Below are 72,089 nucleotides of genomic sequence, written 5' to 3'. Positions count from 1 at the left end.
GTTTCCTTTTTTTTGTGGGGGGGGGGGGATGAAACGAGTTGAAATGGGAGTGTGGTTGTGTGTTAATGGGGGTAGGGGTGGGAGAGAGATTATATGAATAGAATAAGGGCACAAATTAAAAAAAATATGGTAATTAATTGCCCCTAAATGGCCATTAATTTCGTAAAGAATTCTCCATTTTCCGATACATAACCAAATTGAAGTCGGCCATCGTTTACGCCTTTCAAGCAAATCAATGCTGAACATATCGGATTAATAGTAGGATATTTTTTTTCGTCCGTTTTCTTTTTAACATGTTTACTCAGGCTCTCAGTATTAAATGTCATTTCCTGAGAGGCCCTGGACAAATTATATGTCAAAAATACAGAGGAAATTAAACAAAGTTTGAATACGTATTACCTATGATATCATGGATTATTTTTTTACGTTTTTTCAAACATTATATAAACCTTTTTTTGTATAGATATTTGACGAGCTTAAGCAATATTACATATTTCCTTTCGAAACGAAGATAGATGATTAAAGCGGGAAAGCTGAACTACTCGTTTAGTTTGTTACTCCTGAAAAGAACCATCTCTAGAATTTGAAAAAAATTGATACCATTTATCTTGAAATTTATTTTAAAGCTTGAATCTTTTTTTTTAAAATTTCATTATGAAATATGTCTTAAAATCAAATACAATTTAAGGCCTTTAAAATTGATCCGATTAATTTTAATAACAATTTCAAGGCCTCATGAAACTTCCCCTGATCTTTCCCCTCCCCTCTCCACCTCCCGGAGTATGTGTATGTTGTTGCTAATCATTAAATAAGGCCTACACAACTAAATCGTTCATGGAAAGAAAAAAAAAAACATCAGATATATAAATCCCAACATGAAAATACTAATAGTATCATAGTTTACGCATTCTCTGTCTGTTTCTATTTCTTAATTTCTTAGTTCTTTGAATGTCTCTCTACAATATATTTTCCTCTCTCTCTCTTTCTCTATCTATCCCCCTTTTATCGCGCTCTTTCTTTCTCTCTCTCTATCTCTCTCTTTCTTATTTGTTCTCTTTACTCTAACAGCCAACGCACCTAATACCTCTATCACTCTGTTTTCTGAACATAGGTTATACCGGTGTGGAACACGAGATGGCGGCAGACTGGAATCCTATCTCGAAAGTCTTCAACAAGCACCATCAAGAGGCATCCTCTCTGTGGTGCTTCATCATGTAAGTATTGCTCCACATTGTATGCACTTTACACTTTCACTATTTCTCATTTACATCTGTATAACAATCGCTTTTATGCTAATATTGTTCAGTATTGTCATTTTCGATATCTAATTTCTAAATTTATTTACATGTTTAGGCCTATTTTATTTGTTAACAATTCCTTTCTGTTATATTTTTTCTGCAAAATTATTTCCTTCTGCTTCATAAGTTTTCAAACTTTTTCTTTTTCTTTTGAGTTCTCGTATCAGATTCTTTTGTCTCTGTCCCGGGTCTCTGTCTTTATTGTTGTTGATGATTGTTATAATAATAGTAATAATAAACAATATTTATAAGGCGCTTAATACTGGTGTCTCTAAGCGCACCATATAGACCAGTTCACGGGTAGCATCTTACTGCAATGACCCCGAATATCCACAGATCTTCAAAACATGAAGAGGTCCCACTTTTTACATTTTGAAATAATCACTCCTATAGCGATGGAGGTGCTTTAAAAATAGCCTTTGTTCACTCTTTTCAAAGAATACTTCCACCTGTGTACCATGGAGTGCACTGAATGTGCATGAATGAATAATGTTACATAACTTTCATGAGCACGTATCCAGTATTTCGTCTCCGTGTATTTCAAAATTTGTTCTGCAATGACCTTTATCTGCTCATGCTCAGACTGCAACCGTGAACTGGCTTATTCTGACTTAACAATTATTTACCCAAACTTATAATAAACACACAACTTATACATCTGTTTTTTATTCAATAAATCATGCATATATAATAATAAAAAATAAGATAAGAGTGAGATCAAACATACATACAAGAGGTCAAACATAGGATCAAACATAGGATCGAACAAACAAAAAATAAGACGGTGTGCACCTCCTGTGACCGACTCACAACTGCAGAATATTATTTATGAATTAAAAAGGTGCGTTTTCAGCAAGGACATGAATTGGTCGAGAGAATGAATAATATGAAAGTGCGCTGGTAATTTGTTCCAAAGGATAGGGGCATTTACTGAGAAAGCTCGATCGCCATATTTTGTAACGGTACGAGGTCCGAGGGTTAACTGCAAGGTTGATGATGATCGAAGAGGTCTTAAAGAACTAGAAGAACATAAGGAAATCAAATCTGAAAGATATTTAGGGGCTTGGCCATTGTTATCCCATTTCCTAGACACCAAATGCTCAACAGAATATCGAAACGTTGCTAAATGACTTAATTCATAATTCTTCTCTCCCATGTGTTCCTATTATATTTGTACACGTACTTCACTTTGTTTCTTCTGTCTAGATTTGCACTTCAACATGTTATCAAATATTATCTTTGTTTTCGGTGTTGTTTCAATGGTACGACTTTTAGTATGATTTATTATCTTTATTCCTTGCATGAAATTGAGATTGGTTATTTCTTTAATCACTTCATTGCTGGCTCTTTTTTTTCGAGGGGAGGGGGGGGGGCTGCCACTATCGTTTTACCATGAGCTCATTCACTTAACCTTAATTTGTTTTTTTTGTTTGTCGTTTATTTTCCTTTTTAAATTTTTTCCATTTAATTATTATTTTCAGTTGTGCTATCATTCTTAAACCATTTCTTAATTCTACCATTGGTTATTTCTGAGTTTAATGTTTTATGTTTTTGAATATTGCCCCCTCCGCCATTTTGCTCTCCGTTTGACTCTTTCTCTCTATTTGGGTTGTTATTTATCTGCAACAATGTCGGCGCTCAATTGGAGGGGGCACAATGCCCCTATTTCTTTCAAGTACACCAGAAGTGCTTCCATTCACGGAAGAAAAGTGTTAATTTGCATTGTGCCGCTCTTCTTTTTTAAAGTGTCCCTTCTCCTTTTATTATGTCCCCCTCATCAAATTTGCAAAATGCCTTTTACTTTGACAAATGAACCTTTTCCTTTCTTATGAATTCCTCTTTCCCGTTTTTTTAACTGCCCATTTTCATCTCTAATGTATGCCTTTTTTAAACAACTGAATGATTGAGGTTTATTGAGAACATACCATGATCTTAATCATATAACTAACTTGACATGGATAACAATAGCAGTCATGCACGTGTTTACAAACAAATGTATACAAAGTGTCAAAAGGATATATATATATATATATATATATATATATAAATATATATATTGGATAAGGCAGACTAATGGAGCATGGTTGCAACTCCGAGTTTCACGCCTTGCGAGCGATCATCAGGCAACTGATAGCATGATTACTCTACAATCTACTGTAGATTGTAGAGTAATCATGCTATCAGTTGCCTGATGATCGCTCGCAAGGCGTGAAACTCGGAGTTGCAATCATGCTCCATTAGTCTGCCTTATCCAATATATATTTTGCTCTGCCCATAAGCATTGAGCACTGTACGGAGGTATAGACCAAATCTAAGTATATAAATATATATATATATATATATATATATATATTGACCATGCAAATTATTCAGCATTAATGAGAAAGAGAAGCAGCGAAAGGTAAAGGAGAGAAGATATTAGTAGAAGAGCAGATAACAGAACTAAGCAGAGTGACCGAGAAAGGAAAAGAGTTAGGTAGAAGAGGATTGATAGGAGAGGGTATGTACACTATAGGTTAATTCATTGGTCATAGCTGTTATACATTACATATCTGTCTTTACACGGAATATAATGTATATAACAGGCGAGGTATTGCAACAGTTTTTGAATACTGAATAGGAATGAAATGAACATAACAGGTTGAAGGAAGAACAGGAATGTTAGAAGCGGAAAGAGGGAAACAAGCAAAGGAATATAATGAGACAAAGGAGAAAACGACAAGGGAGAAGAATCTGGAGCGAGCGAGCGAGAGAGAGAGAGAGAGAGAGAGAGGGAAAGAGAGAGAAAAAATGTAGGTAAGAAGTATTGGTATATCATAGGAATAAATAGTTTGCTATGTTATTATTCATTCATAATTTTGCTACGTACAAAGAATATATAAACAAGATACATTAATGTAACATGAATTGTTCAAGTAATGTAACATTGAATTAGAATTAAGTAGATAAATGGGGAGAAGGAGGGGAGGAGGAGAGGAAAAACAGAAAGGGGACAGGGGGAGGAGAAAACTAGCAGAGGAATATGATGAGATTTAGAAGGATACAGAGGAAAAGTGAGAGGTATAGAAATAAAAGGGAAATAGAGGGGAAGAGAGAGGGTGAGCGAGATGGGGGAGGGAAGAAAGGGAAGGGGTTGAGAAAAGTTAGAAGTAAGAAAGATTGGGGACATGATGTATTTCTGCGATACGATTCGACTGCAACTCATATAACTACTTCATCTTTGAGCAGCTGTTACAAAATATGTGTTATAATCCACTGCAACAATTGCGCAACCGTCTGAAAATCACTAAAACCCCGTAAATGAATTAAAATCGGACGATTTTTTTAAAACATTACGTTAAGTTATACATTTTTCGACCATGACAATTCATATAGGATCATCGGAGTTCAGGAATCTTCCATGCAGAGAGAAGCGAAATGGAGAGAGAGGAGAGTTGAAGCGGTCTCATCGATACGGCCATGGGTGTCGATCCCGGGGGTGATGGGGGGATATATCCCCCAAAATATTTCATGTGGGGAGGGGGGTGGCCTGTACAATCATCCCCCCAATAATTCACCATAAAAAAAATAATAATGAAGAGAAAAATTAATGATGAGAGCCCGATGAGAGTAGTTAATGGTTATTACTCGCAAAATGACCATCAATATACACATTTTGCTTTCTCATTTTCATAATACATACATATGTAAATATGTAAACGAAGTAAATGAGACAACCGTATTTGAGACAAGAATAAATTGAATTCTCGCTCATACGGCTTCATCAGGAATTGATGAATTTATTCAATTTATTCAATCAACAGCATCATAGAAATGCAGTGCGCCAAAAGCAAAGCCGCAGCGTTAAAAAGCAGCGAGCTACATGTTAAGCGCGAAGCGCAAAAGTGCAAAAAAGTAGTAGAGAGTGGGAGAGAGAGATAATGAGAGACAGAGAGAGTAATAGCGTTTTTTCATAATGCAAGTAAAGTAATAAAATATTGTATCATTGAAGAAAAAGACGGCAGCATGTAGGAGACGAAACTTTCAGTTTGTTCCCTGATTCATACTCAGTATCTATTTTGTTTTATCGATTTCATCCATTTCTTTGTATAATTTATATCTCTACATGTAAAACATTTGAAGAGCTATTTTCCGAAAGGAGCAAATCTTTTAATAGCAATTGGAGATAATGATATACGTTTTCCTCTATTTACCTTGAAACAAATTATTAAACTAAATTACGAGAGAAATTATGAACACATGCATCTTTTAATAACAATTTTCCATAGACACCTGAACAAAATCGGGTAAACAAAGAGTTCTTTCGTAAGTTACACACATGGATCTAGTGCCTCTTGAAAATAAGCTCTTTGTATGTACATAAACGAGCAATACAACAGAATACTCCAGTTCGATATTTTGGAGAAGGATTATTTTGTCTCAACTTATTTTTGTTTTATTGAAAAGCTGATGTAGGCCTATGTATTGTATTCAAACGTAACAGGCATCAAAAAGTTAGGGTGATTTTGAAGGTTAGAATGATATTAAGTTTGAAGTTTTGTTTATAACACCGTTCCAATAAAAATGCACCTTCTAAGACTGGTTATAGTTTTTGGAAAAAAATAGTGCTTTGGTGAGGGCCTTAGGGGAATATTATGCTTATATTTTAGACCGTATCTGGTATGACAAGTATATCTGACAGCAGGCGCGTACACAGGATTTTTTCAAGGGGGGGGGGTTAAACATTGCTAAATCGGTCCAAAACTTTCGCAACGACTCAGCCAGCCGCTGAAAAAGCGGGGGGGGGGGGGGTGTAAGAGGACACTTTTTTTTTTTTTTTTTTTTTTTGGTCCCCCCAAAATTGCAACGACTCAGCCGACCGCTGAGACCGCTGAATAAGCGGGGGGGGGGGGGGGGGGGGGGGTAAGGTCACCTTTTTTAGGTCGGCCATGTGAATTTTTTTTTTTTTTTTAAATAATAAAAAAAAAGGGGGAGGGGGGGGGGGTTTTAGGTTTTTTTTAGGGGGGTTTACATACATTCAAATACCAAGGGGGGGGGTTTTAACCCCCCAAACATCCCCCCCCCCCCCTGCGTACACGCCTGTCTGGCAGGCACGTAGCCAGGGGGGCCGTGGGGGAAAAAACGCCGGCCAAAAAAAAAAAAAAAAGAGAAAGAAGAAAAGAAGTGGACGTAGGAAGAAACAGGATTAAAGAGTTGAGAACGATACAACGGATTGTGTAAATTCTCTAATAATTTACTGAAACGTCAAAGCTTCCGCGCTTCGCGCGGGAGGGGGGGGGGGGAACTGAATTCAGATAAGGATTAAGATTCGAGAACGGTACAACGAATCGTCTTCTTTCTATAATAATTTGATAAAAATTCAAAGCTTCCGCGCTTCGCGCGGGAGGGGGGAAACTGAATTCAGACGAGGACTAAGAGTCGAGAATGATACAACGAATCGTCTTCTTTCTTTAATAATTTAATGAAACGTCAGAGCTTCCATGATTCGCAAGGGAGGGGTGAAAACTCTGTCTCCCTGGACCCCCCTAGGTAGCGCGCTCTGTAAATGATTCGCGTGCTCACTACCGCTCCCTAAAATAAAATCCTGGCTACGCGCTTGATATCTGGGTGAAAAAGGAAATAATGGAAGTTTGTTGTTTGGTAGTTGGAACGTAAGTTTATGTTATGTTTTTATGAAACAGACAGTTTGTATGAGATCGAGAGTGGACATTTTCTGTCATTTTGAGAACTAAATTGTGCATCAGCGATATTCTTTTAAATTGAATCGAGTATCCCGCAGAGAGGATTAAGTTGGTTGTATTAAAGAAGGAAGAGTGTCAAATGAAGAACTAAAAGCAAAATTATTTTCATTTACTAATGAGAACTATGTTTTTTTGTGATCTTCTTACACAGAATATTGAAATGGGTTTTGCACGATGAATGTTGTTTGGAGACATCAATATTCATAAAATGTATGTTTCTATCACCAGGAAATAAAGAATTTTCTGTCTACGTGAACCTTTCCTGGTTGCTTATTAATGCATTTGCCCACTGGTAACATAATACTTTCACAAGTTGATATCCCTCACCATTGGATTTTTGTTGGTAATGTCTAAATTTCGTTTAAAAATAGATGATGTCAGTCTGGTACATGTAGGTCTACATTGCAGACAAGAGTCGGGACTAACAGTAAGCATGTTATTAATTTTAGTACCACCCTTGTATTCTCTGAAATGTTATCTCTATTGAGGGTGACTTGAAAAATGTAATAACTTGGAAGGGAGGGGCGCAACCTGCCGCACGCTTCTACCTCTTGGTTGCTTTGATCCATTGCCGAAAATATTTTGGCACCTATCATCCCCCCAACCACGGATACAAATCGACACCCATGGATACGGCAACGGACTTTGGATCACATGGTTCGCGGTTCGAGTCCCGCAGTAATCTACATTTGTCACTATCCACCCAGGTGTTTTGGTACCAGGTCACGACTTTTTGTTACCTAACCTTACCATCCTACCGCTGCAAAAAACCTATAAGTCATGCGCTACTCATTAATGTTAATGATACTCACGCACACATAATCTGATGCGATAATTCATCAAATAATGAGATTTCATTACAAAAATTACAAGTGCAAAGCAATGTTTACTTAAAATAAATGACATCGCGAGAAAAAAGGGAGGCTAACCGTAAACGAATGACTACCCAGGTCGAAACTTGTCCATAATCATTGCCACTAACTGGTTAGTCCAGAATCTGACTAACTTAATTTTGATCTCTACCACACCTCACCAACGCAAATATTCATATCTACAAATATTAATATGAAGCGGTAGGATAGCTAGGTTAGGTTTACAAATGTCGCCACCCAGGCATACCGGTATAAAGCTATGCCTGTGTGCACTTTCATGTGTGGATGAGCAATTGAATACAATGACCGGGCTAATAATAATTACAGTGAATAAGCGATTATAAATGTTGTATTAAGCGCTACAAGTGTGACCATTGAGGGTGAGATGTAGAAATATTGTAAGATAAACACATGTATTAAATACAATCTTATCCATTTCTATCGACATTAAATGAGATTTGTTTCGCAGGGTATTTGTAAAGACTGCTAACAATATTTGTTACATCAAATGGAAATTTATCAATCTCACCAGATACTGTTATAATAATAATAATGGTGGCTTCTTATATAGCCTCGTGAGCTCAATCTTCAGGAGGGCACTGTTGTATTTAGAATACTGGTCAGAGAGAATGATCCGCAATTTCCTGTTCGGGGGTTATGTCTTGGTCGCAAGGTGATACCGGGATGCCACACGGGAGCACATCATTCTAGTGCATTGCATATGAACGAAGTATGTACGGTCAACAGAGCTTCTCCAGGGGTGTTGTCGTGACCTTCAATATACGTGTATATGTAGAGATTGGATGATCCCTATTCCTACCTAATATGTGCCATTTTTCCTTCTGACAAGTGTTCTCTTTTTTTCCTTCTAAATGTCTCTTCCCCTTCTTATGAATGTTGTTTTCACTTCTAATTATGTGTTTACTTCAAATATGATAAGGTCCCTATCTTTCTTTTGATAAGTGTCCCTTTTCCTTTCTAATAACTTCCTTTTGAAAAGTCCCCTTTTTAATTATATTTTTTACTGTCGCTTTACAAAGTTTACCCTTTTGTCTTCATCGAAAGAACCCTATTTGGTTTTAACATCTTTTTAATTAACTGTAAATCTAAGCATTTCAGGAGCTCTTGTAGCGCAGTAGAATATATACTTAATGTTGGATAGTTTCTGCGCTCTATAAATGTAGTATTATTATTGTTAACGAATGTGAGCAGCGTGTTGTATCTTATCGAGTGCCCTATTTCTATCACCGCAATGCAAGGCAGTAGAGCCAGTGACAGAATTGGGGCATAATGCCCCAAATTTCATAAGAACTGTGCCGTTTTGTTTAAGTGTGCCCTTTCACACTAAAAAATTGCCCTTATAAACTACCATTACTTGGCATCTTCAAACTTACTATCATTTGAACCCCATGAATTTGCGCTTCATAGACTGCCTAGGCTATCAATTGCACTATATTGAAGGAAAAAGTATATTTATAAAAGGGAGAAAATGTGGCTTAAAATGTGCCCCTCATTTCAAACAACTGAGATCAAGTTTTAGTTTAAAATTTTCCCCCAAAAATAACAGTTTATCTTCCATTAAGTAACGGATCAAGGGTCTTATTCATTCTTTCATTATAAGATTATGCTTGAAACCCCATGAGGATTGGTCATTTAATCTTATAATGAGAAATGATCGGTCGCACGCACAACTGCAACATATAGCAGTTTCTTCGACCGACTATTAAGAGAAAACCATCCCTGACAATGTAATAATATCATTGTAGTGGTATAATATAGCAATGCCTAAATCTTGTATTTTATCGCTTTAATGTAAGTTTTGCAGGTGCCCCTCCTTACCCTAAATTGACTTCTTTTCTGTTAGTGCCCTCCCCCCTTCCCCTTTACTTTGGAAGACGCCCAACTGCTCCTGCTTTGTTTCATACCCATTTCCATTTTTGGCTTTACTTCTACAGGTTCTTTAGATCGAATTACAATAATTTGGTCCGTCTTGCGCCTCTTCTTTTTTTAAGTCTTCCTGTTGTATGGGTGTCCTTGATTATGTTACAATACAATAAGTTATAAAACATTATATTTAATCATTGTTGAATAAAACATTTTTTGTCCTATTATCATTCGTTAGGTAAAGCAGTGGCGTAGCTCTTGGGGCTAATGGGGCAAGTACGTGCCACCATCGCATGGTGAATAATAGACAGCGAGATAGAGAGAGAGAGAGAGAGAGAGAGATAGATAGAAAAAAAAGAGAGAGAGAGAGAGAGAGAGAAGGCAATATAAAGAAATAAGAGTGTAACGGAGAAGGAAGAAGATAAAGAAGATGATGATAATGATGATGATGAAAAAGAAGAACATTCCCTTCCCTGCTCTATTCAAAATTGTCTTTGTTAATTGCATTTCATCCATCTAGTGAGAGTGGTGTGACCCCCCCCCCCCCCAACAAAAAAAAAAATAATAATAATAATGCCACTATCAGTGCCTACACCCATGCTATACGTCATTGGATGCCGTGTGGTGTCATATAATGCTAACTTATACTAAACATATAGATCTGTCTTTATTAACAATTATCGTTATGAAATACGGGATTTGAAATAGTAAATTTGCTAATTTTTTGATGTAATGACGCCTGAACATTGTTTTCTTTCTTTTCAGAATGATGTTACCAAGTTAAGTGTTATGATTTATGCGGATAACAACATTATTTGGGTTCCACATAGCTCATAAGTCATTTTCTACTCTCTGTAACAGCAATCCTACTATTGGGCTATTATGAATTACGTAAAGCAAATGAAACAAATCATGATAACCTGGAAAGGAGGTACACCATAACACTCTTTTCCGATTCATCTTTATTCAACAGTCCCCAGCTGGAGGATTATTGAATTCAATGATGCCTTTTGGGATAGCATTCCTGATATTTTACAATAGTATACATCATTACCTAGATTAAAATAGGAACCAGAAACAGGAATTCATCAACAAAACTGACATTTGCTCAATGCGAACAATGGAATTAGGCGTAGTCCCAGTGCGACATCTTTGAGATAAGAATATAAAGAGACTAAAGCACTTGGTCTTATCATAAACCAGAGTTACAAAGAATATTTCATCATTTATATGTAAAATCGATGATGCATTGGGGAAAGATTTAAGATAATATACATCTTTACCTAGACACGAATGGGAAACAGAAACAGGATTTTTTTTTTAGATAAAACTAACATTTATCAAGGAGGTGAGTGGAACAATCATCGGTATAAAGACATTTAAACTTTTGTTATTATCATGACCCTGAGGTAAAAAAAAAAGTATATATCATCATTTTTATGTAAAATCCAGTGAATATGTCAACAATACACTTCTATGTCGTTGCATATTATTATTCTTATCGTAATTCCATTATGTTTTCTCGTTCAGGATGGCTTATATAGGCATAAGGAATACCAAATTACCCACACTGACTGAGCTACAGTGCAGCTGACATAGTGCATTGCCTTGTACATGGCATCATGTTTTGTCTCATATTGGATGAGTTCCAGTGATGACTACACACTACCAGGTCAAGATGACACGCTGCATTGTCTCATACCTGATACATACCTGAACTACTTCCTGGTGTGTGTTAACCCATTTCCTCCTGGAACCGGGTTATTTTTGTATAAAACCTTTGGGGAATATGTTAAATCAGTATTCAACGTGAATAACTTCCATGAAAAATGAAGTTAAATTTATTTCATATTCATGTTTAGATACTGTAGGACCCTGCTAACCAGCTGTATATATTGCCATTGGTAATCATGTTATTGCATGTAACTCATGCCTCATTTCCATCATCGTACTTGGAATAATTTCACTCTCTATTACAGTTTTTAAATTATCTAAGCAGCATGTTTTTTTACATTGAAATATAGAAACATGTGTTGTTTGCACTTTTTTATGAAACAAGTGTAATGACGATCAACGATGTACATTTATAAAAACCCAGCTGTTTGCTAAATGTCGTGAGAATTTTCAGAAACACACGAATTTGGAATGTTTCCAGAGTTAAATATGGCGTAAGGTATACATTTCATTTTTGTATATTTGTTTTGCCTTTTCAAAATTAATGAATATGATAATTTAAATTTGTAATGGGAATATTCCCTAATCTTTGTACAAACATGATACCTGTATATGGGATGATTTTGATGGCGAAATACTGCAGAAAATGCATGGTTATATATAGCTATAGCTATTGTGAATCTTTAAACCTATGTTATTTCACACGCCCCCAACGCCGAGTACCCCCCACCCCCCCCCCCCCCCCCCATTCGATTGTGGGATAGATGAATAAATGGGAAACAAAACGTGAACTAAACATGTAGTATCTTTTCAGGTAACAGGCCCTTCCGGTTTTCACGCAAAGACGTGCCCATACGCCTATCTGTACGAGATAGAAAAACAAATATTATTTTGGATTGGGGTGACGAAAAACGTTTTAACTCGAATAAAAAGATGCGGTGATAACCAACAAAAAAAGGTTGATCCAGTAGACTAAAGAAAGACTGGTGACCTCCCCCTCCCCCCCCCCCCCCCCCATACCCCAATGACTGAGCCGATCATATACCACTGGTAGAGAATACCCAAATGTAACCAGTTTATTTCATCATTTGCTGTATAATTATGTTCTATTGTATATTTAAGCACTTTAATTCTTACTACAAAACCTCCCTTCCCGCCTTGATTGAAACGACCTTCTCTACTTTGAATCATTCTGGCCTATTGTGTTATATTTCAAATTATACTTTATCATACCGAATTAAACTTCTTTTATTGCAGAATAGAATATGTCAATAATCACAAGAGAGAGAGAAGTCAACGGCCCGGAGGGGCTGTGGTATAACATACAAAATATTATTTATGTTAGTGATGTATATTGGACCGTTTAGTGCAATACCTATAGTTGTTCATTTGTCTCATTTTATTGGGTTTTAGTCAACTAGGATAACATCATAAAACAGTGATTGATTTATAAATGGCCGTGTATTACGTTAGATATTATTCTTTATATTTTCGGAGCATTTATATTTAAAAAAAAATGTAATTTACGTCAGTACTTCACATCACCATTAGGATTTGAGAAAATATACTTAATGATTTCCATGGAATGCATGTAGCTAATTAAAGTACTTGTTGTAAAAATGTACGTATCTGTATCATGAACCAAGTATTAACTGTACTACATGTATATATGTATATATATATATATATATAAATACACACGCAAATTATCATTCATTATTCCGACAACTATACCATGGATTGTTACTAACTAGAATAGCACTATTTATTGTATTGTAGATAGGTTTGTGTGACGAAGGAATTCACGAAGTTCATACAAACAAATGCATATATGTGTTGGAAGATTGAGAAAGTGTGTCTCTTAGTATCTGCTTTTGTAAGTGATAATTCCATGATGTTAATCTTTACAGGTTACAGCTGCATACGAAACTCAAGTAACATATCTATTTTGTATTATTTTATGCTTTTTGTATATGCATTTTACCAACAATATGTGGTTGATAATTGTAGGAGTGTATTCGAGTTGTTTCTATCATATATTTTTGATGGCACTTTTATCATGTATGGGGATTGCCCATGGATGAAGTAGAATGCTGCATTTTTTATTCACACAAATACAGAACATATCTTACTGATATAACGATTGAAGTATAATATAAGTTGGTTTTATGCGGCATATTAAAGGAAGATCAAAAGGTAAGGCTGGAAACAAATGGTTCTTTAATAGTGGTGGTTGAAGGACAATTATAATAAATGCAAATGTGTATGTGTTCTTAAAAAGGTGAACAAATAGCAAACACATAAAGATACAATGCAAATAATAAACATTAGTTTTATTACAACTCTATGACAGTTAAAACTTACATGTATGATATATGTACCAGCAAATATATAAACATTGAGTTATCAGGTTATGGCAAGTGATCAATCTGGTACTTAATTCCTGAAATTGTGGTAAAATCAAATATAAATGTTATCACAGATGTACAAACAATAATATTGATGACTCTTTCATTATGAAGGTATGAGATGTTCTAGCGCCACCTTGTGACTGCTTTAGTAATAAACCACATGAAAAACTGTGCAGTCGATACCTAGGAGACAACGTGTAACTGGTGTATTTCTTATCGTCCATAAGGTATCACAGCTATGAAATGTTGAGAGTTGTAATCACTACACTTAAGGGAAATTAAAATTGGTCACATCGGTAATGTCGCTGTGATGTAGTGGCGAACAACTTTCCCATTTGCTCCAACACTAAAAGAGAATACGAAACATTTCATTTATTGTTTAAATGGATGACTCGGAGGTATCTTATTTTTTCAAAGGACTTGTAATGTGAGGCTTTCTAATATGCATTTAAGCAGTGACCCAAGGAAGAGGGCATATAGAAGAAATAAAGTAAAAATATAGGTTTTGTACACGACAAACAAGACAGTTGTCCTGAACTACGTCACAATCTATTGGCAAAAGTGCTGACTTGAGAAACGCATTTATCTTATTTCAAACTTTCATTACTTTTTCATTATGGGCGAGATTTATTTCAAACTGTCGCCATTCAGATTGGCTTATTTGTTTCCTGTCAATTAAATGAGGATTGGATTACCCCCTCCCCTTGCCCATATTGGAGGGATGACGTAATAGATACAGTTTATCCAGAGTGTGATGTGTGAAACGTGTATAGATGACAACTGATATGGGGTCATGATAGTTATGTAATCATTATTCATAGAGGTCAGGAGTGGATCTAGATTCTAGAATAATACATATATTGGGATGGGGGCGGGGGGGGGGGGTAATTGAAGAAAATGATTATTCGGAAGCGCACAAAGGGGAATTCTCAATGTTTAAAAGATCTTTTGAAAGGATCAAAACCATCTATATACACAATTTGGTTTTAGTAGGTCACGACATGGCGTATATTGTTTTTTGTTTTGGTGCAGGCCCGACAAAACAGTTTTCATCATATTCAGCCAAACTCAATCTGGGTTGGCCAAAGTGTCCTAAAATCAACGGCACTAAACAGGGATTGTTGTCGAGCGCCCTCTTTCTATGTTTATCGCTATAGAAAGATTAAGCTACGATTAGGTTTTCGAAAATACATATGACCAGGCACCACATAACCACGAAAATAACACATGGTGAGATTTTAAGCTACAGCTCATCAAAACAAAATTGTTAGAATAGTCAAATGTCAGTTTTTAGCATTTCCTGAACCAGTATGCTCTCTTTTATATAATTTATCATTTTGAAGCTGCATTCACTTATTAAAAATGGTGCTCTTACGGTGTTCTGTGGGCTATATTTCTCTGATCTTGGATATGTAATACAGGTTCTAATTTCGTTATGACCCTGCCTACGACTCTCATTTTGATATCCTATATATGTAAAAACAGAGTAAGCTGTACTTTGCGGTGATAGCTATGCTGTATAAAGAACAGAATGTGATTGTTTTCCCGCGCCAAGTTTGAGCACAATCTGAAAATCTCTTTATAACAAATGTTACAGTGTTATAATCATGCTTCTGTCACTTTTCACAATACATTCAAGATCAGAGTGCTTGAATATACTCTACAATTTGTAAACGCTTTTTTAAAAGATCAGTACAGAAAATAATGAAGAAGTTGTGTCTCTCCTTTAGGTCTCAAGAACATTTGCGACCACCCCCCTCTTTTCCAAAAAAATGAAAAGAAACAAAATTAGAAAGGAGAACATTTCAGAACAAATTAAAGAAAGTAAAGGGACTAAAGAAAGGAGGAGATATGGCTGAGTTGCAGAGCAGTGGCCTCGAAACCGGTAGGTCTCGGATTCGAAACTAAGTCAATTTGTAGGTGCCCCTTCTTTTTGCAATGAGTGCCCTCTTTTGTCAGTGAACCCCTACTTTGAAAGCCTCCGCTGCCCCTGCCTCACAACATTGATACCCGTCAAAATACACGTTTCTATAATGCTCATCCATGCGAGCGAGGTATTGTTAAATTTCGGTTATTTTACTCAATTTGATCACGTTCAACTAGACTTGTTGACGCTGAGTTATATTACTTCACAGGCGCTACTCCAGGGGAGAGGGTGGAAGAGGAGGGGCTCCCCCTTACAATTACCCCCCAAATGCATACACTTTGTCCTGATTATTGCCTCTACACAATTCAGGAGAGGTTCTCCTTTTACTTTCCCAGGTTCCCCTTTCCCGTGTAAGAAGAATCCCTTCCCCTTTTAATAAGCGCCAAGGTTTACCTCTGATAAGTGCCCCTTTTATTTTGACACGTAGCCCCTTTTTTCAATAAGTGTCTAATTCCTTGTGATGTTTGCTCCCATTCCTTTTAAAATAAGAGCCTTTCCCCTTCCAATAAATGCCCCTTTTCTCCTCCGATAAATGCTCTTATTGAAATATAATAGGTGCTTCTTTTTCGTCAACGAATGCTCCTTTTCTTTATAATTAGTGCCCATTTCCCATTAGTTTCCCTTTAAATAATAGCCCCATCCCTTTCTCACAAAAACCTCTTTACATCTCATATAAGCCCCGTTTATTTTGACACGTGGCCAATTTTCATTTCTGATAACAACCTTTTTATCTTGTGACAAGTGACCGTTTTCTTTTATTATAAGAAACCTTTTCCCTTTTCATAAACGCCTCTTTTCAGCACTGTTAAATGCCCCTATTCAAATGTTATAGGTGCTTCTTTTTTCGAAAAATTCCGCTTTTACATCCTCACAAGTGTCCTGTTTCCTCTAAGAGATCATAGTATACAACATATTGACGTGTAGTAGCACTATGGTAGTAATACTATATAGCTATATTAAGAACTACAACCGTACAAACGCCTTTTTTTCTCCTTTTTTGTGGGTGAATTCGTTGGGTAAGCGCTTGCATGCACTCGATCAAAGGTATAATATTTACAAAGAATAGAATCTGGTCTATGTATTATAGGCTATGTCAAATCAATCCCTAGTTTCTCGTCCGGATTTCGAAAATGAGGACTGGGCGTTTTTTTTTTTTTTTTTTTTTTTTTTTTTTTTTTTATATCATTGCTATTTTGATTAGATGGCCGCTCATACAAATAGTAATAGCCATGGTTGCCTATTAACTTGTCCTTTTAGTGGTCTACATCAAACTATTTGGGACAAAAATAATAAGGAGTCAAATAAAATGTTATTTAAAGAAAAACCGTTTAATTAAGTAGATCTCTAGAGCCTACACTATAAACAAATAATAACAATTAATTGTTATCATAATAAATCTTTTTAAGTGGTTCATAGATAGTTTCAAAAATGTTACAACAAACGCAAAGAAATCATAAACCCACGCCACCATAGACTATTTTTCATAATCTTGCCCTTATTTTGATATTTCTTTAGTTCATGAATTTGTTGTTATGTGCAATGTTGTCGTTTTTGTCAAGCGCATTGTTATTTTCTCTTAAGAAGAAATGCGCTATAAAAGCCTAGGTTATAACTGTTGTTATTATATCTAAATCATCAGTACTATGCCTTTTCTCTTAAAATTATTTTAGATCTACATCTTAGGCATCACCGAATTAATTTTTCATCATAAAATAAAATCATAACGTAACAAGAAACCACAAAGAGAAGGAGGAGGGCGCCCAAAGAATGCTTGCGGGGGCGAACATCAAGGGTTCAGTTTTACCTGGCCTTAATTTGGAAGAGTAGAAAACCAGCAATGCCCCCTGAAAAGAAAAGTTCTTCAAATGGTTCACGGATAATGGATTCCTTGTGTAGTGTAGTGAGGTAGTGATAATATCTTTACATTGACACTCGTTTTCATAACTATTCGATACGTGACATATTTTTAAATTTCTTTCGGTTTTGGCATACAGAATGACTGATACAGAATGACAATCTCTCTCTCTCTCTCTCTCTCTCTCTCTCTCTCTCGTCCTCCTTCAGCCAGCCATCCAGTCATTCTCTTTCTCTGTCTGTCTCCTGACCCTTATCTCTTTCAATCTCTCTCTCTCTCTCTCTCACTGGATATTTTAATTTCCCTCTAGTCATATTCTTTCTCCCCCCTTACTAGCTCTCATCCAATGACTAATCATTAAGAACACACTTGGTGGTGAATAGGGGAAACATAGTCTACAGAAAAGGCTAATTAAAGCAACCATTAAACTTACAACTTTTAGGAAAACAAGGTGAACTTCAAAGGTTAACTTTGAGTGCAATATACAGCCCTACAATGTGGAACCCTTTAATGCCAATCACATGTCAGATAATCAGTACCATTCTCAATCATAATAATAATAATAATAGTGGGTTCTTGTATAGCGCTCATGTCAGTCAGATTTGACCCTCCTGGCGCTCCCGAAAGAAAGAAAGAAAACTAAATTTAAAGGCCCCGGGTCATACACCTCACCCTCTCTCTCTCTCTCCTTCCTTCTCTTTCCCTTTCTCTCCTTTTCTCTCTCCCACTCTCTCTCTCACATACCCACTCATTCGTTTTTTTCTCTCTTTCTCTCCGACTGACTCATTCAATCTCTCTGGTTGCCCCCCTCTCTCTCTCTCTATTTACCTCTCTCAATACAATTGGATAATAATTGTATAAACCATGTCTTTTCTCTTAAATTTATGTCAGATCTACATTAAAGATATCACTGAATTATATATTAATCTGAAACTAAAAATATCAAATTGCCCCCCCCCCCTAAAATAAAGAAGAGGCCGGCGCCAAAAGATTGCGTGCGGGGAAGATAAAGTACTTAGCCTCACTGTGGATGAATACAAAAGCAGCAATGTCCCCTGAAAAGAATATCTCCTCAATGGTTCACGCATGATTTACCTGGTGTAGTGTAGTAAGGTAGTGATAAATCTCGATATTGACAATCGCTCTCATGACTTTTCGACACATGGCATATTTCAATTTCTTTCGCTTCTGGCATACATAATAGCTTGTACACAATAACAGTTATTTAATATCTCTCTCCCTCTCTCGCTCCTTCAGCCATTCTCCTTCTCACTGTCGATCTCCCGGCCCTCCCTTTCTCTATCTATTTCACTCAATATTTTAATTTTGCTCTTAGTAAATCTCTTACCCCGGCTCCCCTCTCTCTCACTCACATTTTCTCAGTCCATGGGCAGACAACTGAAAGTCCCCCCCCCCCAGACACAATTATAATGTTTTGTAAGTTCTTTTGGCAGTTAGGACCCTTATTTGCATTTTCCCGTCTTGTGTTTCGCTATTTGGTACTAGAGGATAATCAAAACAAGAAACAACAATTATTGTTTATTCTATTACCTATGTTTTCAAGACAATATCAGCTTTTGTCATTTGTTTACATCCAGCTTTATGTATAGATTAGGAGAACAAATTAAGCAACGTTTTTTCTTTTAATAAGCAACAATCGTTCGCCATTTGTTCCGGCCGTGACGTGGCAATCTCCTCTTTAAAGGCCCGGTCACGCAGAGGGGACGCATGGGGATCGCACGGCCAGCGCATTGGTATTTTGCAATTGTGGCCAGTGCGTTGTCGTGCCGCGCCCAACTTGTGTCGAAGCTACAGCGAGCTGGCACCAAATGCATAGCGTGTTGCTAGCGCGCTAAGCGCATACAGGGCGCATACAGTGCGCATACAGACCGTACACAGAGCGCACATGCTAACAACTTCCACGAATGCACTGCGTGTTGCTAGCGCGCTGGACGAATGGTCCACGCATGCACCGCGGTCTCAACAAAGGTGGTCACATAGACGACGCACGGCCCCGCGCTTTGGAAATCGGAAAGGCCGTGTGCCTAACTTTTGTCATGATTTCTGAAAAGCTAGCGAGCTGACACAAAATGCACAGCGTGTAGCTAGCGCGCTGTGCGTATACAGGGCGTGTGCACCGCGTATGCCTGGCGCTGGTCTAGCGCGCTCCGCGCATGTCTTGCGTGCCTTTGGCGTGTACACTCATGCGTCGAGCTCCGCGCAAACTTTTGAGCAACTTCAAAAAATCCCAACGCACGCAGCGAATGACGACGAATGCAGAGCATAGGTCCAGCGCGCTCGACGAACGAGTAACGAACGACAACGCACTGGCCAAAATTGCAAATTTCCAATGCGCTGGCCGTGCGTCCCCCATGCGTCCCCACTGTGTGACCGGGCCTTTTGATAGGTAGGACTCATAATTATTCGTGTTACATTTGATTCTGCTTGGTTGCTTCCACTGTTCAGAGGATAAGGCAGACAGAGACTGCGATATAAGTGAACGAAGATGAGTTATTCCTCTTATGTGTTCATCTTCTCTTCAATGATACTTGAATATTTTGATGACAATAAACATTGCGGTACCATTCATATGGAACCGTCAAATGGCAGTCACATGGCGAATAGGTTCATCAGTACCAGGCTTAATAATATGAAAGGAAGCTGAATTCGAACCCTGGACAATACCCACCCTCTCCCTTTCTCTCTCGCAATACGATCGGAGAAATAAACGTGTCATTTTGACCCCTCTCTCTTTGGATCTACGCCACTGACTTACCACAAACTTTATATATGAATAGTTTCATTCAAAAAGGAGCTAAATCCACTTTAGGTACTTATGAGTAAATTACCTTTTTTATATCCCCACTTTGCCTTTTGTCATGTACCTTCATGTTGTTATATATGTTAAAGTTGTCACCCTGGACCAATGATAAGAAAAAAATCAGTTATTTCTGATTTTAACTAAATTTTTAGATTTTCTTTTTTCGTGGATTTAGCTCCTTTTGGAACGAAACAAAAATTTGTCATACTTCCTGGTGAAATTTCAATATATTTTCTCAATAAAGTCACTGAAATGTATTTAAGTTTTGTAGCAAACCTTTCCTTTTAAATAATGATAGTGAAATCACAACTAAGAATAACTTTTGAAAAGAATGTAAACAACAAATCACAGTTTGATCTTAAAAGGAGCTAAATCTGTTTCATTCCAAAAGAACCTAAATCCATGTTTTATTCCAAAAGGAGCTAGATCCACAAAATCTAAAAATTTAGTAAAAATCAGAAATAACTGGTAGATTAAAAAAAATATATATATCATTGGTCCAGGGCGACACCTTTAATATATATAACAACGTGAAGGTACATGGCTATAGGGAAAGTGGAGAAATAAAGGGGATTTACTCAGAAGTACCGAAAGTGGATTCAGCTCCTTTTGGAATGAAACATGATATTGTACCTACAAATTTTCAATCTTCATGGTGAAATTTTAGATTATGATAAAGTCATTTTGCCCCTAATCCCCATCCCAACATATTTGCAACTGCCTTACGAATTTATTTAAGACAGTCAAAAAAAAACTTGAAACAAGGATGATGAAGTTGATGTTTGTAATGTTTGTAATGATAAATATGTAGAGTGCTTAGAGACATGTTGTATAAAGTGCTATATAAAAGCGGAATATTATTATGTATCTATTATTACAAAAATATTGTTACCTGTTTCCAGGTTTGAAATTGACTGGCCTTTTAAAGTGCATGATTTACCATAGTGAGTATTCCAAGGTAATATTTTCAAGATAGAATGTTTGAATCATTCGTGTACATAATGATGATGAAATAGTTTACACCCGGTAGCGTCATTAGCGGTAATATCATTATCTAATTATTGAGGGCCCTGCAATCCTTTTATTATCCCTTGGGTTTAAATTTTTTTTCTTTACCAAATGTCTTGGTAATAGGCAAAATGTCACAAATTATTGTCTTTGAGTATATCCTTATTTGCATCTTGTTCAAGGTTTGCTTGGTTAGTTGGTGTAGGGAGATTAGCATGTTGTCTTGTTTGCATTATCATATTTATGTCTTACACATTCAATTTTCAATGTTTTCTTAATAACTTTGAGAAGTGCCCCTTTCCCTTCTCATAAGTGCTCATTTTCACCTCTGTTCAGAACCCTATCCAAATCTGATAGGCGCCCCGTTTGATTTGACAAGGGTCCCCCCTCATAAATGCCCCATATTGAAATATGATAGGTGCCAATTTTACTTTGACAAGTGTCTCTTTCCTTTGTAATAAACGCCCTTTACCCTTATTATTAGTACATCTTTCCCCGTTTAATAAGTGCCCCTTTACATATCTAATGAGTAGCCTTTCAGGTATGAAAAGTGCCTTTTCCCTTTGTAATAATAATCCCTTAACCCTACTTATAAGTGCCCCTTTTCGGATGCGAGAGGTGTCCCTTTTGACATCTCTGATAAATGCCCTTTTTACTTTGACACATGTCCCTTCTTCTTTCTGAATGGACTTTTCCCTTCTAAAAAGTGCCCCATTTCTTTTTTGGTGGTGCATCCCGAGTGTGAAAGACTCGCCACCTCCCTTGTAGTGCAACGTCGAAACCCGACATGAGTACTTATATTCATAATGTTTATTCATGCGAGCGAGGTATTTTTAAAACTTCTATTTATTTTCCTGGACCTGATCGCGTTCATCGAGACTTGTTGACGCTGTATGTTTTTACTTCCTCGTAGGCTGCTTCATGTAGGTCGCTTCGAAACAGGGAAACTTTCATACTTACTCAACAGTTACATCGCATTTTGAGAATGAGGAGATTTCAATGAAAGCAACATCGGACACTTCAACATTTGGCTGGAATTGTGATTCAAAAGACTCTTGTTGAAGTTTTCTTCGTTCTCACACGTTACACCTGTTTGAACCGTTTTTAGAACGTCGTACGCGTTGAGCGGGGAATTTAGTACACGGAATATTATCACGGACTACATCCTTAGAAGTCCTAACCAGTTAAACAACTCATCTTCTACCTAAACTAAAGCCGGCGAATCACGTCACTGACCTGCACTTAAATGCCTACTGATTGATTATACAAATAAAGTGAGTATTTCATACTGTTTTTAATATGATATATTTTGGGGTAGAAGATGTGCCCCTTTCACTTTAATTTAGAGGACTTTGTTATTTTTAGTTAATGTGTGTGTGTGTTAATATGAGTGTTGGTTTGTACATGTGGTTTGGGGGAAGCGGTTGTATTTGAATGAATGTGAGGAAATCAAAGCAAACCAATACAGAACAAAGTGAAGGAAATTTATTCTTAAAGTTGTCAAGTTTGTCTGTTTGGTGGTGTTATTGTTACATGTCATGTTTTTTTAAAATATGTATCATAGACAAAGTAACAAACTATCTTGCCTAATTCTGCACTTCATACCATTCAATACCAAACAGTAAAGTTGTCAAGTTTGTCTGTTTGGTGGTGTTATTGTTACATTTCATGTTTTTTGAAAGTATGTATCATAGACAAAGTAACAAACCATCTTGACTAAATCTGCACTTTATACCATTCAATACCAAACAGTAAAGTTGTCAAGTTTGTCTGTTCGGTGGTGTTATTGTTACATTTTATGTTTTTTGAAAGTATGTATCATAGACAAAGTAACAAACCATCTTGACTAAATCTGCACTTTATACCCATTCAATACCAAACAGTAAAGTTGTCAAGTTTGTCTGTTTAGTGGTGTTATTGTTACATTTTATGTTTTTTGAAAGTATGTATCATAGACAAAGTAACAAACCATCTTGACTAAATCTGCACTTTATAACATTAATACCAACAGTAAAGTTGTCAAGTTTGGTGGTGTTATTGTTACATTTCATGTTTTTTTAAGTATGTATCATAGACAAAGTAACAAACTAAATTGCCTAAGTCTGCACTTTATAACATTCAATACCAACAGTAAAGTTGTCAAGTTTGGTGGTGTTATTGTTACATTTCATGTTTTTTAAAGTATGTATCATAGACAAAGTAACAAACTATCTTGCCTAAATCTGTACTTTATACCATTCAAACAGTAGGTCTACATTATGGAGTTTACTCATTACATTAACATTTGCCTTTTAGTTTCTATACCCGTACAAACAAGGAGTAACTTAATTGAAAACGGAAAACTACCCTTATTGCACATCCCATCTTGAATTGTTAAAGACATTGTCAGTAATCTTACTAAAATATGTAATGATAAGTTCATAACAAAATAATACATGTAAGATGCCCTCAACATATGAAAAAGGTAGCTGTTTATTACTACGATTTTTTCGCCAGATTCACAAATAGTGGAGTTGCACCGTGTTCAGATGGCCTCTTTACTCTAGGGTTCCTCCCCGAAGTTCGGCTGCAATGCCTTCTTGCGCACACCCTACAGCTAAAGCAGCTGGCGAGTCAGCAACGCGCTGCACTTAAGTTTGCGATATTATACCACTAGTTAAGACTAATTATGGAAGAAATTAAGACTAATTGAGTAAACATATCTTATTTCTATCATTTTCTGGTTAAGAACCGAACCCCCCCCCCCCCCCTCCAAAAAAAAAGGAAAAAAAAGAAAGAAATAGTTTGCCAGTAATTTCAGGAGATCTACTCTTGACACTACACCCTTTAACCCATATGGGACTTAACACTCATGGTATCGTGATAAACTTCATGAATGTTCACAGTTCACAGTTTGATACATAAAATGACATATGAAAATTTTAAAAGTTATCAGTACTATGCATTTCTCTTAAAGTTATTTTAGATGTACGTTTATTCTAAGATATCACTGAATTAATATTCCATCTTGAACTAAATATGAAATAACAACATAACCACAGCACGAAGGAGGTGGGCGCCAAAAGAATGCCTGCGGGGACGGGAAACTAAGAATAATTTTAACTTGGCCAAAGAGAGGAAGAATGCAAAAGCAGTAATGTCACCTGAAAAGATTAGCTCTTCACATGGTTCACCCATTATTGATTGCTTGCGTAGGTTAGTGAGGTAGTGATTATATCTTTGTATTAACACTCGCCGTACTATTCGAGACATGACATGTTACGATTCATTTTTCGCTTTTGGCATACAGAATAACTGGTACACAATGACAATATCTCTCTCCCTCCTTCAGCCATCCATCCAGTCATTCTATTTCTCTCAGTCTGTCTCCCGGCCGCGTATATTTTTTTTTTACACAACTGTTTAGCCACTTCAGTCAAATATACTGTGCAAACGACTAGAGACAGAGTCTAGCATTACCCTTCGCAATTTTGTTGGATAATTGCTGGAGCTGTACATGTGTATAGGGTCTACATAGTTTTACTCGTTATTTGTTTCGGGTTAAATCTATCCTCTCTTCTCTTTCATTATGTATTTCTGTGTTCTCCTTCAATCTATCCTCTTCTCTTTTGTCATGTATTTCTTTTTCTTTTCTTTCAATCTATCCTTTTTCTCCTTCGTTATATTTGTTTTTCCTTCAATCTATCCACCAGTTCTCCTTCGTTATGTATTTCTTTGTTTTTCCTTCAATCTATCCTCTTCTCCTTCGTCGATCATCTATTTCTGTGTTTTAATCTGAAATAGATTAAGTTTCTCCTTCTTTATGTATTTCCCTGTTTTCCATAGTCTAGATCTATGATCCTCGTAGCTCTTCAAATATGTATTTCTATATTCTTCCTTTGACTTATCCTCTTCTCTTTCCTTATGTATTTCCTTTTTTCCCCTTCTCAATATCCTATCCACTATCCTTGTTTTCCCCTTTCTATCATCTTCCCTTCGAATTCCCTGGGTGTACGTGCTTGTAAGTGTGCTGACGACTTAGACTCTTTCACCAGAGCACTTCTTGGATTTTTTTTCGCGAAAATGGCTAAACAGTTGTGTAAAAAAAATATGCGCCTCCCGGCCCCTTTCTCTCTCTCTCTCTCTCTCTATCGCTCTCTCTAACTTGATATTTTAATTTCCCTATTAACATTCCTTCTCTTCCTCGCTCTAACCCACTCACTAATTCATTTCTGTTTTGCTCTCCCACTCGCTCATATTTGTTGTTTCTCTCTCTTTCTTATTGATCTATTTCTTGTATTCACATCAAAATGCTTCAACAAACTCATTCCATTGACGCACACCCTCAGTTAATCCCTCTCTTCATTCGTCCCCGGCCAGCTTATTGTTCATGTTGATGCCGGCGTACACCCTCTCCGCCACACCTCCCCCCCCCCCCAAAAAAAAAAAAAAAAAAAAAAAAATAATAATAATAATAATAATAATTAAAAAAAATATTAAAAAAAATAAAAAATAAATAAATAAATATGCAGCGAAAATTATCTAAGGAACTTGCATTCATGGCAGTGGAAGTGCTAATGTGGGCTGCCCAGAAATAATATGATTGCGCTCCCTCATATACACACAAACACGCGAATGCGGCCGCACCCTTTCTTCTCTCGTGTGTGTGTGTGTGTGTGTGTGTGTTTTGGAGGGGGTAAACATTTCGGCTCTTGGATATGACTTTGATACTCGTCCTCCTTATAATGCTTATTGTGTCGCTTGATGATAAGCACATTTTTTCGACAAACATTTGTATTTTTGTGCTCACAATCTTATAGAATGTAACAACTCCTGATTTGTATGTTTTTTTCAAATATGTACCATCTCTGAATGTTCAGTTGACATAATTTTGTTCATGAGTCGGAGGTAATAAACCTGTCTAATATACATTTTAAACTTGGATATACCCCACATGTGTATGGAGCAATTAAACTGAAAAGTGTGGTTTACTCTTTTATGGATGTCATTAAAATCATGTAACGGGTTTTTTTTTACCACACCATAAAAATGTCCATTGTCAAATACATTTTCTTATTTAGACATATGATATATGATATATATGATATGATCTATGTTATCAAACGACGCAAAGAAAATAAATTATCAGATAATATGATTGGTAAGTCATTTCGAGATATCCAAAACGAATGTTGTTGTTTTTTAACAGGAGGCGCATTTTGAGTGGAAAACACTGTACATGTTTCCGTATAATTGTCACATATATTTGCAGTAATAGTACATGGGCTGAAACTAACTGAAAAGGCCTCCCCCCCCCCCCCCCCCGCCCCTCCTCCTGTTTTCAATGTGTTGTGTATATTTACCAAACAATATCGGTTGTTATGGTTCAGTTTTTATATAGCTTTATGTTTCATGGTACTTTTGTGGGGAAAGCAATCTTATCATCATTTCTTGCTAAATTTTAGCAGCAAGCGTTCACCGTTAAATACAACCATGACGTGACAATGTATTTTTTCAGATATGACTCATAATAATTTATTTCACAGTTGATTCCGCTTGGTTGATTCCACCGTTCGGAGTGAACGACGATGTGTTATTTTTCTTATTTGTTCATCGTCACTACAATGCATTTTGAATTTTTTTGATAACAATAGACATTGCGGTACTATTTATAAAGATCCGTACGCAGGTTTTTTTTTTCTGTGTGTATTTTCGAGCAAAACACCCCCCTTTGTCATTTTTTTTTTAAATAAAAAAAATAAAAACAAGAAAGAAAGAAAATTATGCCAATGGCTGACCTAAAAAGGTGAACTTACCCCCCCCCCCCCCCCCCCCAACTGAACAAAATGTTAAATTTTCAAATGTCGAGACCAAACAAAAAAGTGTCCTCTTCCCCCCCCCCCCTTCTTGAACAAATCCTGCGTACACTACTGTGGCCGTCACATGCCAGATACATTCATCAGTACCAGGCTTTATAGTATGAAAGAAAGCTGAATTTGAACCCTAGGCTATACCCCGCCCTCTCTCGCTCTCATTCTATAGTATAACCAGGGGGCGTTTCATTAAACAAGTAGTCGGTGGTTTTCACCCCTAATATCATTTTCACTGACAATGTTTTGTCACCGATTATTTTCCAGGCCTCTAATTTGTCAAATTTAGTCAGCGCTGTCGGCGGACAAATGTTGATGAAACGCCCCCCCCCCCCCCAAAAAAAATAAAAAAATCGCAGTTATTATTGTTCTTATTGAATGCTATTTGACTTTTTTTTTACAATAGACAACATGGTGTGATTATTTCATGGAAAATGACATGAAAATATTAGCAGATAAAGTCATCATTATTACCAGGTTGAATAATTTGAAAGGAAACTGAATTCGGACCCCGAGCCATTAAGCCACCCTCCCCCCCTCTCTCTCTCTCTCTCTGAGTACGGTCAAAGAAATATAAGTACCCTCTTGCCATCCCCTCCTTGATGCTACGCCAGTAATTTACAATGTTATCTAGCTTATTCTAGTTAGTAAGTCTAACAGTTGTAAAAAAAGAATAACAAGACAAAAAAATTGCCCCTTTAAAAAAGGATGATAAGGTATACACTATTTTTAGCTACCTCCTGTACACTTTTTTATGTATTAAAATTCGATTTCTTATCATCAGTTTGTATATTGTAAGACGTTGTTAAGTATTCTTATTTTTAAAGTGTTGATTCTAATAGTAATTTCATTATTTTGTTAACTTTATTTCATTTCTGAATTTATTTGCACCGACAAACTTTCACTGAAAGGAGTTTGACCCAATATCTCATCGTGCCTTTTAGGGAAAAGCAATATTCACATTGTGGATAAATTTGAGCAACAATCATTGGCCATTGCTGCTCTTTAATACAACCATGACGTGGCAATTCACTCATTCAGCTTGAACTCATAATAATTCGTATCACAATAGATTCCGGTCCATTTGTTCGGGGGATTTAGCCGAGAGCTAATAAGCATATTCTCACGATACCAACGATGTATTATTATTATTCTTATTTCGTCATCGTCTCATAAATACTTTTTGAATATTTTGTATGACAATAAACGAAATTGTGGTACCTGTTTGTATCGCCACATGGCAGATATCTTTTATCAGTACCAGGTTGAATAGTTTGAAAGGAAACTGAATTTGAGCCCCGGATTATCACCCTATTCCCCCTATCTCTCTCTCTCTCTCTCTCTCTCTCTCTCTCTCTCTCTCTCAATATATATAATCGGAGAAATGCACACCCCCTTTGTTGTTTGGTAATGGAGTCCGCCCCCTACCCCACCTAATTTTGGGCTACGCCACTTATTTACACGTTTTTTCTAACTTATCCCATACAGTAATCTTACAGATTCAAGATCTTACAATAAATATAAAACTGAAAACAAGGATGATGAAGTTAAGGCCTCTTTTCCAACGTTTTCACAGGTTTGTAAGTGACTGGTCTTTTGAAGTGCATGATTTACCATCGTGAGTATGAAAACGTAATATTTGCAAGATAGAATGTTTGCATCAATCGTGTACACAATGATGATGAAATAGTTTACATTATATTCCACATACAAGAATCTTGCGCTACGATTAGTCAAAAATAAATCACGTGATGAAAGATAGTTCGCCCATCATCACATGGGAAAAGAAAACGTACTTTCACAGAATATAGTGTGGAAGACCAGGTTCTGTGGAAGACCAGGTTTTTATTTTTGTATACTGAACAGACTACCCTGAATAAAGAAGTGAAATAAATAAATAAAATAAATAAATAAACGTAAAGTTTTCATCGACATAATGACTCTTTTTTTTTTGAGAACAGGGGAAAATAATATTTGCATGATATGAAGTCTGATGACTTTATTCTGAGTGAACAAAATGGTCGCCGATATTTCCATATGGTCGACAAATCTACACAAAAATCATCCGGACGCCGACTTGAATAGCCATGGCGGACGGACGTTCGAAATTACTAGGAGTAGTAGGTGCCCCGTTGCAACTCTTCTGAAATACAAGTCTAAACTAAATCTCAAACTGCCATATCTTTGGCAAATATGTACCATCTTGGAATTTTCAGTTGACATGATTCTGTTCATGAGTCGGAGGTAATAAACCTGTCTAATATACATTTTAAAGTTGGATATACCACACATGTGTATGGCGCAATGAAACTGAAACTGAAACTTTTTTAACGACACCATAAATATGACCATTATCAAACACATCATAAGTCACATAAATCATGATATCCAAAACGAATGTTGTTGTGCTCTAACAGGAGGCGCATTTTCGGTGGAAAACACTGTCCATGTTTCCGTATATGGCATAAACATAAATTAACAGTCCATGGGCTAAACACTGAAAAGCCCCCCCCCCCCCCCTAAAAAAAGAAGAGAGAACTTAAATGATTTTGTTTTTAGTAAGTTACGACCAATATTTACATCTTTCCCGAGTTGTGCATGGTTATTTAGAACCAGAAGATTACCATGGGTCGGCTGTGGAAATAGTTCACAGTTATAAGTACTTGGGAACAATGGTATATGATTCATTCGACTGGTCATCGGATGTTACCTTGCTTAGAAAAAAAGTGCAATTAGAGAATGTACTTCTTGAGAATGATAAGAAAGATGCATATAGACAAAACAATTCTGATTCCTTTTCACAAATCATTGATAAAGAGAATAACTACATAAAACATTATGCTATTTTGGGAATGCAACTCAAAAGATAAGAAGAAGTTAGACAGTACGAGGAGAGTGGCACAACGGATAATTCGCAGTAGCCTACCGGCGGTATCCACACTTACTGGCGGATCCAGCCAAAAATCCTGGCAAAAAAGGGGATTTTTTTTTTTTTGATTTTTGATTTTTGATTTTTTTTGTGCTAAAGAAAGCAAAAAGCAAAAACAAATTGTTCCTCCCCCCCCCCCCCCCCCCCCCGCCACTGAACGAAATATCTGACGACATAATTTTCTAATTTCCGGGGCCAAAAACATTTTTAAAAAAATTGATCAACTGACCGTGATAAAATGAATTAGAACCCCAAAGCTTCCGGGGCCTCTGCACCCTGGATTTCACCTAGGGCCAAAAGTCAGGCACCTGGATGCTCATCTGACGGTAATTTAATGCCTCAAACCCCTGAGCTCCCCCTGGACCTCACACCAATTAGTGTTCTGCCAGTGTCACAAAAAAGGTATCAAAATATGTTCATCTGACCGTAATTAAATGCCTAAAACCCCTTAGTTTTCGGGGCTCCGCCCCTTCGACCTCACGCCAATTAGTGTTCTGCCAGTGTCACAAATAAGGTATCAAAATATGTTTATCTGACCGTAATTAAATGCCAGAACCCCATAGTTTCCGGGGCTCCGTCCCCTCGACCACCGAGGGGCCCTAAGGCGGGCCCCTGCATGCTTATCTGACCGTTATAAAATGCCTAAAACCCCTGAGCTACTGGGGGCTCAGCCCCTAGACCCCACGCCAATTAGTGACCTGTCCACAAGTCCCGTCCAGTGGTCCACACAGGCTTTGGCACGGCAATTCACGGCTTCCAGGTCATCTTGGGTGCATGGCTCTGGCAGGAGTGGGCAGACTAGCAGGTGTTCCATCGTCTATTCCTGGCCGCATTGACATGATGTTTGTTCATCTCCTAGACCCCATCTCTGCATTAGGACTCTGCATCGTCCGTAGCCAGTTCTTAGGCGGTTGAGGCTTAGCCAGGTAGGCCAAGTCTCACTGGAGCCGGATGCAAGGGATTTCTTCGGGCTGAGGGAGAGTTTATGTGGAGTGATCTGGAGGTGGTTAGACCACAAATTCATCCTTTGGTTGTGAGGGCTGGTATTAAGGGGATCTACAATGTGCAGAAAGCTGCGTCTGGATTGAGCCGCTTGCCCACTGGCTGTTGCTCGGAGAATGGGTGGAGTGTTGTTGTTGTTGTTGGTAAATGTTTTGTGGCGTTCATTCATATTGAATATATACGCCATAAATATCTTCAATTTTATAAGAAAATCAGTTATAGTCTTCATTAGAAAAATGAGAATAAAGATTTGTAATGAAATAGGTGGAGTGGAGTGGATTTTTCTCTTGTTTGTCCTTCTCTTTCTGGGACAAAACCAGCCTTCTGACGAGTGGAAGGGCGATACCGCAGAGCAGGTAGATGTCTTCTACTTTAGTTGGCCTACGGCAACCAGTGATCGCTCTGCAAGATGAATTTAGAGCTTGATCTATCTTGGATGCATGGGCCGACCTACTCCATACTGGTGAAGCATACTCCGCAGCAGAGAAGCAAAGCACGAGGGCTGTCGTCCGGATTGTTCTGGCATCAGCCCCCCAGTTTGTGTTGGCAAGCTTCTTGAGGATGCTATTGCGGGCTCCAACTTTTGCCTTTGTGTTGGCAATGTGGTTCTTGTAGGTTAGGGAGCGATCCAGTGTGATGCCTAGGTAGACTGAGTTGGGTGTGTGCTTCAGCCTTTTCCCATACCAGCTGATCCTAAGTTGATGGTTGGCATCCCTGTTCTTGACTTGGAATGCACTTATCTGAGTTTTATCAGGGTTAGCTCTCAGGTGGTTGGTCGCGTAGTATGGGATGAGTCCGGCCAGGGCACTACTAAGGATCATCGGCGTAGAGGAAGCTCCTGGTGTTTGGGTGGATCGGTTGGTCGTTCGTGTACATGGTAACGGGCAATGGTGCGAGCACACTTCCTTGTGGTAGGCCATTTTTCTGCCTGCGCCATCTGCTGCGATTGCCATTGAGGACCACAAAAAATCGCCGATTGGACAGCAACGTCTGGATGAGTCCAGTCAGTCTCACATTCTTTGTCAGCTCAAAGATCTTCCCGGTGAGGATTCTGTGGTTCACAGTGTCGTAGGCAGCAGAGAGATCAACGAAAGCAGCTCCGGTGATTAGCTTACTCTCATACCCGTCCTCAATGAACTGAGTGAGGTTTAGGAGTTGGCCAGTGCATGATTTTCCTGGCCTAAACCTTGCGTGTTCCGGAATGAGGTGTTCATCCACGAATGGGGCGATGCGGTTGAGGATAAGCCGCTCGAACAGCTTATATGTATGTCACAGTAGGGAGATAGGTCTTTAGCTCTTTGGGCTGACTGCGTCTTTGCCAGGCTTCAACAGGGCAATAACTTTGGATTTTCTCCAGAGCTTTGGGATGTTGTTGGTGCCCAAACATTCGTTAAACAATTTGAGGAGCCAGTTGAGGGCGCCTGGTCTAAGTTGTTTGATCTGCTCGCAGAGGATGTCATCAAGTCCGGCAGCTTTATTGTTTTTCATTGCTTTGATGGCAGCAAGCAGGTCGTTTATGGTGAACGGTTTAGTGAAGCCTGGGGCATTTTGAGAGTTTAGAGCGTCTGGGACCTTAGGGAGCCTGGCTCTTCTGGGGGTGATGGTCAGGGTTTCCCCGGCCATTCACTAGGAGTTGGTGGGCAACTTGGTTGGCAGTGACTTGAGATCTTGGTTGGGTCTTTGTATAGTCGTTGCCCAGTATCTGGATCGTTTTTCATGCTTTCCTGCTGCTATGTGTCATATCGGTGGATTGTATGAATTCCTGCCACTTGCTCCTTCTAGATTCACCAATTTCCTTGGTCAAATGTTCTCCAGATTCCAGTGTCTCCTCACTAAAAGGGTCCATCTGGAAGTGTTCGATGTAGTCTTCATACATCATCTTAAAAAGGTCAGTCAAGCCTTGAATGTAGCTTGTGCGACAGCCTCGGGGGATGTTATGCCTTGAGGATTTCTTCATCAACTCTACAAAGGTGTCGTAGTTTTTGGGGGTGGCAGGTAGGTCTTGGATGTAGGAGTCAAAGTCCTTAGCAAACTTTTCCCAGTTTGCCTTCCTCAGATTGAAGCGACGTCGTAAGGGTGCTGCTCGTGGAGTAATGACTGCATTAACCTTAAGCCCTATCGTCAGTAGCTCTGCCGGGCATGTCGAAAGGCTCAAGAGGTGGCTTGTACACTGAGCTTATGGTGATTCCCATAAGGTCAATAGAAAAGACTTCAATGTTATTGTCATCTGATAGGGAGGATTTGTCCACAGCAAGACCATTACGGGCAAAATTGCGCTTCCGTACTGGTCATGTGGTCTCTCTGCGATGAGGGTCATTCCGGGGATACGAGGGCGAACCCGTGTAGGCCCGCGATGAGTCTCCTGGAGGCAGAGAATGTCACAGCTGGTTGTTATGCATAGGTCAGCCAAGAGTTCTTGTTTGGCACCTGAAAGACCATTATTGTTGGATGAGATGATACTCAGGGCCGGTCCTGACAAGGACCCATGAGTTCGACCCTGAGCCCCAGCAACAAATTGGTCACCATTGTCATTGGTAGCCATGGTGTTGGCTGTGGTAGTTACTAAAAGAACTTGGGTAGTGTGGTTGAAGGATTGAATATGTTGATGACAAAAGACATTGCGGTACTTTTTATAAGGAACCGTCACATGGCAGTCACATGACAGATAAATTCATCAGTACCAGGCTTTATTATATGAAAGCTGAATTAGTACTCCCGTCCCTACCACCACCCTCCCTCTGTTCTCTCCCTCTCTTTCCCTTGCACAAAAAAAATCGAATTCCAAAACCCTTTAGGGGAAAGTAAGCATGGGATGATAATCAATAATGTGTTTTTTTACAATTCTAAATGTTAGCGAAATTATTAATGTGGTAATAATTAATACTTCATATAGGAAAAAAAGGGGGAAAAACATCAACAATAAAACAACAACAAAAAACAATGATTATTTTGTTAACGTTAGGAAGGGGTATGCATATTTTTATGTTAAAAAACTATTTGTCAGTAATTATGTTGATTTATTCCAAATATTTGTATTAAGTTTATGTTGGTTTCGTCATTGGAAATTAATAGTTTGCATTTCTCATCGACGTTTAGGTTTTGAAAGTCCGGTGCTATTTGTTAAGTTTAGAGTATATTTAGAAATTGTTTCGTTGAAGTGTGTTCATTTTGTTAGAAACTATATTTCATTTTCTATGTCAGTTTTACAAATGGGGCATATTCTATATATTAGTGATATTTTCTTTGTCCCCAACCTTCCTCAATCATGAAGTTACTATTGCTTATTCTTTTTGTGTGTATTTAGCTTCATGTGATTTATCAATACCGAGTAATAAATAGTTTTCCAATTCGTAATTTGTTTTTAAGATTTCATGTTCAAAAATTTTAAGAGTATTAAGTATTATTTTCATTTTGTGGATTGTCTTATATATATATATCTTGTAATTTGTTCAGTATAGCTTTCTTCAACATATTGATAGTAAATGTACAATGGTACTGCCAGATATGAGAGAATCCTAATAAGTTTTAACAAGATTTAATGTGGATGCCATATTTGATGTAAGTTTATTTTGCTTTCAAGGTAAGGTTGCTTTACTAAGCTTTTTCGGAGGGCTTTATCACGTGATGCCAGCAGCAAACAATATCTGCTATTGCTGTTCGTGCGAGGGGGGGGGGGGGGGGGGGTCGTCGGTTTCCGCTAGGATGGCGGTAAGCCGCTAATCATTGTTGATATATTGGTATCAATGATAGCTTCTTAAATTGTCAATCGTAGGGATTCGGGTAGGAATGTTTTGTAGCATCTGTCTTATTCTTACGTATCTTTTATCAATAAGCCCCATATTTCGGAATTGTTATGAAGGATTGGTTGTATACAGGTATCGAAAAGTGTTAAGTATGGTATGAAGGATATTCGATCTTTAGGGAAAATGTTTCGTAGGCTAAATACGGCTTTTGCGGGCTTTGTTGATTAGGTTTTTATCGCGTGTGTAAACGTGCATGATGGTGTGAAGATAAATGCAGGTGGAAGTTAACCCTTTCATTATTTTGTTTGGCCTGCAAATGGGACATAGTACCTTTAACAAAAATACTCTCAGAGTTTGATGTATATTGGCTCATTGAGTCACCTATTCAAAAAGGTAATCATTCTGCTAGACGCATAGAATGGTATGATTTATTGTTATGGCCTTGAAGTACAGATTTCTTGTGATTTAACACACCCAACAACGTTGGGTTCGTCCTATTTAATTCAGTGATTCTACATTGTGAGGTCTTTCAGTTGCTGCAAGTATCGCAACGCTCCATGACAGATGTCGAAGTATTTTGAGAGAGCACTAACTGCTCATCATTTTACAGGTGTTGTCATTGATTACCAATTGTATATTGTAAAGCCCATTGGGAGGGAATGATAGATTACTATTAATAAGCAGTTAAACGCATGTTTAATTATAAACACAGGCTATTCATTTTGTCATATGCACACGATTTACTCGAGAAATCATACAATTGTTTTTGTTATCGGGTCAGACCCTGTGGCAATTTGTTGTTTCAAATGAATATTTTTTCCTTTACTTTTTGCACATTACCTTCATTATTGTTCGGTTTTGCTTTCACAGGGTTTCGTTTTCTTTATAAATCGTAACACATCTAAGGAATAATCATGGTAGACAAGGATGCTCTGTTCGATGAACTGTCAAAAGAATTTCCATATGGAAATTATATAACCTTTTGCAATAAGATGGGCGTGAGCTACACTGTTGCTACGAACATGCAGAAGGCTAAAGAGGATACCACCGTGGCTCTGAGAGAACTACTATCTCAATGGGATCGAAGGATGAAGGGCGTCACCAGGAAACAACTCGAAGATGCCCTGAACGGAGCAGATGTCGGTGTACTCTGTTTAATTGTGAAAAAACATTATGAAAAGGGTAATATTCAGATATTCCTAATATGATCTATTTGTTTATAATTACATAGAATAATAAAATAACCTATTCATTTTACCGGTGTAAATTTTGCGATGATGCAAACTTGAACTAATCACACCATTGTGATTTCAACATAAATATAAAGTTAGATATCTTCTAAACATGCAGCAGTGTTTGGTACAACTTTCAGCTTTAAATTACGTCTGCAGTATACACAACCAAATTGCACTTGCTTTATATTGTTAGCAGGTTGAGCAGAAGTATAAAACAAGCGTGATTCGGAACAAAACCCATACTCAAAATTAAAAAACTCAATCCTCTTAGAATTCTAATTCTGACTTTGGTTGCAGTTCATGAAGAGCTATCAAAGAAACTGACTTGGAATAATGTCAAAATATTTATTACCCTTTTATCTATCGCAAACCGAGTATGTGTATATTTTTCTTGTTTGTTTCATGAATTAGAAAGGCATTTAAAATGCATATTTAAATAGATCAAAACAATGAAAAATAATAAAATGATAAAGTAATACGTAGTCTACTTGGTCTCTTTTCACAGCTTCCTGTAGCGTGATAGCCGCCACGCCAATGGTAGCCGGAGATGGCGCTGTTCAAGATACTACAAATCAGGTTATCAACCAATCAGACCGATCGGACTCAGTACAGACGAATGAAGGAGGTAACATACAAAGTCAACAGTCTCTATCTAATCAGTTTTTATTACACTTGGTTTTCTCGCTTCTGATTCTGTCTTCCTCTTCCTTTATTTAATTTGTATACTTCTGTCAATTCTTGATCTTTTCTTTCTTACCCCCAAACAAATTCACGTGAAAATCAAGTTAATATCAAGGGAATGACTTGAAGTGATTAATGTTCTTAAAACGCTTGAAATTTACGTGAGTGTTTTAATTCGTTGATTTCACTATGTCACTTACAAACACGGGCATCAAATCACGCAATTGTCACTGTATATAACCATTAGAATAACGTGATTTTCCCTGCTTTGGAGACCATGGTTTGTAAACCTAATACTCCCATTTTTGTTTGGCTATGAAATAACATCATCATAAACAAACTGACCACACGTTGTGAATTTCAACATGAATATAAAGTTAGATATGTTCTACACATGCATCAGTGTTTGGTACAACTTTCAGCTCTAAATTATGTCCGCAGTATACCCAACCAAATTGACCTTGTTTTATATATTGTTCGCAGGTTGAGCAACAGTAAAATAGGTTGATTCGGAACAAAATTCATACTCAAAATTAAAGACTCAATCCTCTTTAAATTCTAAATTTGATTTTGATTGCAATCAATGAAGAGCTGTCGAAGAATCTGGCCTGGCAACACTGTACAATATATTACACACTTTTACCTATCGAAAACCTGAGTATGTGTATACTTTTCATATTTGTTTTATGTATTATAAGGCATATTGCGATTACATAAAGGTATGTAAAATGCATTTGTAAATAGATTATAGCAATGATGAATTATAACATGATGAAGTAATACGTGGTCTACTTGGTGTTTTTTTGTTGTACAGCTTCCCGGAGAGCGGTAGCCACAACGGGAATGGTAGCAGGAGATGGCGCTGTTCACGATACTACAAATCAGTCTATCAACCAATCAGACAGATCGGACTCAGAACCTACGAATCAAGGAGGTAACATACAAAGTCAACAGCCTCTTTCTTATCAGTTTTTATCTCACTTATTTTTTTTCTGCTTCTGTTTTGCTCTTCCTTTATTTAATTGTATTTTTTGTCCGATTTCGTTTGAACTTTCGCCAGACTGATTTCTGTTTTTGTTCTGCTTCATGTCAGAGCAATGTTGGAGTTTTCCTTTTAGCGTATTTCTAGCCCGTTACTTCACGGGGAAGAGGAAAACGGTAGGAACAATGAAACTTGATGCATTCGAACAAGAAATAATTACTAACGGGACCATATTAAGTCGAAAAGGGAAGGGGCTGATATTGCGGGAGTGCAATAAGACATTTTGTATTATGCTTGTATCGTTTCAGATATCTACAGTGAGAAGATCTCGGAATCCTTGACTGTTCAGCAATGTCGCGAAAAGTTAGAGAAAAAGTACCTGAATCAACTGTGCAAAATTCAAATGAAGCCATGGGATCGCAATGACTATGCTGAGTTCGAAGATATGCACACGGTTGTCACAATGGTGAAGAAGGACGCTCGTGGAAAAGACACAAAAAAGAAGGAAATACTCCAGAATTCTGTAGCTGAAATATTTTCAACGAAAGTAAACGGCAAACTGCCAGCTCGAATCCTCATTTCGGCCCCGGCTGGACGAGGGAAGACCACGGCTGTTGCCAAGATGGCTTATGACTGGGTTAATAGAGAAAGGGGGTCAGCATTAGAACACCTGCCACTGTTGTTTGTTGTGAAATTCCGAAACACAAGTCAGCTTTCATCGATCGGAGAAGCCATCAAATCCCAGCTTTTGAGTGATGTTGATGATCTCACAAAAGAGGGTCTGGAGAGTTTCATCAGAAAGAATCAGGGCATCTGCCACATAATACTAGACGGACTAGATGAATATGCGGGTATTTCTTCTTCACAGCGAAGCTCAGAGAGCAATATTATCAAGGTCATCTGTTTGGAGGAATTTCCAGATTGTCGAGTCCTTGTAACAACACGCCCTCATCTAGAGAACTTCTTCGATCAAGATGATCTTCCAAGGGTATACACAAAGATGTGGATCGAAGGATTCTCGCGAGAGAGCTCATGCGAGTACATCAACAAGTTCTTTGCTTCGACTTCGAATCCTTCTAAGGGACAAAGTCTGAAGAATTACCTTGATGAGCAACCACTTATTGATGAACTTGTCAAGACACCCCTATTTTGTCTCATGATCTGTCACGTATGGAGTGAGGGCCTACTGGACAGTGGTACTACAACTCAAACAGAATTGCTGGACAAGGTGAATGTTTTTCTAATGCACTATGCAAACGAACGATCGAAGTCAAGTGTTAAAATCACACAAGAAAAGTTAAAGGAAGTAATTTATCAATTAGGCGAAGTTGCCCTTACTGGTCTTCTCGACGATGCCAAACAACTAGTCTTCACGCCTCATGACTTCCGTAAAGTTCCCGCAACCCTTGATATGGCATGTGAGCTTGGGATAGTATCCAAGACGACTGGTAACATCATGCGACTTCCTCAGTCCAACGAGACCACTTCCACTACCATTGAGTTTTATCACAAACTCGCCCAAGAACACTCCGCCGGGAAATTCCTCGCTGATCAAACAAACCGCTTTCTGTTACATTTAAAGATTTCCAAATTGGACAGAGTACTGCGCAAGATAAAATCAAACATATGTGACTACGAGAATCTTATCCGATTCGCTGCTGGCACTGACAACATCCTCTGTATACGAATAATGAAGGCGCTCCTTAAAAACAGCTTTTTGGATGAGAGCGAGCGTTATCGCATTCTCCTTGACTGTTCATCAGAGACCAAGGGTACTCAACAAAATGTATCTTCGATGGTTCAAAGATGTGTCAATGCAGAGAGGATTGTTCTGAAGTCACCGACTGTCTACACCGTCGTTGGGATGCAAAATCTTCCAAAGCAACTTAAACGTCAGGTTTGCACATTTTAATTTCACAAAATATGTTTACAATAAGCATTTCATTAAGATTGTTTAAATGTCCAATTCTCTGCTGCAACTGTAAGTCAAATATATAATGTATTTTTTATGTAAATGTATTCTTATTCATAATTAGGTGCATCGTGATAAGTCATACTGCATGATAAAACGCTCAATAAGTATGATACACTATTCTATGTTTGCCTATTACTACGGTCTCAATCAAGGTATTGCATAACAGTAACACGAACCATGATTTGAAACAAAATAATAACAAAATACTTATTTTTAAAAGGCCTTAGGGCCTATTCATTTTAATAGATAAAAGAGCGAGGGACATCCAATATAAGCATGTAGCCTATGTAAAACAAAGGATCTATTTATTTAACATCGAAGATAATAAATGTATTACTTATTAATGTAACAGATTATGGGAGGGACTTCCATTTACTGGACGGATACTATTCTGAGATAAGATCAGGATACAGTCTTGATTGCTTTAATAATTACCACAAACAACAAGAGATCAACTAATTAATGTTATTTTATTCGTACAATCTGTCTTTAATTCTTTCTTTTACTCTCTCTATCTTTCTATCTTAACACTAGGTAATGACTGTCATGTTCGAGGGATCTACTTTAGCTACCGACGTGACGACCGGACTATGGTCCTGCCTGGGATCATTTTCGATGCTACATACTCTCACCATCTCAGACTCCTCTCTCAGTTTCCATCCATCTACCCATGAGCTTCCATCCGTCACAAAGCTATCAGCCGAGAGAGTGACGTCACAAAGCTACGAATGTCTGCTCTCATCGCTCCCTGGCTTGAGAGATATCGATATCACTATCGATGATGCAGAGAGAGACATACCTCAGATCACGGCTGGTCTTCTTCGGAGCGGAGGACAGCAGCTCACACACATCGACCTTACAGCACCGTCAACACTCCCATCGGAGAAGACGAGTGTATCTACTGAAACGATGAGTGGACTGGGTCTTCTGATCGGAGAAGAAACCAAGAACCTGCAGTGGCTCATTCTGACTAGGGTGAAGTGCACAGACGAGGAAGACTTGGTTCAACTTGTCGAGTGTTGCAAAAATGTGAAGACGATGAATCATCTAATGTGAGTTTACTGTACACATGTTTAGTCAGTCAATAACACAAATAATACTCATAGTGTTGGTAGCCCCAGTAATAATAATAATTGATAACAATAATAATAAAATTTACAATACTAGTTATAATACTGGTAATAACCATTAATGATAACCTGATTTTAATGCTAAGGGTATATCAAACATCTTGCACTTCAGAAAGTGTTTTCGCTCTAGTTTACAATGGGCAATTGACACCTAGCCTATAATTAAAGGCGCCTAATTATGTTTGGTGAATTCATTTTAAATATACATATACCTGTCTTATTGGATGTTTACTATTGATTTGATAACTTTGTTCATGGTTTAAAGAGAAGATTGAGACTCTGTCAGCTGGAAAGTAGCAAATTCGCCAACCTCTTCTTCATGACATCGTATATAGATGATGTAAATTTCTCAAAGCTAGCAAGCGGTCTGAATGCCGTTATGTTTAGTATATGTATCATGTTCACGAAGAAAATGAGCCGGAAATATAACAAAACTAATTATTAACGATCATCGTGTTTTCTTGCATGTGTTCAGCTGGTTTATTTTGTTTCTGTTTATCACATAAGGCCCTACTCTTTTTTCTGATCTATTTAAATGACCTCCTTAATTCCTCAATAATTGATTGTTTGCAGCTGAATTGACCACTATTTTCCGCGGAGAAAATCTTGTTTTGATTTAGTAGTAATAACTGAGAATATCACATTTAATCAGTGGTGTGATGATCTTAAGACAATAATACAATTGTTAATATTATGACAAAATTACTGTATTAGTATGAAGCCGAAACGCATGTCCTTTCATGTAGAAGGGTCAGCCTATATGAACGAACATATTAGTGTTGAAAGAAGTGCATGTAGCTTCGTTCGTTGGGGTTCGTACTCATATGTATTTCACTTTGGTAGTTCATATCCACTCTGCGTGTATTGAACTCCGCATAGCAGTAGAAAATCTGTACGGAGGGCTACATTTTGTTCTGATCGGGCTTTTTCTGTTACTACCAGTGGCGTACGAAGGATTTTTTTCAAGGGGGGGGGGGGGGTAAAATGAGGTCAAAAATTTCGCAACGACTCAGCCAGCCGCTGAATAAGGGGGGGGGGGGGTGGGGGGGGGGGGAGAGGACACTTTCTTTTTTGGTCCCGAAATTTTGTTCCGTTTTGAAAGGGGGTGGGGTAACGTCACCTGTTTTAGGTCATCCATTGGCATTTTTTAATTTTTTTTATCACATGTTCTTTGAGTCCATTTGTTGCAAGCATAAATCATGTGTTATGCAAAGACATCACGTGTGGGCTTATTATAAACGGAAATGGGCATCTTTCAAAGTTGAATGGTCACTTATCAAATCTCAGCAGGGGCATTTCTCATACCTAGAAAGCAGCACTCATCAGGGATGATAAGGGGCACTTCTTAGAACGAAAATAGCACTTATTAGACTGGCCATAGTCACTGGGGCAATTATTTATTATGTAAAATAATGAAAGGAGAGAATGTGGATATAACTGTAAAACAGTTCGAAAATCAGGCAGATAATTCCTTGCATTTAGATTTTGTCTGTCTAAGATATTTAGAGTGTAATGAACATAAACATTCTTTTGATTTGAACTTAAATTTCCTTATATCCATAGAAAATGTCATTTTCAGAGGATGCTCTGATTTTGATACGTTTTCATTTTTTCACTTATTGTAGTACTCCTAAAAGAAGGAAGGTAGAGAAAATTTTATGTTTAGAGGATGCTCAGATTTTGATACGTTTTCATTTTGTAACTTATTGTAGTACTCCTATTAAGAAGGAAGGTAGAGAAAATTTTATGTTCAGAGGATGCTCTGATTTTGATACGTTTTCATTTTTTTTCTCACTTATTGTAGTACTCCTAAAAGAAAGAAGGTAGAAAAATTTTATGTACAGAGGATGTTCTGATTTTGATACGTTTTCATTTTGTAACTTATTGTAGTACTTCTTAAAGAAGGAAGGTAGAGAAAATGTTATGTTCAGAGGATGTTCTGATTTTGATACGTTTTCATTTTGTAACTTATTGTAGTACTCCATAAAAGAAGGAAGGTAGAGCAAATTTTATGTTCAGAGGATGTTCTGATTTTGATACGTTTTCATTTTTTGCACTTATTGTAGTACCCCTAAAAAGGGGAAAGATTATGAATCAAAGTTGTCAGAAGTAAATTTTCATTATACTTCCAGTCTCTGAATTGTTGTTTATCTTTTAATTTTCTTATGTTTAAAAAAAAAAGACTGAGGTATTTGTTTTTGTGAAGGATTCTAAGGATCTGAGGATTCTAAAAGTCATATTTTTGACTTGCAAGACAGCAACATTACACTCATTTAGTTCATTGGCAGTGGAGAATAGTACTTTTAGTTTAGTTCTGGATGCAGGATTTGGCAACGCTAAAGAATGTATTCAGATGTAAACTGTAGATCTCATAAGAAACCATGCGCATACCTTCAACAGGTGTCTTCCTTTGTAAATTTCAATAAGCCTTTATAGAAATGTACTTGCTTGAACTCTTGAACTTAAGATGTTGCACCATCTATCTCTATCTCTCTTTCTGTTACACTCCCTGCTATATAAATTAATGTAAATCGTTGCTCTCGTATTTTAAAGGGTCTTGAGAGGATTTATTTTGGCCACAATGCTGTTGCCCGTGGCTTGTCGGTCGTGTCGTTACTCGACCTTTGTGTTTGATGTTTGTGTTTTTGTATGTGTGTTAGTTGTATTTATATTGAAAAAATCTTCCACAGGTAGTTCGTCGTCTTTTTTCGTCTCGGTACTCTCGTCTGATGCAGGGTGACATTACTTTTATTTCAATGAATTTTCACGGCCTAGCAAATGATAAGAAAAGAGAAGATGTTTTGTTATATTTGAAATCTAAACAATATGATGTATGTTTTATTCAAGACACCCATTTCACTCCTGACATAGAAACAGAAATATGTCGCAAATGGGGAGGCAAGTGTTTTTTCTCTTATCATACATCCAGCTCTAGAGGAGTAGCAATTTTGTTTAAGGATGCTATTCCGGTCAAAGTTAATCAAAGTAGAATAGACAATGGTGGAAACTTAGTAGTTTTAGATTTGACATTATATGAGTACGACATTACACTGGCGTCTTTATATGGCCCGAACACTGATAATTCAACTTTTTATACTGATTTACAACGTATCATAACAGAGTTCGAAAATCCACATGTTGTTATTTGTGGAGACTGGAATTTAGTGCAGGACCAGACCCTTGATACTCATAATTATGTTCATGTAAATAATCCTAGGGCGAAACAGCAGGTTAAAAATATGAAGGACGAATTAGATCTATGTGACCCATGGAGAATTAGATATCCTCTGAAAAAATATTACACGTGGCGCCAGCCGAACCCTTTTAAACAAAGTAGATAAGACTTTTTTTTATATATCATCAAAATTACTATCATTAGTTCATAAATCTGATATTTTATCTGGCTATCGAACAGATCACTCATTAGTTCGTCTTAGCTTGTCTTTAAATAAAATTAAACGGGGTCCAGGAATTTGGAAATTTAATAATTCTCTATTAAAAGATGAAAATTTTGTGTCAAAAATTATAAAAATTATAAAAGAGACAATTACATTTTATGCAAAAGATGAGGTAGAGTTTGATGAAAACGATAACATAGTTGGAAATTGTGAATTGTCTATCAATGACCAATTATTTTTTGAAACTTTGATAATGCTATTGCGGGGTGAATCTATATCCTATGGCTCGTTCATTAAGAAGCAAAACATCAGTCGGGAAAAGAAACTGGAAAGAAATATCGAAGTACTGGAACAAAGACTAGTGACATCGAATGATAAGACCGCATTAATAAAAGAATTAAGTGACAAAAAATCACAACTTGAAACCTATCGCTTAAAAGTAAATGATGGAATTATCATGAGATCTAGAATCAAATGGATGGAGCTGGGAGAAAGGTCATCAAAATATTTTTTAAACTTGGAAAAACAGAATAAAGTAAATAAAGAAATACGGCAATTGTCAACAGAAAATGGAGATGTTATTAGTGGACAAGATGGTATATCTAACGAAATCTTTAAATTTTATTCAAACCTATATAAGGCGAAAGACACTGAAGAGGTAGACATAGACACATTATTAAACTATCCAGATATTCCTAAGTTAACTCCAGAATTGTCCACATTATTAGAAGGTCCTTTGAGTGAAAGTGAGGTTTGTTTATTGCTAAAAAGTATGAAAAATAATAAATCCCCTTGACAAGATGGCTTCACCGTTGATTTTTTTCTTTTCTTTTGGCAATATCTTAAAACGTTCATTATCAGATCTTTGAACATTTGCTTATTTTACAGGAGAATTGTCGCAGTCACAAAAATTAGGAATTATCACTTTAATTTCTAAAGGAAACAAGCCTCGACATTTATTAAAGAATTGGCGTCCTATTTCACTTTTAAATGTTATATACAAAATAGCATCTGGGTGCATAGCTAATCGATTAAAGCAAGTATTGCCCCGCTTGATACATGAAAATCAAAAAGGATTTTTGAAAGGCCGTTTTATCGGAGAAAATATTCGTTTACTTCATGATATATTATTATATAACGAACTTAATGATATTCCAGGCATGTTGTTGATGATTGATTTTGAAAAGGCCTTCGATTGTATATCTCACAAGTTTCTTATCAATGTCCTTGACTTTTTTCATTTTGGGCCATCGCTTAAAAAATGGATTAATCTATGTTATCAAAATGCTTCTTCTCGTGTCACAGTAAATGGTTTTTGCACAGAAAGATTTACTATAGGACAAGGGTGTCGTCAAGGAGACCCATTATCTCCATATCTGTTTTTACTTGTTAGCGAAATATTAGGAATTTTGATTAGACATTCCAATGATTTAATTGGCTTGCATCTACAGGGAAAAAATTGTAAACTACTACAATACGCAGATGACACCATTTTGACACTTAACGGTACAAAAGAAGATTTACAGAGCTCACTAAAAATATTGGGTGATTTTGAAGAAATGTCAAACCTAAAGATCAATATTACAAAAACTCATGTGATATGGATTGGGAAAAATAGAGCCTGCAAAAAACAGCTAATGCCAGAGCACAAACTAAATTGGGTATCAGAAGGTTATTCGAGATACTTAGGAATAGATTTTTCGGTTAACTTAGTAGAGATGGTAAATCATAATTATACTGAAAAAAATAAAGATATAAAACGCCAAATTATTTCATGGTCCAAACGAACCTTAACTGTCCTCGGAAGAATAACTGTAGTCAAATCTTTGTTGGTGCCAAAATTGAACTATTTGTTGCTTTCACTTCCAGAACCGAATTCGCAAATTATGAAAGAGATAAATCGTTCTTTGTATGCATTTATATGGGGTAACAAACCTGATAAAATCAATAGAGAACAAATGTGTCAACTGTATAATAAAGGTGGGGTTAATATGATTGATATTTACATGCATGCTAAATCCCTGAAAATATCATGGATTAGAAGATTTGTAACTAATTCTCAGATAAAAAGTTTCACTTTTCACATGTTCAATTCATTCTTGCCCCAAACCTATTTTTTTCACCTGTAAATGGGCTCACATTATTTTAGAAAATTAGCAGACTTGACTCCAAATCCATTTTGGAAAGAGGTCCTTTTCGCTTGGTCAGACTTGGTCGAACTTCTTATTGACGACATTGCAAGTCAACCTCTCTGGAATAACCCCCACATTAAAATAAATGACAAAGTGGTATTTTGGGGGGCTTGGAATTTACGAGGAATACGTTTTGTGAATGACATCCTAAAAATAGATGGTTCTTTTTGTTCATATTTTGAGTTTCAACGGAGATTTGACATACAAACAAATCTCCTCCAGTACTATGGTCTTTGTAATGTAATTCGGTCAGGTTTTAAAATGACTACACATGTAGCTCCTAGTAAGGCCTTAGCACCTATCATTCCCGAAGCCGTGCACCTTAAGGTGAAATCAAATGTTGGTTGTTCACATAATTATCAGTCTTTGCTAAAAAACAAAGTAAAAGAATGTAAAGCCCTTACAAAGTGGAAAAGTTTTTTAGATTTTCAAGATGTACTTTGGGGTTCGTACTGTCAAATTCCATTTCAGTCATCAATAGATATCAACGTGAGGTGGTTTCAAATTAAGATTTTAAATAGAATATTATATATGAAGGACAGTTTGTTAAGATTTGGTGTAGTGGCTGACAAGAAGTGTACTTTTTGTAGTAACAATGATGAAACTATCATACATGTTTTTTGCTTTTGTAACTATTCTAATGAAGTATGGTCGAAGTTAGAGTTCTGGATATTTCGTAATACGGGGGAAAGGATCAAATTTACAAATCAAAATAAATTGTTTGGATTTTGCGGTAGCAATAATAATGCACTCAACTGTGTTCTGATGGTTGTAAGACAAGAAATATTTTCAGCTAAATTACGAAATCAACTACCATCATTTGATATAATTTTATCAGCTGTAAAACGTTATTATGAAATGGAAAAATATATATATCAAACAAATCTCAGAGAGAATAAACTAAAAAAGAAATGGTTTCACTTTAGAAAATATTTTGAGAGTGTTGGAAATGTGCTAACATAAACATGATCATGTATTTTATGTTTGGTATTTTTTTTGAATTATATATTCAAAGTACTAATTTGTCATAAATGTTTGTTTTTATCTGCCACAAAAGTTTTTGGCCGTGATGATTATTATCTGTGTCAAGCCATTATGTATGGAAATTATTTCTTTAATTATTTGTATATGATATATGGATGTTCTGTATATGATGAAATTTGTTTTGAAAATAAAGAACCCTGTGGAAGGGGGAAAAAAAATTATTTATTATTTTTTAATCAAGTTTTATTTAAAATAGAGGGTAGGTACATTCATAACAAAACACATAAATAATATTCAGGTGATCGGTACACTTTAACCGTTCATGTAATCATCTACAAATGGATTTAATTAACATCTTCTTTCCATTTCTCTCTTTTTAACCCAATTTACACATTATTTTTATGTTGCAGGCTTCTTGGCTGTGGTACAAACGCAGACGGTAGACTAAGCCGTCACATCACTGGTCTTCACAATCCAAAGAAGTCACTCGGGGTGATTGCCTTGCATGTAAGTTACTTACTAAGTATATCGATTGCTACATGAATACAAGGGTTCTGGGACAATTAACTATTGGACAATCATCCCCCGGCCAATTACAAACGGGACAATTAATCCTTAACCCTAATAAGGGCGGGGGGGCATTATGCCCCCCCCCTCCACGATTTTCCCGATTGCTCGGGAACGCATATGGATGGCGCCCCGCCGCTCGCTGACTTTTTTCTTTCGAGTCTTGCGCAACTGTTGAAATAATTTTTTTGAAAATCGAACCTACGGTTACAAGGTCACGTGACCTTTTGTCTTTGCATGTCAGCCTGAAAATCGCTCATTTTCGTGATTTGTGTACAAAACATATGGAAAAGTCATTTTTCCTAAAAACAGATCAAACATGGGTTATTGGGTCTTGTTTAAAGTTTAGGTGGTTGTTTTTGAAGTCAAAATAGTTGAATTGTAGTAAGAAATGAAATAAAACAACAAAAACAATGAAATACATAAGTTAAAAAAACAATGAAATACATATTTAAAAAAAACAATGAAATACATAAGAAATTATCAAAACAAGGGATAATATAAGGAATAAGCTGGCTCTTCCAAATTTTTTGTCGTATTGTTATTGAGAATGGTCTAATGAATATATGTAGTGAAAAAGAATGCTTAAATATGAATAATATATGATTTATGGGTAAAAATGTGATTTTTATGACTTTATTTGCATAAATTACCATAAATATGCAAATGAGTGAATTTTTCAAAAAATTGAAATTATCATATTATTTTATACACTTCACTTGACATGCGTGCAAATTTTGGCGGCAATCGGCCGCTTTGCGGCCGAGATCTTAAGGGGAGCCATAATGGCCCCCCCCCCCCCGGCCCTACTAAGACCTCAAATAGCCCGGCCTTTTTAGGGTTAAGGACAATTACCCCCCCCCCCCCCGAAAATTACACTCTCGGACAATCATCCCCTCCCCAGGACAATTAACCCCCGAAACAATTTAAACCGAAGTATTATCACGGGTGAACTTTAAAGGTGGTAATTTTCCAGGGGGGAGGGGGGGGGGGGTAATTATCATAGGGGCTGATTTTCAGAGGTAGGGGGTAAATGTCCTCGAGGGTAATTTTCGGATGGTAATTGTCCTTAGGGGAATGTTGTCCTTGGGGGTAGTTTTCCGGGCGTGATTGATTAGGGGGTAAATGTCCTGATACGGAATGCAAGTACATCTTTAAACAGTGTAACATAAATTTATTTAAATGTATATCATGTGTATATCGTGCTTGAAAAATATAGTGGCATCCTTTTTATTGTTATAGTATATTGGATGTAGGTGCTGCATGTACATGTAAACTACAATATTATAAGATTATGCTTTCGATGACCCTACATTAATAAAAGATTGACAATAAAATTGAAAACATAAAAACAAACCGTGAATTGCCGGTATGTTCAGGGCCATCCACCAACCCACCGCTCCGTCATTTAATGCAATAAAGAGACAGGTTGCCTGTGTACATGAAAAAATAAGCCATTCGCAGATCAAAATTTAATGTATGTAATACAAAGAGATTGATCTATTGGCCATATTTATTTATATCATCTTTACCGTTTTATTTAAAGCAGGCTTTCCTCTTTAGTTTAAAAAACTGCTATCCCTGAGCGCTCTCCACAATAAAACAACGCATATAATTTATGTGTCGACCTGGTTAACTCATAAATAGCACACTAAACAAAAATAAGGAAAACAAAGATTAATAACATAACAAAGATATAATATTATGAATTCAAGATATTGTAAACAGTCACTAATTTTGAGCATATAGTATGATCAAAACATTCAGTCGGTAAATTATTTAATTGTCCAATAACTGATTACAGCCGTTGAAAACAAAATGAGGTAATAGACAGAAGAATAATATATGGGGATAGATTGAGGAAAAGCAAAGAAAGCTGGTAAAGATAGAGCGAAAGAGGAGAAGAGAGAAAGAGAGGAAGAGGGAGGGGGAGGGAGAACAATGTACGTGGGTAACATGAAACATGAGTCAGCTAAAACGGATGCCTCTAGAAAAGTGTACATGTACTTAACAGAATACACGGGGGGATGAAGGAGATCAGAGAAGGAGCTAGAAAGAAAGGAACAAAAAGAGAAAGGCAGCTAAACATTTGAGTGATGGGACTTATATCTGCTCGGCATTTAAGTGATTCCATTGTTTTGTACGGAAATCCATTACTATATTTTGCCAGAGTTACACAGGCGAATGTTGCTGTCTGACTTGTTAATTTTGCATATAATTTTCAAATGGGAATAGCTTATTGGTCGATTTTAATCAAGAAACATTGTTTTACAGCTTAATTAATATCTTGACATTGTGAGGGAGTTATACTACATAAAGATGTTTGTGGAGTCATTGTACGTTGGGACTTCATCACAGCAAAGTTCAAATGTGTTTATATTTTGTGTAAAGTTTGCGTAATGTTTATTCTGGCTACGTGGATCTGAAGTTGTTGTTGTTTGTTTTCTTCTTTTTATTACAACCCGTAACCTTCTTGTCGTAGAATAACGGTCAAAGGGCTCTCAATTAGACCAGACATTTTGTTACAGAAAGATACATTCAGGGAGATAATGGTTTCGTGAAGTGGAGAGTACATGTATGTAAAAAGTCTACTCACTTATTTTGCGCCCTTTTCGGCGCGTTTGAGAAAGCTCGGTATGAATGATCGATGTTACTTTACTTATCTGATAATTAAGATTGTGTATTCATGGATGTGTTTGGAAAGTGAATTTTACAATCGCATCGAATAAATGGGCGGCTCCTAGTCGTCGGGCAAGCAATAACTAATGATAGTTTACAGTGTATAAGTGTGTTTAATGTGTTTAGAATGCACGTAAGGTTCTAGCTCTGGGATAAGGTTTTAAAGGGGTGAATGGATTAGGAAAAATTTGAAGAAGTTATAAAATAGAACACTCGTTTCATGAGGGGAGAAGGCAGTGATTTTTGTAAAGAACATGTATAGCACTAATTTAATAGAATAGTTTTTTGGAAGGCTTCTGAACTCTAATGTCAACTTAAAATCGAAGGTGCATTCCTATAAATTCTACCCATTTCCAATATGTGTTGTTTATTATGTGGCTGACATATTAAATTACTTTCTAATTCCAGGATGATGGTCAACTCCTTGTAGAGAAATGCCAGCTATCTACCGAAATGACCGAGAAGTTATGGTCCTGTCTTAGATCATTCACCTCACTGAACCATCCCACCATCTCAGACTCCTCTCTCAGTTTCCCTCCATCTCCTCCTAAGCTTCTATCGGTCACAAAGCTATCAGCCGAGAGAGTGACGTCACAAAGCTATGAAGGTCTGCTCTCATCGCTCTCTGGCTTGAGAGATATCGATATCACTATCGATGATGCAGAGAAAGACATACCTCAGATCACGGCTTGTCTTCGTCGGACCGTAGGACAGCAGCTCACACGCATCGACCTTACAGCACCATCATCACTCCCATCAGAGAAGAACAGAGTATCGAGAGAGACGATGAGAGGACTGAGTCTTCTGATCAGAGAACAAACCAAGAACCTGTATTGGCTCATTCTGACCAGGGTGAAGTGCACAGACGAGGAAGACTTGGTTGAACTTGTCGAGTGTTGCAGAAATGTGAAGACGATGAATCATCTAATGTGAGTTTATGGTACAAATGTTTAGTCAGTCAATAACACAAATAATACTCATAGTGTTGGTAGCCCCAGTAATAATAATAATTGATAACAATAATAATACAATTAACAATACTAGTTATAATACTGGTAATAACCATTAATGATAACCTGATTTTAATGCTAAGGGTATCAAACATCTTGAAATTCAAATGGTGTTTTCGCTCTAGTTTACAATGGGCAATTGACAACTAGCCTACAATTAAAGGCGCTTAATTATGTTTGGTGAATTCATTTTAAATATACATGTACCTGTCTTATTGTATGTTTACTATTGATTTGATAACTTTGTTCATGGTTTAAAGAGAAGATTAAGATTCTGTCAGCTGGAAAGTAGCAAATTCGCCAACCTCTTCTTCATGACATCGTATATAGAGGATGTGAATTTCTTAAAGCTAGCAAGCGGTCTGAATGCCGTTATGTTTAGTATATGTATCATTTTCACGAAGAAAATGAGCCGTAAATATAACAAAACTAATTATTAACGATCATCATGTTTTCTTCAATGTGTTCTGCTGGTTTATTTTGTTTCTGTTTATCACATAAGGCCCTACTCTTTTTTCTGATCTATTTAAATGACCTCCTTAATTCCTCAATAATTGATTGTTTGCAGCTGAATTGACCACTATTTTCCACGGAGAAAATCTTGTTTTGATTTAGTAGTAATAACTGAGAATATCACATTTATTCAGTGGTGTGATGACAATAATACAATTGTTAATATTATGACAAAATTACTTTATTAGTATGAAGCCGAAACGCATGTCTTTTCATGTAGAAGGGTCAGCCTATATGAACGAACATATTATTGTTGAAAGAAGTGCATGTAGCTTCGTTCGTTGGGGTTCGTATTCATATGTATTTCACTTTGGTAGTTCATATCCACTCTGCGTGTATTGTACTCCGCATAGCAGTAGAAAATCTGTACGGAGGGCTACATTTTGTTCTGATCAGGCTTTTTCTGTTACTACCAGTGGCGTACGAAGGATTTTTTTCAAGGGGGGGGGGGTTAAAATGAGGTCAAAATTTTCGCAACGACCCAGCCAGCCGCTGAATAAGGGGGGTGGGGGGTGGGGGGGGGGGGAAGAGGACACTTTCTTTTTTGGTCCCGAAATTTTGTTCCTTTTTGAGAGGAAGTGGGGTAACGTCACCTGTTTAGGTCATCCATTGGCATTTTTAATTTTTTTTATCACATGTTCTTTGAGTCTATTTGTTGCAAGCATAAATCATGTGTTGTGCAAAGACATCACGTGTGGACTTATTATAAACGGAAATGGGCATCTGTCAAAGTTGAAGGGTCACTTATCAAATCTCAGCAGGGACATTTCTCATACCTAGAAAGCAGCACTCATCAGGGATGATAAGGGGTACTTCTTAGAACGAAAATATCACTTATTAGACTGGCCATAGTCACTGGGGCAATTATTTATTTATTTATTATTTATTTACTCAAGTTTTATTTAAAATAGAGGGTAGGTACATTCATAACAAAACACATAAATAATATTCAGGTGATCGGTACACTTTAACCGTTCATGTAATCATCTACAAATGGATGTAATTAACATCTTCTTTCCATTTCTCTCTTTTTAACGCAATTTACACATTATTGTTATGTTGCAGGCTTCTTGGCTGTGGTACAAACGCAGACGGTAGACTAAGCCGTCACATCACTGGTCTTCACAATCCAAAGAAGTCACTCGGGGTGATTGCCTTGCATGTAAGTTACCTACTAAGTATATCGATTGCTACATGAATACAAGGGTTCTGGGACAATTAACCATTGGACAATCATCCCCCGGCCAATTACAAACGGGACAATTAATCCTTAAGGACAATTACCCCCCCCCCCTGAAAATTACACTCTCGGACAATCATCCCCTCCCCAGGACAATTAACCCCCGAAACAATTTAAGTATTATTACAGTGAACTTTAAAGGTGGTAATTTTCCAGGGGTGGGGGGGGGGGGGGGTAATTATCATAGGGGCTCATTTTCAGAGGTAGGGGGTAAATGTCCTCGAGGGTAATTTTCGGGTGGTAATTGTCCTTAGGGGGATGTTGTCCTTGGGGGTAGTTTTCCGGGCGTGATTGATCAGGGGGTAAATGTCCTGATACGGAATGCAAGTACATCTTTAAACAATGTAACATAAATTTATTTAAATGTATATCATGTGTATATCGTGCTTGAAAAATATAGTGGCATCCTTTTTATTGTTATAATATATTGGATGTAGGTGCTGCATGTACATGTAAACTACAATATTATAAGATTATGCTTTCGATGACCCTACATTAACAAAAGATTGACAATAAAATTGAAAACATAAAAACAAACCGTGAATTGCTGGTATGTTCAGGGCCATCCACCAACCCACCGCTCCGTCATATCATGCAATAAAGAGACAGGTTGCCTGTGTACATGAAAAAATAAGCCATTCGCAGATCAAAATTTAATGTATGTAATACAAAGAGATTGATCTATTGGCCATATTTATTTATATCATCTTTACCGTTTTATTTAAAGCAGGCTTTCCTCTTTAGTTTAAAAAACTGATATCCCTGAGCGCTCTCCACAATAAAACAACGCATATAATTTATGTGTCGACCTGGTTAACTCATAAATAGCATACTAAACAAAGATAAGGAAAACAAAGATTAATAACATAACAAAGATATAATATTATGAATTCAAGATATTGTAAACAGTCACTAATTTTGAACATATAGTATGATCAAAACATTCAGTCGGTAAATTATTTAATTGTCCAATAACTGATTACAGCCGTTGAAATCAAAATGAAGTAATACACAGGAGAATATTAAATGGGGATAGATTGAGGAAAAGCAAAGAAAGCTGGTAAAGATAGAGCGAACGAGGAGAAGAGAGAAAGAGAGGAAGAAGGAGGGGGAGGGAGAACAATGTACGTGGGTATTACATGAAACATGAGTCAGCTAAAACGGATGCCTCTAGAAAAGTGTACATGTACTTAACAGAATACACGGGTGGGGATGAAAGAGATCAGAGAAGGAGCTAGAAAGAAAGGAACAAACAGAGAAAGGCAGCTAGACATTTGAGTGATGGGACTTATATCTGCTCGGCCTTTAAGTGATTCCATTGTTTCGTACGGAAATCCATTACTATATTTTGCCTGAGTTACACAGGCGAATGTTGTGACTTGTTAATTTTGGATATAATTTTCAAACGGGAATAGGTTATCAGTCGATTTTAATCAAGAAACATTGTTTTACAGCTTAATTAATATCTTGACATTGTGAGGGAGTTATACTACATAAAGATGTTTGTGGAGTCATTGTACGTTGGGACTTCATCGCAGCAAAGTTCAAATATTTTGTGTAAAGTTTGCGTAATGTTTATTCTGGCTACGTGGATCTGAAGTTGTTGTTGTTTGTTTTCTTCTTTTTATTACAACCCGTAACCTTCTTGTTGTAGAATAGCTGTCATAGGGCACTCAATTAGAACAGATATTTTGTTACAGAAAGATACATTTAGGGAGATAATGGTTTCGTGAAGTGGAGAGTACGTGTATGTAAAAAGTCTACACACTTTAATATTGTGCGCCCTTTTCGGCGCGTATGAGAAAGCTCGGTTTGTATGATGGATGTCACTAAAGATTGTGTATTCATGGATGTGTTTGGAATGTAAATTCTACAATCGCATCGAACAAACGGGCGGCTCCTAGTCGTCTGGCGAGCAATAACTAAAGATATTTTACAGTGTAGAGTATACCGGTGTGTTTAGTATGTAAGTAAGGTTCTAGCTCTGGGATAAAGTTTTAAAGGGATGAATGGATTAGGAAAGAGTTAAAGAAGTTATACAAAAGAACGCTCGTTTCCTGAGGGGGAGAGGGCAGTAATTTATTTAAAGGACATGTATAGTATTTAATATAATTTTTATTTATTTTTGGCTTCTGAATTCTAATGTCAACTTAATATACCAAGGTGCCTTTCTTTAAATTCTAACCATTTCCAATATGTGTTGTTTATTATGCGGCTGACATATTAAACTACTTTCTAATTCCAGGATGATGGTCAACTCCGTGTAGAGAAATACCAGCTATCTACCGAGATGACCAAAAAGTTGTGGTCCTGTCTTAGATCATTCACTTCACTGAACCGTCTCACCATCTCAGACTCCTCTCTCAGTTTCCCTCCATCTCCTCCTGAGCTTCCATCCGTCACAAAGCTATTAGCTGAGAGTATGACGTCACAAAGCTATGGAGGTCTGCTCTCATCGCTTCCTGGCTTGAGAGATATCGATATCACTATCGATGATGCAGAGAGAGACATACCTCAGATCACGGCTTGTCTTCGTCGGGCCGGAGGACAGAAGCTCACGCAAATCAACCTTGTAGCACCGCCATCACTCCCATCAGAGAAGAAGAGTGTATCGAGAGAGACGATGAGAGGACTGGGCCTTCTGATCAGAGAACAAACCAAGAACCTACAATGGCTCTGTCTGTCTAGAGTGAAGGGAACAGACGAAGAAGACTTCGTTGAACTCGTCGAATGTTGCAAACATGTGAAGACGATAAATCATCTAATGTGAGTTTATTGTACAAACCTTTAGTAGGTGAATAATATTAATAATCATAATGTTGGTAGCCCCAATAATAATGATAATAATAACAATAATAATAAAATTAACAATACAAGTTATAATACTGGTAATAGCCATTAATAATAACCTGATTTTAATGCTAAGGGTATCAAACAACTTGCACTTCAGATGGTCTTTTTGCTCTAGTTTACAATGGGCAATTGACACCTAGCCTTTAACTAAAGGCGCTTAATTATGTTTGGTGAATTCATTTTAAATATACATGTACATGTACCTGTATTATTTGATGTTTACTATTGATTTGATAACTTTGTTCATGGTTTAAAGAGAAGATTGAGACTCTGTCAGCTGGAAAGTAGCAAATTCGCCAACCTCTTCTTCATGACATCGTATATAGATGATGTAAATTTCTCAAAGCTAGCAAGCGGTCTGAATGCCGTTATGTTTAGTATATGTATCATTTTCACGAAGAAAATGAGCCGGAAATATAACAAAACTAATTATTAACGATCATCGTGTTTTCTTGCATGTGTTCAGCTGGTTTATTTTGTTTCTGTTTATCACATAAGGCCCTACTCTTTTTTCTGATCTATTTAAATGACCCCCTTAATTCCTCAATAATTGATTGTTTGCAGCTGAATTGACCACTATTTTCCGCGGAGAAAATCTTGTTTTGAATTAGTAGTAATAACTGAGAATATCACATTTAATCAGTGGTGTGATGATCTTAAGACAATAATACAATTGTTAATATTATGACAAAATTACTTTATTAGTATGAAGCCGAAACGCATGTCTTTTCATGTAGAAGGGTCAGCCTATATGAACGAACATATTAGTGTTGAAAGAAGTGCATGTAGCTTCGTTCGTTGGGGTTCGTACTCATATGTATTTCACTTTGGTAGTTCATATCCACTCTGTGTGTATTGAACTCCGCATAGCAGTAGAAAATCTGTACGGAGGGCTACATTTTGTTCTGATCAGGCTTTTTCTGTTACTACCAGTGGCGTACGAAGGATTTTTTTCAAGGGGGGGGGGGGGGGGGGGTTAAAATGAGGTCAAAAATTTCGCAACGACTCAGCCAGCCGCTGAATAAGGGGGGGGGGGATGGGGGGGGGGGGGGGAGAGGACACTTTCTTTTTTGGTCCCGAAATTTTGTTCCGTTTTGAGAGGGGGTGGGGTAACGTCACCTGTTTTAGGTCATCCATTGGCATTTTTTTATTTTTTTTATCACATGTTCTTTGAGTCCATTTGTTGCAAGCATAAATCATGTGTTATGCAAAGACATCACGTGTGGACTTATTATAAACGGAAATGGGCATCTTTCAAAGTTGAATGGTCACTTATCAAATCTCAGCAGGGGCATTTCTCATACCTAGAAAGCAGCACTCATCAGGGATGATAACGGGCACTTCTTAGAACGAAAATAGCACTTATTAGACTGGCCATAGTCACTGGGGCAATTATTTATTATGTAAAATAATGAAAGGAGAGAATGTGGATATAACTGTAAAACAGTTCGAAAATCAGGCAGATAATTCCTTGCATTTAGATTTTGTCTGTCTAAGATATTTAGAGTGTAATGAACATAAACATTCTTTTGATTTGAACTTAAATTTCCTTATATCCATAGAAAATGTCATTTTCAGAGGATGCTCTGATTTTGATACGTTTTCATTTTTTCACTTATTGTAGTACTCCTAAAAGAAGGAAGGTAGAGAAAATTTTATGTTTAGAGGATGCTCAGATTTTGATACGTTTTCATTTTGTAACTTATTGTAGTACTCCTATTAAGAAGGAAGGTAGAGAAAATTTTATGTTCAGAGGATGCTCTGATTTTGATACGTTTTCATTTTTTTTTCACTTATTGTAGTACTCCTAAAAGAAAGAAGGTAGAGAAAATTTTATGTACAGAGGATGTTCTGATTTTGATACGTTTTCATTTTGTAACTTATTGTAGTACTCCTAAAAGAAGGAAGGTAGAGAAAATGTTATGTTCAGAGGATGTTCTGATTTTGATACGTTTTCATTTTGTAACTTATTGTAGTACTCCATAAAAGAAGGAAGGTAGAGCAAATTTATGTTCAGAGGATGTTCTGATTTTGATACGTTTTCATTTTTTGCACTTATTGTAGTACCCCCAAAAAGGGGAAAGATTATGAATCAAAGTCGTCAGAAGTAAATTTTCATTATACTTCCAGTCTCTGAATTGTTGTTTATCTTTTAATTTTCTTATGTTTAAAAAAAAAAGACTGAGGTATTTGTTTTTGTGAAGGATTCTAAGGATCTGAGGATTCTAAAAGTCATATTTTTGACTTGCAAGACAGCAACATTACATTCATTGGCAGTGGAGAATAGTACTTATAGTTTAGTTCTGGATGCAGGATTTGGCAACGCTAAAGAATGTATTCAGATGTACACTGTAGATCTCATAAGAAACCATGCGCATACCTTCAACAGGTGTCTTCCTTTGTAAATTTCAATAAGCCTTTATAGAAATGTACTTGCTTGAACTCTTGAACTTAAGATGTTGCACCATCTATCTCTATCTCTCTTTCTGTTACACTCCCTGCTATATAAATTAATGTAAATCGTTGCTCTCGTATTTTAAAGGGTCTTGAGAGGATTTATTTTGGCCACAATGCTGTTGCCCGTGGCTTGTCGGTCGTGTCGTTACTCGACCTTTGTGTTTGATGTTTGTGTTTTGTATGTGTGTTAGTTGTATTTATATTGAAAAAATCTTCCACAGGTAGTTCGTCGTCTTTTTTCGCCTCGGTACTCTTGTCTGATGCAGGGTGACATTACTTTTATTTCAATGAATTTTCACGGCCTAGCAAATGATAAGAAAAGAGAAGATGTTTTGTTATATTTGAAATCTAAACAATATGATGTATGTTTTATTCAAGACACCCATTTCACTCCTGACATAGAAACAGAAATATGTCGCAAATGGGGAGGCAAGTGTTTTTTCTCTTATCATACATCCAGCTCTAGAGGAGTAGCAATTTTGTTTAAGGATGCTATTCCGGTCAAAGTTAATCAAAGTAGAATAGACAATGGTGGAAACTTAGTAGTTTTAGATTTGACATTATATGAGTACGACATTACACTGGCGTCTTTATATGGCCCGAACACTGATAATTCAACTTTTTATACTGATTTACAACGTATCATAACAGAGTTCGAAAATCCACATGTTGTTATTTGTGGAGACTGGAATTTAGTGCAGGACCAGACCCTTGATACTCATAATTATGTTCATGTAAATAATCCTAGGGCGAAACAGCAGGTTAAAAATATGAAGGACGAATTAGATCTATGTGACCCATGGAGAATTAGATATCCTCTGAAAAAATATTACACGTGGCGCCAGCCGAACCCTTTTAAACAAAGTAGATAAGACTTTTTTTTATATATCATCAGAATTACTATCATTAGTTCATAAATCTGATATTTTATCTGGCTATCGAACAGATCACTCATTAGTTCGTCTTAGCTTGTCTTTAAATAAAATTAAACGGGGTCCAGGAATTTGGAAATTTAATAATTCTCTATTAAAAGATGAAAATTTTGTGTCAAAAATTATAAAAACTATAAAAGAGACAATTATATTTTATGCAAAAGATGAGGTAGAGTTTGATGAAAACGATAACATAGTTGGAAATTGTGAATTGTCTATCAATGACCAATTATTTTTTGAAACTTTGATAATGCTATTGCGGGGTGAATCTATATCCTATGGCTCGTTCATTAAGAAGCAAAACATCAGTCGGGAAAAGAAACTGGACAGAAATATCGAAGTACTGGAACAAAGACTAGTGACATCGAATGATAAGACCGCATTAATAAAAGAATTAAGTGACAAAAAGTCACAACTTGAAACTTATCGCTTAAAAGTAAATGATGGAATTATCATGATATCTAGAATCAAATGGATGGAGCTGGGAGAAAGGTCATCAAAATATTTTTTAAACTTGGAAAAACAGAATAAAGTAAATAAAGAAATACGGCAATTGTCAACAGAAAATGGAGATGTTATTAGTGGACAAGATGGTATATCTAACGAAATCTTTAAATTTTATTCAAACCTATATAAGGCGAAAGACACTGAAGAGGTAGACATAGACACATTATTAAACTATCCAGATATTCCTAAGTTAACTCCAGAATTGTCCACATTATTAGAAGGTCCTTTGAGTGAAAGTGAGGTTTGTTTATTGCTAAAAAGTATGAAAAATAATAAATCCCCTTGACAAGATGGCTTCACCGTTGATTTTTTTCTTTTCTTTTGGCAATATCTTAAAACGTTCATTATCAGATCTTTGAACATTTGCTTATTTTACAGGAGAATTGTCGCAGTCACAAAAATTAGGAATTATCACTTTAATTTCTAAAGGAAACAAGCCTCGACATTTATTAAAGAATTGGCGTCCTATTTCACTTTTAAATGTTATATACAAAATAGCATCTGGGTGCATAGCTAATCGATTAAAGCAAGTATTGCCCCGCTTGATACATGAAAATCAAAAAGGATTTTTGAAAGGCCGTTTTATCGGAGAAAATATTCGTTTACTTCATGATATATTATTATATAACGAACTTAATGATATTCCAGGCATGTTGTTGATGATTGATTTTGAAAAGGCCTTCGATTGTATATCTCACAAGTTTCTAATCAATGTCCTTGACTTTTTTCATTTTGGGCCATCGCTTAAAAAATGGATTAATCTATGTTATCAAAATGCTTCTTCTTGTGTCACAGTAAATGGTTTTTGCACAGAAAGATTTACTATAGGACAAGGGTGTCGTCAAGGAGACCCATTATCTCCATATCTGTTTTTACTTGTTAGCGAAATATTAGGAATTTTGATTAGACATTCCAATGATTTAATTGGCTTGCATCTACAGGGAAAAAATTGTAAACTACTACAATACGCAGATGACACCATTTTGACACTTAACGGTACAAAAGAAGATTTACAGAGCTCACTAAAAATATTGGGTGATTTTGAAGAAATGTCAAACCTAAAGATCAATATTACAAAAACTCATGTGATATGGATTGGGAAAAATAGAGCCTGCAAAAAACAGCTAATGCCAGAGCACAAACTAAATTGGGTATCAGAAGGTTATTCGAGATACTTAGGAATAGATTTTTCGGTTAACTTAGTAGAGATGGTAAATCATAATTATACTGAAAAAAATAAAGATATAAAAAGCCAAATTATTTCATGGTCCAAACGAACCTTAACTGTCCTCGGAAGAATAACTGTAGTCAAATCTTTGTTGGTGCCAAAATTAAACTATTTGTTGCTTTCACTTCCAGAACCGAATTCGCAAATTATGAAAGATATAAATCGTTCTTTGTATGCATTTATATGGGGTAACAAACCTGATAAAATCAATAGAGAACAAATGTGTCAACTGTATAATAAAGGTGGGGTTAAGATGATTGATATTTACATGCATGCTAAATCCCTGAAAATATCATGGATTAGAAGATTTGTAACTAATTCTCAGATAGAAAGTTTCACTTTTCACATGTTCAATTCATTCTTGCCCCAAACCTATTTTTCACCTGTAAATGGGCTCACATTATTTTAGAAAATTAGCAGACTTGACTCCAAATCCATTTTGGAAAGAGGTCCTTTTCGCTTGGTCAGACTTGGTCGAACTTCTTATTGACGACATTGCAAGTCAACCTCTCTGGAATAACCCCCACATTAAAATAAATGACAAAGTGGTATTTTGGGGGGCTTGGAATTTACGAGGAATACGTTTTGTGAATGACATCCTAAAAATAGATGGTTCTTTTTGTTCATATTTTGAGTTTCAACGGAGATTTGACATACAAACAAATTTCCTCCAGTACTATGGTCTTTGTAGTGCAATTCGGTCAGGTTTTAAAATGACTACACATGTAGCTCCTAGTAAGGCCTTAGCACCTATCATTCCCGAAGCCGTGCACCTTGTGGTGAAAACACATGTTGGTTGTTCACATATTTATCAGTCTTTGCTAAAAAAACAAAGTAAAAGAATGTAAAGCTCTTACAAAGTGGAAAAGTTTTTTAGATTTTCAAGATGTACTTTGGGCTTCGTACTGTCAAATTCCATTTCAGTCAACAATAGATATCAACATGAGGTGGTTTCAAATCAAGATTTTAAATAGAATATTATATATAAAGGACAGTTTGTTAAGATTTGGTGTAGTGGCTGACAAGAAGTGTACTTTTTGTAGTAACAATGATGAAACTATCATACATGCTTTTTGCTTTTGTAACTATTCTAATGAAGTAAGGTCGAAGTTAGAGTTCTGGATATTTCGTAATACGGGGAAAAGGATCAAATTTACAAATCAAAATAAATTGTTTGGATTTTGCGGTAGCAATAATAATGCACTCAACTGTGTTCTGGTGGTTGTAAGACAAGAAATATTTTCAGCTAAATTACGAAATCAACTACCATAATTTGATATAATTTTATCAGCTGTAAAACGTTATTATGAAATGGAAAAATATATATACCAAACAAATCTCAGAGAGAATAAACTAGAAAAGAAATGGTTTCACTTTAGAAAATATTTTGAGAGTGTTGGAAATGTTTGGTATTTTTTTTAAATTATATATTTAAAGTACAAATTTTGTCATAAATGTTTGTTTTTATCTGCCACAACAGTTTTTGGCCGTGATGATTATTATCTGTGTCGAGCCATTATGTATGGAAATTATTTCTTTAATTATTTGTATACGATATATGGATGTTCTGTATATAATGAAATTTGTTTTGAAAATAAAGAACCCTGTGGAAGGGGGGAAAAATATATATATATATATTTATTTATTTATTATTTTTTTATTCAAGTTTTATTTAAAATAGAGGGTAGGTACATTCATAACAAAACACATAAATAATATTCAGGTGATCGGTACACTTTAACCGTTCATGTAATCATCTACAAATGGATGTAATTAACATCTTCTTTCCATTTCTCTCTTTTTAACTCAATTTACACATTATTTTTATGTTGCAGGCTTCTTGGCTGTGGTACAAACGCAGACGGTAGACTAAGCCGTCACATCACTGGTCTTCACAATCCAAAGAAGTCACTCAGGGTGATTACCTTGCATGTAAGTTACTTACTTTAGTATATAGATTGCTACATGAATACAAGGGTTCTGGGACAATTAACTATTGGACAATCATCCCCCGGCCAATTACAAAAGGGACAATTAATCCTCTAACCCTAATAAGGCCGGGGGGGGGGCATTATGCCCCCCCCCCTCCACGATTTTTCCGATTGCTCGGGAACGCATATGGATGGCGCCCCGCCGCTCGCTGACTTTTTTCTTTCGAGGCTTGCGCAACTTTTGAAATAATTTTTTTGAAAATCGGACCTACGGTTACAAGGTCACGTGACCTTTTGTCTTTGCATGTCAGCCTGAAAATCGCTCATTTTCGTGATTTGTGTACAAAACATACGGAAAAGTCATTTTTCCTAAAAACAAATCAAACATGGGTTATTGGGTCTTGTTTAAAGTTTAGGTGGTTATTTTTGAAGTCAAAATAGTTGAATTGTAGTAAGAAATGAAATAAAACAACAAAAACAATGAAATACATAAGTTAAAAAAACAATAAAATACATAAGAAATTATCAAAACAAGGGATAACATAAGGAATAAGCTGGCTCTTCCAAATTTTTTTTGTCGTATTGTTATTGAGAATGGTCTAATGAATATATGTAGTGAAAAAGAATGCTTAAATATGAATAAGATATGATTTATGGGTAAAAATGTGATTTTTATGACTTTATTTGCATAAATTACCATAAATATGCAAATGAGTAAATTTTTCAAAAAATTGAAATTATCATATTATTCTATACACTTCACTTGACATGCGTGCAAATTTTGGCGGCAATCGGCCGCTTTGCGGCCGATATCTTAAGGGGGGGCCATAATGCCCCCCGGCCCTACTAAGACCTCAAATAGCCCTGCCTTTTTAGGGTTAAGGACAATTACCCCCCCCCCCCCCCCTGAAAATTACACTCTCGGACAATCATCCCCTCCCCAGGACAATTAACTCCCGAAACAATTTAAACCGAAGTATTATCACGGGTGAACTTTAAAGGTGGTAATTTTCCAGGGGGGGGGGGGGTAATTATCATAGGGGCTAATTTTTAGGGGTAGGGGGTAAATGTCCTCGAGGGTAATTTTCGGATGGTAATTGTCCTTAGGGGGATGTTGTCCTTGGGGTAGTTTTCCGGGCGTGATTGATTAGGGGGTTAATGTCCTGATACGGAATGCAAGTACATCTTTAAACAGTGTAACATAAATTTATTTAAATGTATATCATGTGTATATCGTGCTTGAAAAATATAGTAGCATCCTTTTTATTGTTATAATATATTGGATGTAGGTGCTGCATGTACATGTAAACTACAATATTATAAGATTATGCTTTCGATGACCCTACATTAACAAAAGATTGACAATAAAATTGAAAACATAAAAACAAACCGTGAATTGCCGGTATGTTCAGGGCCATCCACCAACCCACCGCTCCGTCATATCATGCAATAAAGAGACAGGTGTGTACATGAAAAAATGAGCCATTCGCAGATCAAAATTTAATGTATGTAATACAAAGAGATTGATCTATTGGCCATATTTATTTATATCATCTTTACCGTTTTATTTAAAGCAGGCTTTCCTCTTTAGTTAAAAAAAAAAAACTGCTATCCCTGAGCTCTCCACAATAAAACAACGCATATAATTTATGTGTCGACCTGGTTAACTCATAAATAGCACACTAAACAAAGATAGGGAAAACAAAGATTAATAACATATAAACAAAGATATAATATTATGAATTCAAGATATTGTAAACAGTTACTAATTTTGAGCATATAGTATGATCAAAACATTCAGTCGGTAAATTATTTAATTGTCCAATAACTGATTACAGCCATTGAAAACAAAATGAGGTAATACACAGGAGAATAATAGATGGGGATAGATTGAGGAAAAGCAAAGAAAGCTGGTAAAGATAGAGCGAACGAGGAGAAGAGAGAAAGAGAGGAAGAAGGAGGGGGAGGGAGAACAATGTACGTGGGTATTACATGAAACATGAGTCAGCTAAAACGGATGCCTCTAGAAAAGTGTACATGTACTTAACAGAATACACGAGGGGATGAAAGAGATCAGAGAAGGAGCTAGAAAGAAAGGAACAAAAAGAGAAAGGCAGCTAAACATTTGAGTGATGGGACTTATATCTGCTCGGCATTTAAGTGATTCCATTGTTTTGTACGGAAATCCATTACTATATTTTGCCAGAGTTACACAGGCGAATGTTGCTGTCTGACTTGTTAATTTTGCATATAATTTTCAAATGGGAATAGCTTATCGGTCGATTTTAATCAAGAAACATTGTTTTACAGCTTAATTAATATCTTGACATTGTGAGGGAGTTATACTACATAAAGATGTTTGTGGAGTCATTGTACGTTGGGACTTCATCACAGCAAAGTTCAAATGTGTTTATATTTTGTGTAAAGTTTGCGTAATGTTTATTCTGGCTACGTGGATCTGAAGTTGTTGTTGTTTTTTTTCTTCTTTTTATTACAACCCGTAACCTTCTTGTCGTAGAATAACGGACAAAGGGCTCTCAATTAGACCAGACATTTTGTTACAGAAAGATACATTCAGGGAGATAATGGTTTCGTGAAGTGGAGAGTACGTGTATGTAAAAAGTCTACACACTTATTTTGCGCCCTTTTCGGCGCGTTTGAGAAAGCTCGGTATGAATGATCGATGTTACTTTACTTATCTGATAATTAAGATTGTGTATTCATGGATGTGTTTGGAAAGTGAATTTTACAATCGCATCGAATAAACGGGCGGCTCCTAGTCGTCGGGCAAGCAATAACTAATAGTTTACAGTGTATAAGTGTGTTCAATGTGTTTAGAATGCACGTAAGGTTCTAGCTCTGGGATAAGGTTTTAAAGGGGTGAATGGATTAGGAAAAATTTGAAGAAGTTATAAAATAGAACACTCGTTTCATGAGGGGAGAGGGCAGTGATTTTTGTAAAGAACATGTATAGCACTAATTTAATAGAATAGTTTTTTGGAAGGCTTCTGAACTCTAATGTCAACTTAAAATCGAAGGTGCATTCCTATAAATTCTACTCATTTCCAATATGTGTTGTTTATTATGTGGCTGACATATTAAATTACTTTCTAATTCCAGGATGATGGTCAACTCCTTGTAGAGAAATGCCAGCTATCTACCGAGATGACCGAGAAGTTGTGGTCCTGTCTTAGATCATTCACCTCACTGAACCATCTCACCATCTCAGACTCCTCTCTCAGTTTCCCTCCATCTCCTCCCGAGCTTCCATCCGTCACAAAGCTATCAGCTAAGAGAGTGACGTCACAAAGCTACGAAGGTCTGCTCTCATCGCTCCCTGGCTTGAGTGATATCGATATTACTATCGATGATGCAGAGAGAGACATACCTCAGATCACGGCTGGTCTTCGTCGGATCAGAGGACAGCAGCTCACACGCATCAGACTTAGAGCACCGTACACACTCCCATCAGAGAAGAACCGTGTATCGAGAGAGACGATGAGAGGACTGGGTCTTCTGATCAGAGAACAAACCAAGAAGCTAGAGCAGCTAGAACTGTACTGGGTGAAGTGCACAGACGAGGAAGACTTGGTTTACCTCATCGAGTGCTGCAGACCGTGCGTGAATATGATGTCACACGTGTGGTAGGTTCTTGTTCAAATCTAGTATAAAATAAATTCAAATCGTACTAGATGATTCTATTCAGTTACTCTGCAGTAGTAAAGCATAATGAAGGGATGAAATGCGTGAAGGGATGAAAAAGGTTAAAACGTAGGTGTAACTTCCAAGTTTTTGACTGACAGTTAGAATGGGTTTTGATTATCGCTCTCAAATGTTATTTTATAATTTTTAAGTAGCAATGAATAGAATTTGAATGCCTGTATTGAAAATCCAAAATTGTAATATGCAGTTGAATGTATTATTAATATTATGCACCGTCGGAAACTACCTAATTTAATGTAATTCAATGTCCCGGGGTCCATGTTGACTTAAAATACAAACCATATCCTTATAACATTAATTAATATTATTATTACTATTATAATTATTACGATTATCATTATTATCATTTTAACATTCTAGCCCATAATTCGACTTATAATTTTTGAATTTTAAAAGCTTAAACAATGCCAAACTAGGGGAAATTACTAGTTTTCACGACCCCCCCCCCCTCCCCGCCGGAGGTTGATTCATCATCTAAAATTAATTTCGATTTTAAATATCTTCAGGCCCGTAGCCAGAGTTTGATTTTTTTTTTTTTTAATTTATTGATTGATTGATTGATTGATTTTTTAATTATTATTATTATTATTATTATTATTATTATTAATATTATTTTTTTTCGGGGGGGGGGGCAGGCACATAGACCTAGATCTACATTGATCAAAGTCCTGAGGAGGGGTCTAACAAAGTTCAACAAAGCCCCACCCCCTCCCCAGTGGCTACGTGCCTGAATATTTTAGAAAATATATTTGTTATTAAAGGCTGAATCATTTTTGCCTTTAAACTGATGCTCGTGAGCTGTTTCATCGAATCAAATTTAAGCTAGATTCGATCTTGATAAATGTTAGGTTAAATGTAAAGGGCTCTGTGATCAAGGCTAGTCGATGTTAGGTCAACCACACAAATGCGTCGCTTAACTACTGCAAGAGAGGTCCTCAAAAAGTAAGTAAATTCCATTTTCTTCTAAAATATTCATTCTGTTGAAAACAAATTTTGGTGGAAGGAAAGTATTCTTCTCATTTTTAACCGAACGATATTTGACATAAATATCAATACTAGTAATAATAGGGTCTAGCGTTCCCCAACTTCTGAGCTAAAAATAAGATGGACGAATTGTATTTGGTTCATGCATTTCCGTCCCATTCATTACATCCATGCATGTCCAACTTTACTTGTCTAACGACATTGAATATTTGGTTATGACAGGTCTGAATTCATTAAGAAATATAGTTTATTCTTGCGTTTGATGACAAAATAAATAAGTCCACCACGGCTTTAGAAATCATCGCGTTGAATGGTCGCCGATAAAAAGTCTAGGTCTAACGTTAGTGCGTAGAATTTAGGCCTAGGTCTAGATCTAGGCTATAAATTGAGGTTAAGGCTCAGTTTCCAAATCTAGACTAGATCTAGGCCTACTTTGTTATTTACCGGTAGGCAGTGCGGTAGCCCCCTTTTCATGTTGATAATAACATTAACAATCGACGGGGTCATTGTTTCAACGTAAACATTTTATGAAAGAAAAAAAATTGTCTCCACAGTTTCAGACCCAAGACCAAGTTAGATCTTGATTAAGAATAAGATCTTAATGTAGATTTGGTCTGCATCATTATACTAGATCTAGGGACTTAGGGTCGATGTAGTCTAGATCTAGTCTCTACACTGCACCTTTTGTGCAGGATTAACTTAGATACATCAGAATTTAGAGTTAGTCCCTTAGTCCTAGATCAGCTAGACTAGACCTACTTGTATGTTTGTGAGATCTAAATTAAACAGGAGTTAGATCTAGTGTACATCTAACAGTAACAAGTTCGATTTTAGACTAGATATAGAATGTTATGTAGTAGAGTCTAGGCTCATGTATCGAGCTCTATATTTTGTTTTTCTTCATTTCTTTTTTCTTTTAGAGTCAGAGATGGAGTGGACCTGGACTCTTGAGTCATATCCAAGAAATAGACCTCTATAGTCTTCAACGTCTCTCATCCTACCTCTGCCCCGAGGAAAGGATATGGATCTGCATAATGTAATCTGATTCAAGGTGTACTGCAAGATCATAGGCCTACTAAGTGGCCTTTTCATGTGATTATCTTAGCAAAGTTTGAACACCGACATGAAATAAGGGTGAGGTTCTTTTTCTTCTTCATGTTCTAGATCTACATAGAAATAAAGTACTAACTTTTTGTTCAGTTTATAGTCTTTTATATTCATTTATGATAAAGGGTTAAGATACCGGATATTGGATTTTTTAAATAAGAAAACTGAAAATGTTGTGTTCTTAATCTAATAGGAAGCCAACCATGACAGGTCAAAAACATAAATACTTGATCAGCCAGATTTTGATCAATTGTGCATAGAATAGGGCAACAGTGAAAGTATAAAGATGTGATTGAACAAACTCTAATTAGCATATTCATGATGTAAGCTGTTTTCTGTTCGTTATATACCATTTAAGGCATCTCTTTTACTTCTATTCCCCAGAGAGTAGTTTTAATCAAACTCTGTACAATAGGGTTCGGTTCAAGATCAGAGTATCCATGATTAAGATTTGACTGTTGTTAGTTTGATATTACAAATAAAAGCTCTAGTTCAAGATCAAGATTTTAAAGAAATGTTTGGGATCATAGTCAAAAGCAAGATAAGTCCAGAGTGTATTAGAAGTTTCCACATTACACAGTCCACCATTTTAATTACAATTAGAATCACTGACGAAAATATGCTTTTGTTCAGTTGAACACATTAGATTAAGTAAAGTGACAACTATTTTTCTGAGAAACATATTTGCTTTCTTCATGAAATATGTTTATCTCCGTTTTCAATCTTAGGTTGCAAAGTAAAGAGCTGTAGCATCTACATGAACTGCAAAACTCATGGCACCTGGACTTTCATACCTAAGGTCTTATTCATCTCTTCAAGTTGAAAAGGTAAGGGTTTCAGTTTACCGGTAAACATAATTGATCGTATTAGTATGTTCTGTGCCTGTCATCATTGCTATGTCCCTACAGTAATGAAAGAGAAAAAAAAACGAAAGAGTAAGTACAGTTTCCATAGTCCTTGTTAGAGATCTAATTCAGATCTTACCCAATCTATTGTATAAAACATACACAAATGGTTATGAGATTTTTCTTTTCCAAAGCCTAAAAATAAATTATTTATTATTTTTTCTTAACTTGAACTGCTTTTGTATCAATATTTTCAAAGAATGTTTTATATCATTCTACTTTATTCATTTCCAATCAAAGAAATTGACATGATCAGAAATACAAAAGTTGTAGAAAGATTGAACAATTACACTAGTAGTTATTAATTGTTTTATTGCATAACTGTTTATTCCAGATTCTAGACTGCAGAGCCTGAATTCCCTGCAACATTATGCTTCATCTGGAACATCAGCCAGCCTACAGATACAAGCTCCCTTTCCAGCTCTAAGCAAGAGGGACCACAATGCTAAACAGTTCGTGGACATGTCGCTTTTTTCAACTACGACTTTCCATGAAACAGACTTTCAAATTAATTCAGCTAAAGCTATAAAATATATTTCAGTCAGGGTACCATCGGTTTGCCATCAGTTTGCCATGAGTATGAGATTATTGGTTTGATAAGAATTTATCAAGTAAGGTCTAAAGGAACTAAGATTTCAATGAAAAATCCAAGAATTTTATTATTTTAAATAGAATGTTAGAATCTTGCAGAAGAAAGGACAAAATACTAGCTTTAATTGAAGGATAAAACTAAAGTCATTATCCATATTAAGTTAGCGCTGCTATTTCAGCCTGCACTTTCAGCCTGCACTTTCGAGAAATATTTTATTAAGGGTTGTTGCTGATTTTAAAATCTATGATTCTGTCATGGAGGTTTACTGTTTTTAAACTTACTTTACATAGACAAATCCGTTCATGGTGATGAATCTTAAAATATCAAATCGGAAATTTCAAAGGGGCAAATTAATCTGAGCAGCAGTGGAGGTTTTGTTGGCATGACCATGTGTTGATGATTACCTGTTAAAACCTCAATTGAATATTTTTATCATTTGCCTAAGAACAGCATCAAAATAAACAACTGAATAATGTCACTGCGGTGAAAACATTTTGGCAGGAAATTATATCAACTCGGATTTATATTGTCCTTAGAAAATGTTCAAATCTGATAGAGAAAATCTATAATTAACTTCATATAGACAAACTGGTGTATCATGAAAACACATTTTCACAAACTGCATGACCTCACATGAGAATGTTGTATATGCCTTAGATTAACAATAGGTAAGACCAATCTTTAGCACATATGTTATTCCTTTAATCTCCATCAAATTACACCGAGTAGACAGTGGTATTTATTAGCTGCAATGGCTTACAACTGGCTGTATGTCATGAAAGGAATTTTTTCCAGGCGAGAAGGGAAATGTACTACTCAAAGGAAATGTACTACTCTAAGGTCAATTAGAGGTATCCAAGCGTAGGATGCATTATTGCATACATTTACATTTAACGCACACAGTATATGGGGGTTTTGATATGCATGATTTTGGGTTGGCTATTTAATGTAGAGATAAATAGAAATAGCTGGATGCCAAAGAGGTTTTGAATGTGAAGGACCTGGAAAAGAAAGGGTAAAGGGATGTTGCTGTAGAATAATGGGAAGAACCCTTCAAGTCAGTGCTATGGTGCAGACGTTTAATGCACGAGGTAGTTTTATTTAGTGGCAGAAACATTATTCTTGAGAAAGATTGTTACGTCTGGTCGAGATAAGCTGTCAAGTCGGCGGGGATTCTACGCAGTCTAGAGACTGGCCAAGTGACCAGGGAAGTCATCGACAGAGATCGAGATGAGCTGTCAGGTCGACGAGGATTCTACGCAGTCTAGAG

General features: G+C 36.6%; 2 protein-coding genes and 1 long non-coding RNA gene across 3 annotated transcripts; all 3 read left to right on the top strand.

Moving 5' to 3' along the window:
- Positions 1-36,006: 36,006 nt before the first annotated feature.
- Positions 36,007-39,824, top strand: LOC105441906. Its single transcript, XM_030993937.1, has 4 exons — positions 36,007-36,157; positions 36,755-36,874; positions 37,745-37,864; positions 38,221-39,824. The coding sequence occupies exons 1-4, from the start codon at positions 36,007-36,009 to the stop codon at positions 39,822-39,824; spliced, it is 1,995 nt and encodes a 664-aa protein (XP_030849797.1).
- Positions 39,825-40,662: 838 nt separating this feature from the next.
- On the top strand, positions 40,663-67,156 carry LOC105441905. The gene is made up of 8 exons (XM_030993936.1): positions 40,663-40,939; positions 48,002-48,098; positions 51,246-51,766; positions 53,426-53,522; positions 55,846-56,366; positions 63,413-63,509; positions 66,629-66,690; positions 66,856-67,156. Exons 1-8 carry the CDS (start codon positions 40,797-40,799, stop codon positions 67,154-67,156), a joined length of 1,839 nt encoding a protein of 612 aa, XP_030849796.1. The 5' UTR covers positions 40,663-40,796.
- A 958-nt stretch (positions 67,157-68,114) lies between these two features.
- LOC115927120 lies at positions 68,115-71,002 on the top strand. The gene is made up of 4 exons (XR_004065429.1): positions 68,115-68,173; positions 69,136-69,349; positions 70,051-70,149; positions 70,562-71,002. It is a non-coding gene; the product is annotated as an uncharacterized LOC115927120 (long non-coding RNA).
- Positions 71,003-72,089: the final 1,087 nt, after the last annotated feature.

The sequence above is a fragment of the Strongylocentrotus purpuratus genome, unplaced genomic scaffold (genome assembly GCF_000002235.5).
Source record: "Strongylocentrotus purpuratus isolate Spur 01 unplaced genomic scaffold, Spur_5.0 spur5_scaffold_20, whole genome shotgun sequence".
NCBI lineage: Eukaryota > Metazoa > Echinodermata > Echinoidea > Camarodonta > Strongylocentrotidae > Strongylocentrotus > Strongylocentrotus purpuratus.
The sequence above is the reverse complement of the archived record's forward strand: the minus strand, read 5'-3'. Positions and strand labels throughout refer to the sequence as shown.

Coding starts and splice junctions, on each gene's coding strand:
- LOC105441906 (XM_030993937.1), top strand. CDS start 36,007: ATGGGCGTGAGCTACACTGTTGCTACGAACATGCAGAAGGCTAAAGAG. Junction 36,158..36,754: donor CCTGAACGGAGCAGATGTCG/GTGTACTCTGTT, acceptor CTCTTTTCACAG/CTTCCTGTAGCGTGATAGCC. Junction 36,875..37,744: donor AGTACAGACGAATGAAGGAG/GTAACATACAAA, acceptor TTTGTTGTACAG/CTTCCCGGAGAGCGGTAGCC.
- LOC105441905 (XM_030993936.1), top strand. CDS start 40,797: ATGAGTGGACTGGGTCTTCTGATCGGAGAAGAAACCAAGAACCTGCAG. Junction 48,099..51,245: donor TCGGGGTGATTGCCTTGCAT/GTAAGTTACTTA, acceptor TTCTAATTCCAG/GATGATGGTCAACTCCTTGT. Junction 66,691..66,855: donor GAGATGACCGAGAAGTTGTG/GTCCTGTCTTAG, acceptor CCCTGGCTTGAG/TGATATCGATATTACTATCG.